The sequence below is a fragment of the Mus musculus genome, chromosome 2 (assembly GCF_000001635.26).
Source record: "Mus musculus strain C57BL/6J chromosome 2, GRCm38.p6 C57BL/6J".
In the NCBI taxonomy this organism is placed as follows: Eukaryota; Metazoa; Chordata; class Mammalia; order Rodentia; family Muridae; genus Mus; species Mus musculus.
In genome coordinates this window covers 66076814-66148902 of record NC_000068.7, presented here as the reverse complement: position 1 = coordinate 66148902, position 72089 = coordinate 66076814, and the positions used below count along the sequence as shown (strand labels likewise).

At 41.1% G+C, this 72089-nt stretch overlaps 1 protein-coding gene across 2 annotated transcripts; it reads left to right on the top strand.

Moving 5' to 3' along the window:
- Positions 1 to 23846: 23846 nt before the first annotated feature.
- Positions 23847 to 66137, top strand: Galnt3 (polypeptide N-acetylgalactosaminyltransferase 3). 2 transcript variants are annotated; one of them, XR_374409.4, is made up of 11 exons: positions 23847 to 24379; positions 41431 to 42053; positions 46286 to 46458; positions 51041 to 51190; positions 52879 to 53113; positions 53585 to 53702; positions 55237 to 55372; positions 57610 to 57741; positions 57907 to 58008; positions 63514 to 63666; positions 64611 to 65470. XR_374409.4 is itself a non-coding variant. In NM_015736.2 (11 exons), the coding sequence occupies exons 2-11, from the start codon at positions 41539 to 41541 to the stop codon at positions 64731 to 64733; spliced, it is 1902 nt and encodes a 633-aa protein (NP_056551.2). In that variant the 5' UTR covers positions 24110 to 24379; positions 41431 to 41538; the 3' UTR covers positions 64734 to 66137. The 2 variants fall into 2 exon arrangements, 1 of the variants encoding a protein (NP_056551.2); NM_015736.2 differs by having other exon boundaries at positions 24110 to 24379; positions 55172 to 55372; positions 64611 to 66137.
- The last annotated feature ends 5952 nt before the right edge of the window (positions 66138 to 72089 follow it).

The window sequence follows — 72089 nt, the reverse complement described above, 5'->3', positions numbered from 1 at the left end:
CTGTAAAAAGGAAACCTGAGCAGACGATCAGAAAGATGTGCTCAGGTGTTTGCGGTAGTGTTAGGGAACAGCTGAATCAGGATGGTTTCATTTTGTCTATGGTAGAGAGCATACAGCAGCGAAGTGGAAATCAGGAGCCAGTCTCTTTGACTGGTATATTATTAATATGGGGAGAGTGGTCCTGTAGTAGGGTAAGGTTCAAGGAGCAGTAAATTGTGGAAAGGTGCGAAAAGACCCACAGGAGAAACGTTATTGTAGTGAATTTGAACAAAAGCCATAGAAGCCTCTGATGGCCAAGACTGTTGGTTTTTTTTTTTTTTTTTTTTTTTTTTTTTTTTTTTTTTTCCTTCTCATCAAAATGATGGAGCCTATTTTTAGGTAGAAAAAAGAAGGCAGATCTCTCTCTTTCTCTCTCTCTTTCCTGCTGTTCTCCAAGTGATCTCACCTTAAAATAATCAACATACCAAAGGACAGTATGTCCTGAGCCCTCTCTGGAGAATCCTGTTTGCCTTTAAATATATCTGGGCTTTCCCTAAGGTCTACCATCCCACTGTCTCTAAGAAGACACGGGGACATTTTAGCCATAGTTTTCTTTAGGGGCTTAGAAATGCAGATAGGATCTGGATCAGTTTCAGTTAAATGTATATAAAATATATTTTATGGCAAATTTATATTGACTTAAATTCCTTGTACATTTTTCTTATAAAATAATTTCTTTAGTATGTGAATATATCATCAATAACAATTGGAGACAAGAGCTAAGCAAATTTGAATTATGAAACAAAAATTCCAATTTTTTTAAAGCAGTCTAATAGTTAAAACCAGATATAACGGTTCATGTCTGAAATCTTGCCACACAAGAAGCTGAAATAGGATTAATACAAGTTCCAAGCCAGCCTGGGCTACGTAGTGAGCTCCAGGACAGCCTGGGATATTACATGAGGATATCGACCCCTTTTATCACCTCCCCCCCAATTATGCTAAATGCTTTTGTGCACATTCTATAGAAATAATTTAGGCACAGTATTGAAAATACAATGAAGAGTCTCATCATGAATCTTTTTAATTGGATATTTTTTTATATTTACATTTTAAATGTTATTCCCTTTCCTGGTTTTCCCTTCCTCAAACTCCTATCTCATCCCCTCTCCCCATTTCTATGAGGGTGCTCCCCACCCACCCATCACTCCCACCTCACTGCGCTGGCATTCCTCTACACTGGAGCCTCCATCCTTCACAGACCATGGGCCTCCCCTCCCACTGATGCCAGATAATGCCATCCTCTGCTACATATGTGACTGGAGCCATGGGTCCCTCCATGTGTACCCTTTGGTTGGTGGTTTAGTCTCTAGGAGCTTTGGGGGGTCTGGTTAGTTGATGTTGTTCTTACTGTGGGGTCGCAAACCCCTCATCTCCTTCAGTCCTTGCCCTAACTCTTCCACTGGGGTCACGGTGCTCAGTCCAATGGTTGGCTGTGAGCATCTGCATCTGTATTGGTCAGGCTCTGGATCTGACCTCATGAATCTTAACCAGAACATGAAGGCTCTTTGAAAGAGGCAGTGCTTGCTTTTCATAAACAGAGGGTGAGAATCACCCTGAGGTTTCACTACCTGGAGGGGGAAAGCTTACTGCTCCATGCTCCACGTGTGAACTACTGAGTGATCTGTCGGAACGCTGGAAACAGATGTGAGTTTTAAGTTTCTGCATCACACAGAGCTTTATGGAGCACTTGTGACTGCACCACAAATGCTCTGCTCATCGGCAGAAAGCAGCATAGCCCGAGGAGGAACATTGCCCAAAGGAAGATGAAAACATGTAGAACATGAAGGCAGTATCTACTGAACCGAAAGATTCAAACTCCCCAACATGGGAATGTGGGAGGCCTCAGCTCGCAGAGTCCTGTTCAGTTTCTAGTTCTAAACACAGCCCAACTGCCAGTAGCTCGCAAAACTACCTCTATAAACTACTGGGTATTTTTTTTTTAACACTTTGGAGTAATCATTGCTGATTATTAATAAGAACAAGTAGCTGGGTTTAGGACCCATCTAAGCTCTGTGGAAACTAGTTTGGTTTCCTTGCAAAATAAGCCAAGGAAAATAACTGGCTCCATTCATTTATTAGTCCAGATGGACAAAGCCCGTTTTATTCTAGGCATAATGCTTATCTGTGTGCCTGACCTGAACTGAAGCAGGGGGGAAGACAGAAGGAAACCATGAAAGGCAGAAACTGAAAAAGTTGGCCCATTGCCCCCAAAGCGAACTGTGCTCCAGAGCAAAGAGAAATATTACCCTAGTGAGCGGCAAGGCAGAGTGCAGGGCTCCCCTGAGCTTAGGGCCTTTGAATAGAGGGAAATTAAAGCAATTATGCTCTTCTGTATAAGACCATTCAAAAAATAGTTTCTATTTAGTTTCTCTCGTCCTCCAACATGAAAGCAACATACTTCCTTTGAAAACTAAGTTATCATTTAAGACGTTTTATTAATTTTTGAGTCATTAGGAAATGACCTTTTAATAAAACCAGTTTTGAGAAATGGTGCTTTGTTAATAAGAACATCATGTCAAAGTTGCCTTTATTTGGTCTTTTATTGACCATTGTGGAATTGACCTGAAAATGGCCTTTCTCCATTTGCTATGTTCTTGCTTTAATTAAGCATTTTAATAAAAAGATATTAGCATGATGAAAGTTGAGGAATTATAAGGCTGTGAAGCTGCCTTAGCAATGTGCCCACCCACGAAGTAATCATTGCATGTACTTTCTTCTTATCTTTCCAGACATTTCTCATACTAACACACCCTTTAAGTGTAATGAATCATGAAATGCACAAGCATAAATATGTTTATGGCTCACAAACAGGAATTTTTCTGCCTTATCCCAGTTTTTCTTCTTCTTCTTCTTCTTCTTCTTCTTCTTCTTCTTCTTCTTCTTCTTCTTCTTCTTCTTCTTCTTCTTCTTCTTCTTCTTCTTCTTCTTCTTCCTCCTCCTCCTCCTCCTCCTCCTCCTCCTCCTCCTCCTCCTCCTCCTTCCCCATCCACAGGACTGCTGTGTATTCTGTTTGGCCTGGTCATGGCAGTGGCCCATAGAATGCAGCCTCACAGACTGAAAGCTTTCTTTAATCAGAGTTCAGAGGACCCAGTGCTGGAGTGGGGCTCTGAAGAAGGGGGACTCTTGAGCCCCCACTACCTGTCCATAGCTGAAAGTCCTGAGACCCAGGACATTCCCATGTCAGAGGCTTCCTCTGAGACAATTTATATTTCTCATTTTTTAGCACAATACTTTATAGTGAGAAAAAAACTACTGTTTCCACTCTTCATTCAGTGTGCAAGATTAATACTACACCTTTTTCTCATTAATAGGAAACAGTTACCATGCACAGGTTCTAGTAGGTATTTTATTAAATGAACAGGTGTGATTCTTCCAACAATGATAAGAAATCAACTTGTACTATCACTTCCACTTTCAGATGGGGAAACTGAGGCATAAGCAGTTTCAACAATCCCCCCAAGCTACTCAGCATTGGCTCTGGGCTTCCTTCCTACTGTTGAGCAGAGGCACTCATCAGCACTGGATCCAAATCCTACCCCAGCCACAACACTTAGACGGGAAACTGGATTTGACCAAAGCCACATAAACTTCTGAAAAAAGAATGACTTCAAAACTATATTTAGCTTTCCAAATGTATACATTTCCTACTGTCTGTGCTGGAATGTAAGACTTATTTCTTCCTAGGACATGAGTCTAGACTCTATTTCTACTTTGCTATTGATTTTGCCTTCCCAGAATTCCCTTTTCCACAGCTCTCTCTCTCCCTCCACCACCCCCCCTCCCCTCCTCCTCCCCGTCTCCCTCTCTGGAAGCAATACATAACTTTTATGGCCCTAGCCTAACATTTGAACTTCCTGGAACGAGAACTTCCTCCTTCTACCCGTGCTCCTGTCCCCGGATAAATTCCTCCTGCATGATTCATGGTAGAGTTGAGAATATTAGATCCTGTATGCATGTCACATGCTACGTCAATATTTGTGCAAAGAGTTGTCCTCCATGGACTAACAGCAGATGCAGTGGGGCACACTGATATGCTAGAATGTCAGAAGACAGAGAAGGACAGAGAATGTGCTCCCACCCCAACACTTTGCTCACACCATTAAAAGACGAGAGGATCTGAGCTGCTTTGAGATTTCTAAGTCAGCTTTAATGTTACAGCCTGCATCAATTATCTGAGCACAGGTTAATATATTAGTCATCAAGGACATGAAACTGACACATTTCACATCTTCTTGGCAGGAAAAAAATTCCAGATAGAAGAAAAAGGTGTCAAAATACCTATCTCACTGGCAAGACAACAACAACAACAACAAACTGTCCCTAAGCACTGTCAGACTGGGCTGTATTAGACTTTTACAGTTTAGAGGGAAATTCAATATTCACCCAACCTCTGCCCTTCTAGAAAATACTCTTTAAAAAAAAAAGAAAATTTAAGTAAAAACCAAATGCAATGAAGTTTTATGAAATTGCATTTTTTCCATTTATGATAACAAAACCAATTAGTACTGGAAAAATGAGATGGCTCAGCAGGTCAGAGCCTCACATCGCAAGCCTAACGTTATGAGTTTGACCCCTGGGATCAATAGAAGAAGGAGAGAATTGATTCCTGAACGTTGTCCTCTGACCTCTTCACACATGCACACAGAAAATAATAAGAAAGGCAAAAGTGTAAACTAAAAATCAAATGTCATGTTCCTTTAAACACGTTTGCAGGAACATTCTTTGTCATGTGCCCTGCCCCTAAGAGGAAAGACAACTGGAAAGCAAGAACTCGCCCAGGCATGAGAGGGAACTCGCTGTTTGATACTTCCCCTGGTACTGCACAGTGACCCCGACTTCAACTTATTTGTCTAATAGCTTCTCTTATTCAGTTCTTCACATACTTTCATGTTTGTGTCTACAGGATATGGGGGCATGGTGTGTGTGTGTGTGTGTGTGTGTGTGTGTGTGTGTGTGTGTGTGTGTGTGTGATAAAGCAGCCCACTCTTCATGCCTGTTACCCATCTCAGCATTACCCTAGGTATTTTTAACCTAGGAAAATAATCCTAATTAGTTGCAACACAAATCTTCTATAAAGTTTCCCATTAGAGAACCATTGGTAATATCGCAGCATATTGCCTATTATAAAAAGGTCAAATTGAAAAAAGAAACACAGGGAACAAAGGGAAAAAGGAGTTGCATAAATGATGATGTAGTTCGAGATACAAATAATTGAATCGCTTTTTCTTACTGCCATACTATTGATCTTGGGTTTGACTAAAGACAGCATGATTGCAGTGAGTTCCTCTCCAGACTGTTATATTTTCTTACTAGGCACAGACATAAAATCATAGACAAGAGGGGTGATGATAGGGGAAGGTTGGCAGTATCATAAAGGAAGTGTTTGCCAAGAGAAATCTTAGCATAGATTGGCATTACATCATTGCATGGCCCTCAATACTTCTTCTTTTATTATTTCGCCCACAATTTTCCCATCTTCTGCTCCTCCTCCTGCTTCCGAGGATAGTATGAGGACTGGACCCTAAAAGACACTAGTCCAATAAGAGTTTTAATAGATGGCTCATGTTTCCTCAGCACTGTCTTCTCGTTTCTTTGTATCTAGTACGATATGCTATAAGTACTACTGTTAAACGGTATTTACGGACGACCAAGTGGAAGCATAGATGGTTGAAAAAAAAAAGCACTTGACTAGGGCTGCACTGCCATGGTATAGTTAATAGCCTCACTGACAAAAAGCAGTGCAGTTTAAGAACTGGAGTGAAGGGTATCGGTATTGGAACAAAAATGATCCAGACATAACCTAATACCTGCCTGAAAACAGGCTTCTGAAACATAGCTCAGAGTTAAATATTTACATGGTTTGAGATTATGAACCAAGGTCTTCAAGGCAAGATTAGAATGCAAGAATAGCTGAGAGAAAAGTCATCCAGTCACTGTCATGACTCCTCAGGACACTGCTAACCATTAACAGACCACATCAAACCACTTGTCTAGAGACCCAAGATGACAGGGTCACAGCACAGGATAATACTATGTTGAAGGATTAGGGGTACCAGAGAAACCCCTCATGATCCTCCCTTCTTGTGTTTTCTGTCTCTTCTTTCTATCGTCTTCTTTTATTTCCTTTTCTTCTCCCCTTTTATCTTAAATCCATCCCTCTTCATAACCTCACATGGATGTAAGAAACACTTTGACCCCAGAACCAACACACCAAAACAAAGCAAACACACCAAGCTTATCTGACCTCTCAAGATACAACCTTGTTTCTTTCTTCCCATTTACCAAAATCACCAGTGAGAAATCTAGGAAGAAAGTAAGTTGGGAAAGGGGAAGTGGTAAAAATGAAACAGAAGTGTAAAATGAGGGAGGCCTTCTTTTAGCTCCCACACACTGAATCAATGAGGCTGTAGTAGTACGTGCTGTGTGCGCAATCATGACTGACCCTGAACATAGATGAGTTCTAGTTCAAACTGGAGCACCATTTCACTTGGGTTGGAGTTTTCCTCACTCCATCTCAGGCTGGCTTGAAACTCACCATGCAATTCATGTTGGCCAGGAGTTGTGGCAATCCTTCTGCCTTGGTCTTTTAGTGCAGAGACTCAGCTTTCTGTTTTGCTATTCATAAGATAAGGCTCATGACTGGCTGGGTTGTGGGGGAAATTCAATAAAGTGGGTCATGTTGTTAGCATGCAATGCTCAACAGATAAAAGATAAACAACACACTGATTGTATAAAATTTCAGCACATCACAGGGTGAGGTAGTACCTGGTGGGGTTAGGTAGAGTGTGGGAGGGGCTGTGCGAGAGGGAGTGGTGGAAGAAAAGGGCTGTTGGTGATCAGGATGCAAAGTGAATGAATAATTTAATTAATTAATTAATCAATTAATTAATTAATTAATTAATTAATGGAGAAAAAGTTCTCAGGATATCTTGGATTGTAGCTACAGCTTCTTCATCGCTTCTAAATTGCATTAAAATGAGAGCCATTTTTGTTATTTTTCCTGCATATACAGCTTTGTTGCACAAAGTAAGATACAAGACATGGAACCCAATTGCACTCATGTATTTGGGGGGGGGTATATTATGTTTTATAGGTTCTGGGAACTGATGAGACTTAAGCTATGAAATCAGAATGGAAATCCCATTACAGGGTTATTTTCTTCATAAAATAAGGAAGAGAGATCAGAGAACATGCTGTACCTGGTATAAATCTGCAGGAAGCATGCTGCAAATCTCGACAAGGGTACCCATCAAAACTAGAGTCTGCCTCTGGGACTGGGGAGATAAATTCCACTGCTCAAGTTATCCAGGCTGCAATGCTTTCTTAAAGAATGCTATGCTGAGAGGAGTGAGAGTGAGTATGTGTCTATTTGTCTGTGTGTCTGTCTTTCATCTATCTATCTATCTATCTATCTATCTATCTATCTATCTATCTATCTATCTATCTATCTATCTATCTATCTGTAGCTATATAGTTACCCTCCAGTTTTGTCCGGAGCCTCTTCTATTTGTACAATGGTGGTAAAATTTGGGGCTACTGCCCTAGTATGACTTCAGTCCTGTATATAAGGAAGATAATAAATGCAATACTAATCTTCAAAATTTTTACACTTAGGAGGCAGGAAGATCTCTCAGTTCAAGGCCAGCCTGGTTTACAGAGTGAGTATCAGGGCAGCTAAGGCTACACAGAGAAATCCTGTCTCAAACAAGCAATCAAAACTCCCTTTTTATTTGTAATTGCTTTTAAGTCAGCACAGGAAGTTCCGGGTTTCATCATTCAGTCATCATCATCCTTGTGTCATTCATTATGCTTAGCTCTCAGTCATCACTCTCTCCATCCTCATCCTCCCTGGTGCCTCCCTTCCCCTCCAGCTGCTTTCTTTCCATCCCCAATTCATCCTATCCTCTTCCTACCCCTTAGAGCTCTGTCATGCACACACACACACACACACACACACACACACACACACACACACACATATATACACACACACACACACACACACATATATAGGTTCAACATATGAATAAAAATCATGAGTCTTCCCTTTCTGAGTCTCATTTATTTATGTTAACGGAATGCTTTCTTGTTGAGTCCATTTGTCTGTGAGTGCCGTGATTTGATATTTCTTTAAGACTGAACACATTTTCATTGTGTATATGCATCATGTCTTTATTCATGTATCATGTATCTCCTGATAGGCATGCAAGCTGGAAAAATGTGTTCCTTGCTTCCCCTAGGCTCCTCTGAAGTTTGTGGTGGCCTTAGCATGAGGATATCATTAAGGAAAGGTGGGAGGTGTGGTTTTTTTTCTATTTATGAAATTCAAAGGCAGATGTTACTAACAGCCTCTCTATGCAGCTTCCCCTTGCTTGACAGGCAAGTATTGCTGCCTGTTTCTGATTATGACAACGAGGCGCTGGAGATGTGGTTCAGCAGTAGATTAGTTATAGCAAAGCCTTGTTCAGTCCTCAGCATGGGGAACTGAAGACGAAGACGTTCTTGTATGACAACCATCTGGTAGGAAAGCCAACACCCTTAATACAAAGAAGTGGAGATACAGAAAAAATATGTAGGCTACAGATCATCCTGGCTCTGCCTAGCAACAGAGCTGATGGAAGCAGCTACACATTTCAGACTAGTTACATGACAAAACAAACCTCTATTTCTGTCAGTATTTGCAGACATTGTTTTTTTTTGTTTTTGTTTTTGTTTTTTTTTTTCAACTTGCAACCAGATACACTCCTAACAAACAGCAGGGAACCGGATTGCCAGGGCAGTGAAATTTCAGGATTAAAAGGCACAGGACATAGAATATCACTGACACGAGGATATCATCACTGAGCATGAGAGAAAGGAGGAAGTTTCTCTCAGAATATTTTTCTTGTTTTTAAATAAAATACTTATTTTATTAAACAAAATCCCCACAAAGACAGCTGCAGAGTTGTATACAGGAGGGAAACTTGACCATCTATAACTTGCTTTTTATTTTTTTTTGAGACAGGGTGTTACTATGTAGACCACAGACAGCTGCCTGCCTCTGCTTCCCAGCTGTTGAGATGAAGCCAGCAGCCACACTATGCCCAGTGTGAAAGAACACACATTAGGAAGCATAAAATCCTGTATTTTCATTTAGAAAGGAGATACGTTTAAGAAAATAAAATGTTAAGGGATAGTTTTGTGTGGCTGTCTAATGAAAATCAAGTTATCTGGGGGAAACTTTTATAGGAAATATTGGTTTTGTGATGCAGGCGATTAATACACACATTCTACCAAACGTGATTGCATGTCTTTCAGTATCCTGCAAAGTAAGCGTGAGAACATTCCAGTTAATTTTTTTAATTGGCTGCCACCTGATTTCGTCTCCCTGACTAATTACTCTCTTCTTCCTATAAGTCGTCTCCATGCTAACTCAATTGTTCTGAAGGACTTCTCTTACTCTTTGTTAATTTCTACTGAGACAATACTATTCTCAGAAATAATAATTAAGAAGTCTAGAGTTTGGGTTTTATAAGTACCCATGTTTTATACTTCTAAGCCTATAGAGAACCTTTAAAGCAATCTTGCTAGTTCATATCTTTATCCGGGGCTGCGGGGGTGGTGGGTGGGTGGGTTGTACAATAAAGCTGGACACTTCTTCACCCTGGCCTGCTGAGTCCCTTGTAGACTGGGCTTCCTCCATTTCTAACTCGCATTATTTGCTCATTAGAAAATGCTCTAATCCAACTAACATTCGGATCTGTTATATTTGTAGATATCGGAGCCAAATTCAAATGTACCAAAGACATCTCTCAATATGTGTGTCTGTTTAGTCACGGCAGCAGTTTGGATTGTGTAACTAAATGGGTAAATGGGTTTGTATTTCCAAAATCTGACTGAGAAGAATCCTGACATCGACTCATGGCTTAGTGATCAAGGAGTAATTATATTGAATTGATTCATTTGTTAATTACTTATCCCTCATGAGAAATATAGATTATTAAGGGAGAGTGGGAAAAGAAAAAAACAAAACAAAAACAAACAAACAAACAAACAAAAACAAAACTCCTGAGAGTAGAAGGGACTCCAAGGGAGAAATACTGTTCTTTTTTTTTCTTTTTTCTTTTATTAGATATTTTCTTTATTTACATTTCAAATGTTATCCCCTCCGAAAATCTCCTATCCCCTCCCCACTCCCCCTGCTCCCCAACACACCCACTCCCATTCCTGGTCCTGGCATTCCCCTATACTGGGGCATAGAGCCTTCACAGGACCAAGGGCCTCTCCTCCCATTGATGACCCACTAGGCCATCCTCTGCTACAAATATAGCTAGAGCCACAAGTTCCACCATGTGTTTTCTTTGATTGGGGGTATAGTCCCAAGGAGCTCTGAGGGTACTGGTTAGTTCATATTGATGTTCCTTCTATGGGGCTTTAGTTCCCTTCAGATCCCTGGGTATTTCTCTGGCTCCTTCATTGGGGACCTTGTGCTCCATCCAATGGATGACTGTGAGCATCCACTTCTGTATTTGCCAGGCACTGGCAGAGCCTTACAGGAGACAGCTATATCAGGCTCCTGTCAGCAGGCTCTTGTTGGTATCTGCCTAGTGTCTGGGTTTGGTGGTTCTTTATGGTGTAGGTCCCCAAGTGGGGCAGTCTCTGGATGGTCGCTCCTTCAGTCTCTGCTCCAAACTTTGTCTCTGTAACTCCTTTTGTGGGCATTTTGTTCCCCATTCTAAGAAGGAATGAAGTATCTACACTTTAGTCTTCCTTCTTCTTGAATTTCATGTGTTTTGCAAATTGTATCTTGGGTATTTTAAATTTCTGGGCTAATATCCCCTCATCAGTGAGTGCATATCATGTGTGTTCTTTTGTGATTGGGTTACCTCACTCAGGATGATATCCTCCAGATACATCCATTTGCCTAAGAATTTCATAAATTCATTGTTTTTAATAGCTGATTAGTACTCCATTGTGTAAATGTACCACATTTTCTGTATCCATTCTTCTGTTGAGGGACATCTGGGTTCTTTCCAGCTTCTGATTATTATAAATAAGGCTGCTATGAACATAGTGGAGCATGTGTCCTTATTACAAGTCGGAACATCTTCTGGGTATATGCCCAGGAGTGGTATTGTTGGCTTTTCCTGTAGTACTATGTCCAATTTTCTGAGGAACCACCAGACTGATTTCCAGAGTGTTTGTACCAGCTTGCAATCCCACCAGCAATGGAGGAGTGTTCCTCTTTCTTCATATCCTCTCCAGCATCTGCTGTCACCTGAATTTTTGATCTTAGCCATTCTGACTGGTGTGAGGTAGAATCTCAGAGTTGTTTTGATTTGCATTTCCCTGATGATTAAGGATGTTGAACATTTTTTCAGGTGCTTCTTAGCCATTCAGTATTCCTCACTTGAGAATTCTTTGTTTAGCTCTGTACCCCATTTTTTAATAGGGTTATTTGATTTTCTGGAGTCCAGCTTCTTGAGTTCTTTGTATATATTGGATATTAGTCCACTACCAGATTTAGGATTGGTAAAGATCCTTTCCCAATCTGTTGGTGGTCTTTTTTTCTTATTGACAGTGTCCTTTGCCTTACAGAAGCTTTGCAATTTTATGAGGTCCCATTTGTCAATTCTTGATCTTACAGCACAAGCCATTTCTGTTCTGTTCAGGAATTTTTCCCCTGTGCCCATATCTTTGAGGCTTTTCCCCACTTTCTCCTCTATAAGTTTCAGAGTCTGTTCTTAATGTCTTTAGTGGTGCTGAGGTTTGAACCCAAAGGTTTGTGTAAGCCATGCATATTTCCACCAGTAACCTCACGCTCCAGTCCCCAACAGTAATTCTAACTGAGACTGAAATAAGTTTTCAAAGTCATAATTGTTAGAAACCACTTTAAAAAGTTTTGAATATTTCAGATGTGACTAAGTTCAGATTCATTAAAATATTCTCTGAATAAAAAAATATATGGTACATTGTTTTAAAGTAAGTTTAAAATAATTACAGAGTCTAAAGCTGTTCTAAAACAAAGTGCTTAGGGTTATTTTTGAGATTATAATGACAACATTTGCCCCTTCCCCGTTCCTCCATCCAAACACTCTCATGTGCCCCTCCCTGCTCTCTCTCAAAAACATGGCTTTTTATATTAATTGTTGTTATATGCATATGTGTATATGCATATGTATTCCTAAATATACCCTGCCCAGCCCATATTTTGTTTCTTGTATGTATGTTTTTGGGATGGTGGTTTAGTACTAGATAGCCAGGCCAAGTGTTCTCTTCCCTGGTGTAGTGGCTATTCCTGGTGGTCAACTTGACTATATTTGGAATGAACTACAATCCAGAATTGGAAGGCTCACCAGTGACCCTTATCTGGAGACTTGGAGATAGAAGTTTCTGATCTGGACTTGGTATGGAGATCTTGAGGCATAGTGGCTATGGATTCCAGAAGATTAAATCTCCAAGTTCAAGATCATCTGGGATTAAAGGTGTGGTGGAACACACCTTTAATCTGGGCTACACTTTCTGCTGGAGACAATATAAGGACATTGGAAGAAGGGAATCTCGCTCTTGCTCCCTCGCCTGCTTGCTGTGTGGGAATGAGTAACTGTTAGGTCCTTGGACTTCCATTCACAGCTACTACTGAACCATTGTTGGGAATTGGACTGCAGACTGTAAGACATCAGTAAATTCCTTTACTATATAGAGACTATCCATAAGTTCTGTGACTCTAGAGAACCCTAACTAATACACCCGGGAAAGACTATTCCCCCACTCTCATGAGTTTTTATTTTTTTGTTTGTTTGTTTGTTTGTTTGTTTTGTGTGTGTGTGTGTGGAGGGTTGAAGTGCCATGGGCTTTCCCCATCCACTTTGGCAAGTTTATGGATGTCATCCTTAAGTGTTTAGTTTTTAAAGGTTTATTTAAAAAAAAAAAACTTTAAGCACTGTGTCAACGTGTTTTTTGACTCTGAGCTTTGCTCCTCGTTGATATACAGCCACCACTGTCTCAGTAGGAGAAAAACTGTTTTCTTCTTCCATCTTCAACCACTACTAGTTACAAAAGGAAATGCCAAGAGACTGGCCTTGTTCCCTCCAGTTCCATTATTTATCACAATATCTGGCATATGTCAGACACTACATAAATATTTGTTAAACGAATGATATTTCCATTTTCAAACCTCCACAAATTCCTCACTCTCTAATATTTATCAAAGACATGACTGCTATAAGGCCCTGATTATTTCTCCCCTCTCCTGCAGCCACATCCTTGTTTTTATAAAGACTCATCCCTTTTGCCATGGGGAGAGTTGTCTTGTGTATGCTGATTTAGTATGTCCTCTGTGGCACTTGCCTCATTTTGCTTTTGATTATATGTGTTTTCATTTAGGTATTGTCCCTCTTAACTTGCTCCTTGTGAACTCCTTGGGGAAAGAGATAGTGAATGGTTCCATGCACAGTACACACATTAGGCCTTTTATTGTGGCTCCGAGGTATATATGTCAATTGCTGAGTGTTTAGATTATGAGTTCATTGCTGCGAGAAGAAAGGTACAAATGTAAGAGATATCTTATTAAAGTTGCAAGGTGTGTTTTTGGACACAGTTTTCTGTAGCAGTCTGCACGGGCTAGATTCTCACTCAATCTGTTCATTTGCTTTGCATCTTTGAGTAAGTTGCACCATTTTCTAAGCTTCATCTGTAACATGGTACAATATTGCCTACCTTCAAAGACTTTGTGCGACTTACCGAGTAACATATATAAAATGCTTAGTGCCCATGAAAAGCATTCCCTAACATTCACTCGAAGTCATTGTGATTTGAGTTTCAAATGTTAAAGTTTTAATAGCTGGTTTTTCAACACTGGATTACAGAAACCATCTCTGTTTCGACTAGCTCTCCAACAGCAAATTAATAACAACCACAAAATAATTTAGCATCTGATATACTCTGCTTTGAAAACTCGGAGATTTTTCTGTGATTCTCCATTTAATTAGCAGTAGAGGTCTGTGCAATAATTCTAACTGTACTATTTAATATTCAATAAATTCTCCACTAGGCTAATAGCAATGATTGTTCATAAGTATTTCTGGTCACTTATTTGGTATGTATAAAGCACATTAGTGAAGGCACTGCCCTGTTGAACTGAGCTGATGATAAAATACCTGTTCTTAGTGCAGTAGACCATAAAAGGCACAGACATTAATCAGAAAAGCATTAGAGCTGGTTTGAACTGCTCAAGGAATTTTCAAGATATTACCATTTGCTTGGCTCTAATTAAATAACTTGGAGTTCTTATAACATTGAGAAGCTTTGGAAAATAATGTGTTTACCCAAAGGAAGCATAATAAGAGCCCCTCCTCCATTTTGCATTTTGCTAAATGTTCTTTTTTAACAAACAATGCTTTTCTTATAACTGTGCACTGATTAAAGAAACTTAGTTAGCTATAAATGAGAATCGTGTACTTCTGGTGGTACTGTACCCAGAGGATTTTAGTTAAGTAAAGTCTAAAGTTTTAGGATATTTGAAATATACCCAATAGTGCAGTTAGTGGGTCCCCACCAACTTAAAGTGTATAATTGTTACTGTAGGAAAAAGAAATCTGTCAAAAAGTTATGGTCGAGATAAAACCATACTAAACTATTTTCCAGTGTTCTGATTTTGATGTTTTGGGGGAGTTATGGCCGAAGAAGAACAATCCATTCCTGAAACTGGTTTCTTGTTTAACACCCAGATTGGAACGTCTCTAACCAGGCTTTGAATCTTTAAAAGACCAAGGACAGGAATTGGAAAAGGAGCAAATGTCGACTCTGGTTTCCAAAATGAAGACATGGATGTGTGATGGAAGGCAAGCGAAAGATCAATGCATTTGTTTTTCCATCTGTTAAGACACAACGAAAACATTCTTCCCATTTTTTCATTAATGTTTTGTTTCTTGGCAACAAATGACAAGAATTCCCAATCAACCACAGCTTTCACAATATTCACTTATTTTAAAAGGCTACTCTGGTGCTATTGTTTAGATTTCTGGGGGGAAAAACCTTTTATGCAAAATTCATTTCTCATAGACATAAATGTCTGTGTGTGCATCTCCTATCTAAGTAACAAAATAGTAATGTACAGTTAAGACCATGAGGATTTGCTATGTGACCATCCAGGAAAACAGTTGGGTATCATCCGGTAAATCAGTTATAAACAGCAATTGTAATCCTATTTGTCCAAGAGGGCTCTTTCGCAGGCTTAGTAACCGGAAGGCAAGTATACAGCATGTTCTTAGTCTCTTTCTTACAAACACATGTAACAGAATTCTTAAATATTCATCAAAGGCAAAAGAACATTAAAAAAAATGGCAGTTTAATAAATCACCGGCTTGCGGGCATGCCGCAGAGCATTACTTGACCAGTAACTAATGGAGGAAAGCCTAGCCCACTGTGAGCGACGCCATCCCTTAGAAGGTAGTATGGGGCTGTATAAGAAAGCAGCCTGAACAAGCTATGAAAGGCAAGGCACTCAACAGCGTTCCCCTCTGTGGTTTCTGCTTCAAGCTCCTGCCTTGCTTTCCCTCAATAATGGACTATCAACAGTAAAAGGAAATAAATGCATTCCTTCCCAAGATGCTTTTGACCAGTGCTTTATCCTAGCAACAGGAGCTCAGTAGGATAGAAATCTAAGCGTAAACTTGAGGTGACTATGTACTTGTGGTGTTTCCACTTTACCACACTGTTGCTTGTTATCTGGACCTCCTCACCTGAAAAATTACATATGAGAATTCCGGGGACAACATAAGACAGCACAGTAATAATTCTTGGTACAATGCCCGTTTTCAGCAAACATTCTTTGCTGAAAAGAAGTAAAGTTTTCTTGGAATACAAGGTTATAGCACTTCTTTATCCCTTAAGGCACTTAGTGTCTGTTATTTTAAGCAATAAACCTCAGCGTTCACTAGGCACTCTACCGCCTCTTAACGTTGGTCTTCCCATCCAGCCATCTCACTTGCCCTTGGCATTTGAGAAACAAGAGGAAATGATTGTATCGAGAAAGGATGGAAAGCACACAAGTGTGTTGTCCCCATCAGAGTACTGCTGGGGAAGGCACATGTGCATGAGCTGAGTCTGCCATCCTGTCTTTGTGAAACACCAATGCTCTTCTGCAGCTGGAGACTAAATGTTCAACGTGCACTTCTCTTGAGTCATCTCTAAAGCCAACTATGCCTATTCTAAGATTTTTTTTTTTCCCTCACACCCATCCTTACTCCATCATGTGGTAGCCAAATCATAGCAACCACATTTCGTAAATACTCCCTAGTGTAAGTTCCACACTTTAAGCCATCATGGGCATCCAGGCTGTCATATTCTGACTCTGCTCTCAGTGTGGCTTTGTTCATGTCTACATAGTTTATTTTGTTTTGTGTTACCACACAAGAAGCATGTTTTCTCAGTTTCTCGTGCCTCTTCTGAACCAAAGATTTCTCAAAGCACAGGGAGTAAATCTCTTAGATTTTGCAGACCATGTGGTCTCTGTCACAGTTGCTTAAAACTGCCACTGTAACATCAAAGCAGCTGTCAACCACAGAAAAATGAATGGACAGGCTTTCTTTCAATAAAACATAGTTTACAAACATTATTTTCTCCAGCAGTTGGATGTGTTTGGGGAGCTTGACAGGGGCACATTATGTCGTGCTGTCTGAGATGCTTTCTGCTCTTTATCAGCATTAGGCAATGCGTAACATTAGGGACTCTCTTCTTGCCAACGAAGGGTCAATGAAACCAACTTCTCTTTTTGTCTCTGTCAGCATCCTCTTGCCTGTCTGGTTTCAAAGGTCAGATTCATCTTGTGATCATCTTGGTCTATGCAAGCTGTATCCTGGGTAGTTGAGCAAAGACGCTGAAATCGTGAGATGTTACAGGCATGCTCCGAGGGTTTACCCTCCTCTCCTTCTAATCCAATCTTCTGCCTCCTAGAAGCCTTCTGCTTGTGTTTGTTGAGATAACAAATGTAAATACTTTAAATGAACGCCAAAATGTGCTGGCTTAAAACAGCAACAAATTAATATTTCCCATGACTTTGTGAGCTGGTCAAATGGTCCTTCTCTGAATGATTGCTTAAGTTTATTCCCAGGTTGCACTCAGCTGGCACTTGGCAGGGGTCTGTGCTCAACTGAAACTTCTAGGGTGGAGGGGGTCTCTCCCTCACCTCCCATTCTCTCCATCTCCTTCTCTCCCTCTTTTATATGCCCCCTCCCACCATGTACACAGGCTCTTTCACACCACACTGCTTTGTGGCCAACTCAGAAGTACATTCTAAGAAACATTTAAAAAATGGTAAAATGTTTCTCTTATATTCTGTAATTCATAAAAGTACTTCCCCCATATTTTACCGGTTAAAGTCAATTATACAGATACTAAAAGGTCATAGTGAGGAAAATGAATTGCTTCTTTTGGTGGAAGGAACAGCAAAGTTAAAGTATGAAGACGGTCTTCCACACAGCCAAAGGCAAACTTTCAGGCTACTTTTTATCCCTGTGGTTCTCTGAGGACAGTTGGCACAAGGGTAAATGCCTGTTGGGACAGTATATTATATTCTTTTTTTTTTTTTTTAATTATATGTAAGTACACTGTAGCTGTCTTCGGACACTCCAGAAGAGGGCATCAGATTTCGTTACGGATGGTTGTGAGCCACCATGTGGTTGCTGGGATTTGAACTCGGGACCTTCAGAAGAGCAGTCGGCGCTCTTAACCACTGAGCCATCTTGCCAGTCCCAGGATATTATATTCTATGTTAAGAAAGGATCTTATAAGAGGTAGACAGGGGAGCTATTAATGAGAGCATGATTGAGAAATTACCTCCAGGAGCATGGGTAACTAACTCTCTATCAGATTCATGGCCAAATTCAAAATTGGCAGAGAGGAGCACTCATATAAGCTGCACCAGTAGAGTCTAGTCGACACTCCTTTTTCTATATCCTAGCACTTCTCAAGACAACATGCAGGCTTATGTGCAGCTGGGAGAGGAGCTCAGGGATGTAAATCGGTTGAATGGTGAGGTTCTGGATGGGATCATCCCAGTCCCTCTGATTTCAAGACAGTGATGGCTGGATTATCCCTTGGAGGGTGGCGTTCCACAATACATACTGATAACACTTTCTAAGATACCCATGAGACCATTCAGACAATAACACTGATTGTTTGCCATGTTGTTGTGGTGAAATACCTGTCAAAGGTAAATTAAGGAAGGAAGGAAGGAAGGAAGGAAGGAAGGAAGGAAGAAAGAAAGAAAGAAAGAAAGAAAGAAAGAAAGAAAGAAAGAAAGAAAGAAAGAAAGAAAGAAAAAGGAGGAAAGGAAGGAAGAAGGAAAGAAGGGAGGGTGGGTTTATTTTCCCTCACAGTTTTCGGGAGTACGGTTCAGTCTGGCAAGGACGATACAGCTAAGACACAAGAAGAAAAGAGCTGAAGAACTATGGCTTGGCTCCATTTCTTCTTCTTGTTCATAAGCATTCAGAATCCCAGCCCATAGAATGATACCACTTACATTTAGGATAGTTCCTTCTACTTCAATCAATCTAATCTAGAAAATCCTTCAAAGATATTCCCAAGGACTTTCTTCCTTGGTTATTATCAATCCCATCAAATTGACAAAGTTAACCATCAAAGCGGCACAGGTCATTGTTATGTTACTGTTAAGAGATATCAACTCTTATACAAAAGAAATCATTTAATTGGAGTTTGCTTCCAGGTTCAGTGGCTTAGCCCAATATCATCAAGGCAGGAAGCATGGTAGCATGCAGGCAGACATGGTGCTAGAGGAGTAGCTAAGAATTCTACCTCTTGACTCGCAGACAACAGAAAGAGACTCTTGGCTTGGGATGAGTTTTTTGAAACCTCAAATTCCACTCCTAATGACAGTGATTATTTTCAATAAGACCACACCTGCTAATACTTTCAAATTGTGCTACTCCTTGACCACGTATGCATATCTATGATCCTATGGAGGCCACTCTCTTTCAAATTGTGGAGAGCCGTAAGCAATTGCCATCACGAGCCTCCGCTGTGCCTAACTGGTCAACAAGTAATGTGCGCAGGTGCAAGAGTAAATTCGTGCCAAGTCACTGCCCATCCCGGGGCATAGTAGTGGGGTGATGAGTGAGCAGCTAATCAGGAGCTGACACGTCACATGGAGGGGTATATAAGCAGCATCATTTTCCTTGTTCGGGGTTGTTGTTCTTCTTTCTCCTATGCAATCAATGCTCTCCCAATAAACGTGTGCAGAAGGATCCTGTTGCAGCGTCGTTCTTCCTGGCCAGTTGAGCGCGTGCAAGATCAAATCACCACAGATAGCATACTGGTTCCAAGGACCAAATACGTCAGATTCCATTGAAGCCTAAGTTCTTACCTACAAAGTTAAGGCAATTGTGTAAAATCTGTGCATAGTTGAAGATATTTGGTGCCTCTCCTGGTTTAGCTCTTTTCCTGTGTACTTTATGAAATGAAGCCTCTTTGACCAGACCTTGTGGAAAGTGTCCAAAACGTCCACCCCAGTCCTTCTGGCTGATTTACTTATGTTTTACTCTCCTCTTTCTTGCCTACAATCTAAGGTCCTCAGCATCTTTCCCACTCAACCAGCCAACCCCACCCTCCTTTTGGGGTGTCTACCAGATATCCTAATAGAAATAAAATGAGTTATTATAAATGTTTCAAGAGAAGATGGTTGTGGTTGTTGCAGAACTGTCTGGAATAGCAAGGTTTGGAAGCAGTCTTCATTGTCCAGTAATAATTAACAAATTGACAGAGAGATACCACACAGACACTTGAAATAATACCAAAATGAATTCACTGACTCATAAAATTACGTTAAAGAATTGAGGCTACAAAACAAATCCCCGAAATGACCTTGCCTTTTTATTTGACATGCTGCTTTCTATATATGCTGTGCTACTTTTACAAAGTCATTAGTAATAAAATATCTAGAAATATATTTAATAGAAAATATTTGAGGAAGCTTGAGTGTAGCTAAGTTGTAGAGTGTTTGTTGCCTGGAATATGGAAAAAGTCCTAAACTCAATATCCAGCACACACAAACACACATACACACACACACACACACACACACACACACCACATACACACAGACACACTCACATACACACACAGACATACACACAGAGACACACACAGACATACATACATACACACACCACATACACACAGAGACACGCACAAACCACACACACACACACACACACACACACACACATACACACTCCTCACACACAGATCCATCTTGCTATGAACAATTTTGAGTATTTTTAAAAAATAGCTTTTCTTAGCTTTAAAAAAATCTGTGGTGAATATGAATTCATATGCAATGAATGAAGAATACTCTCTGTACAGAAAAAGAAAGGTCAGTCTAGAAAAGGTGCAAGCCAGGGATAGATCTCAGAGGTTAACATCATGCAAAAACATTATTATATTTTTCTGTGAAATGTCCTTGTATGCCACCATCAGAATTCAGAGTGAGCTAGATCGAATATTAGTCTGACTCAGCATAGCACTTCTTTCTGCTTTTATGCTAATGCTTAAAAGCCTGAAACTCTGCTCTCTATTCAATATATTTCATCAAATATTTATTGAGTACCTACTATGTGCCAATCATCAAGGAAGCACATTTTTTTTGTGTGTGCTACTCAGAGAATTTTTGTTTTCTCCACTAAATGGAAGCAACCTTAATTACATAGTTCAATTGCAATTTAAGTCAGTAAAATGGTTTCATGGAAGTGTGTATATATTTTCAAAATTCCGGATGATCATTCTGAGACTTTCTGTAAGACAAATAAAACAAAACAAAAACAAGAACTCCAAAAGAGTCCAAATGAATAATACAAATTATGTGCTTGTGATGACTTCATTGTGTTGACTAATATAATGTCAGATTATGTTGATCCGTTATTTTTTGATTGCTCATACATCTGTATCACTTTGATGATATAACACCACTTCCTCCTCTTTGCACCAATAGCATTTCCAATCTTTTATTCCTTTTAGTAGACATTATTTCAGTCTGTTTGGCCTTTGAGCCAAAACTCCCAGTTAGACTTTGAGCTCAGAAGGAGGATTCCATGAGGGAAAACTGATCTAAAGTCTAAGCCAAGGCACATGTTTCACACTGCCGTGAATGAGGCCTGATGCATCAGCAATTAAACAATTCATGAGCTGAACAAAAATACAGAATATTGGCCATAAGTTCCCAATTTTACTTATTAAACTATATAATACTTTTAGAATTCATTTTTTACTAATTTAATTTTATGTAAGTTGTTTCAATTATTTCTTCCTGTTCATTATATATTTTTTCCATGATGATTCTCCACCGTATGCCACTTAAATGAATTTGACTGTAAAAGAATTTTGTATGGACTCACATGATACTCTTAAGAAAGGGATGTGTCCCTTGGGAGGGAAGGCGCTTTACATCGTGTCTGATAAAAGAAAGGCCTCTGAGAGTTGGTTGCTTTTCAAACCATATCCTTTAGATTACCAACCCACTATTTTTTTCTTCCTTAGATTATTTCTCTATATGATCTGAAGCCAGTCACTCTTAGCATCTATGTTGTGGTCAGGATGCCTTCCTTACACACTGGGGTGTTATTGATGGCTTGTTTTGTTCCATCTCATGGCACTTGACAGACTTATTCAGTTCGCACATATTTCCCGAGAAGCTACCACATATCAGGGGATGATCTTGGTGCTTGTTTAGACATTAACCGAAATGATTAACCAGTGAGGATCTAAAGTCTACATAACTTAGCAGCTTCTAACTAGTCACAAACTAGTGTTCGAACATACATGTATGTGTTGGGGAGAGAAGAGGTGTTTGTGGCAGTTCTTTCCTGTGTGAAGTCTGCCCTGTTGCCTAACTTTTCCAAATATGTACTATTAAACAGGCTTGTCTCAGAGACACATGCATGCACCAAGCCTCCTGAATTTCCACTTTGTGAGGAGATGTTAATTTCACTCCTGTGAAATAAATGATTCATTTCGTAATTTGAGTAGAATGGTACTTCCAAGATTCTTATATCTGACTAGACTTAGGATATTAAACATTTCAGTACAATAATAGTTTCTCTTGGCCTGTAGCATTTTAAATTTAATATGAAGCAGAAACACTTTTAATTAATTTTTAAGACCTTGCTTTCAGAATGATGTGAAATAACAGTTCAGATACCGTATGAAGTGGAACAAATATGCTAATTCAGAAACACTGAGGGCTTGGCTGCCATCTCTGTCATCATAAGCCGAGCAGTGAATTTTTTCTATAACCTCGAAACACCTTTCTTATCTTTTCTGGCCACTCATCTTGCAACTTGGGGCCTATTTTCTCTCATTCTCTTTTGGTAAGCCTTCCCTAGCTGCCCTTCCCAGTTGTTTTCTGCTATGACTAGTCATCAGTGCACCTCCACCTGCGATCCTATACTGCCGTCCTGTTCTGACCCTGCTCCTGTCAGTGGAAACCGTCACTGTTAGCCTCCCGGTGAGGAGTAAGAACTGACCATCTTCGGCTCCACGCATCCTTTAGGGTGGGCAGTGCACAGGAAGGGAAGAGGGATGTTGTGGTTTATACACTTAACATTTCCTCCAAATCCCCCCAAAGATGAGCACTAATCTCTCTCCATTTAAACACAAGCAGCAAAAAGACGTTGCAGAACCAAAAAATTAAAATGAGTTTTGGAAATTAATGTTTTTAGTTTTCGGCCCACAGATACACAGTAGATAGTTATTATGGTAATATACACAATATACACGTGCCTCTTAAATCTTTATTTTCAGGGGAAAGAGGAAGAAGGAACTTTTAAATGATAATGCTAAAATGTCATACAAAAGTTCCTGGATGCCTACAAAACAATTGGAAATAAGCAAAAGAAAAAAAAAAGTTACCTAAGTTGCCGAACTATATGAAGCTATATGAAGTGAAACTATACTACAACAAATGTTGCACATAAGCCAAGTAAAACTAACACCTGTTGATAATGTACTAAGATTTTAAAACTTAGTTCCAGTTCACATATAAAACTCATAAGTTAGGAAATAAACACCGTGAGTGTCAAAATGTGGGAGGAAGGCTTCCATCATTCTTTATAGGAAAACTCATCACTGCGGAATCAAACAGGTCGCCCAGAGTCTTTAGCTGTTTTTCCACTTCCCTGAATACTTTTGAGAATAGTCAAATAAAAAGTTCATAGAAATGTGTAAAAGCAATTTGAAGTCCTGGTTTTGAGTGTCAACGTCTCCAGAACAGAAGGCATAGTGGAAGGGGTGGGGGGGCACGGTGTAAGTGTCTCAAACACACTGGCAAAGCCTAACATGTTTAAGAGTGTAGGTTCTCACCTTGCAGAACAGATGTTGGCTTTTAATCTACTCTTCAGTGAAAACAATTCCTTTCCAGGAAACCACAAACTCTGCCCAAACCCTGGCAGAGGGGTTCTCCCCGAGGGCGCTGCTATCCCTCTCCTGTGGATATTGATTGGTTGGTCTTGCAATAGATAGCAACCCAGGAAGGGGTGACGGTGGACCCCAAATCAACTGAAACTTGACCAAAATACCAGAAGCTCTACTTTGAAAAAGGGAGTCGCCTCCTTGGGACCTGAGGCTTCCCTACCCTAGCGCCGGCGGCCAGAAACGGAAACCACTCGCTGCGCTCAAGTGAGAGGAGTGATGAAATCAAGGCTACAGGGGAAGGAAGCTCACCAACCTAACTGGTGACAAAGCTGCTGAGCCTCGGGAGGAAAGCAGCACGGTCTCCCAGGGGTCCCGGGGAACGCCGCACCCCTGGGTTTGGACCACCCGGAGAGGAAGAGGAACCGCGTGGGGTTAGGGGTAGGGGGAAGTGCGGCTCAGATTTCTCAGCGTCCCTGCCAGTGGGCTCTGGGTACCAGGTGGCCGCGGCGCGGGGCAGCGCAGGCTCGGCACTGCGGAGGGCTGGCGGGCGGGCAGCGCGCGGGCGGCGGAGGAGTTTGCTTGGCGCGCGCCCGGCCGGCCCGCGGCTCACCTGGAGCGCTCAGGTAGGACCGGGGCGGGGCGCGGGGCTGGCGCGCAGGCGCGGGATCCGGCCTCGCCCCTGCCGACGTCGCCGGCGGGAGCTCACCTGGGAGACTCGCAGAGGAAGAGGAGCCTCGGCGTGGCCTCGCTTGGCAACGCGGGAGGCCCGGCGGGAAGGCAGGAAGCGGCGGCGGAGGAGGAGTTGAGCCGAGCGGCCACGAGAGCCACGGCCACCCGAGTCGCCGGCGTCGCCACCTGCACTTGGCTCTGGACCCCCGCGGACAGAGCCCCGGCCGGCCGCCGCTTCCCGCCGCCTGCCCTGCCCACCTGCCAGGTAAGCCGGCGTCCAGCCGACCGGGCTCCCGCAGTCCCAGCAAGGGGACAGCGTGCGGGACGGCCCCGGAGCTGCCCGCGGCCGGTTGGACGCGGTCTCGAGAGCGGGTTTCAGTTGCTCCCCCTCGGGAGAGGCCGGCGGGGATACCGATCACTCCTGTCGCCGGGTCCCCTCGGCAGCCCCAGAGCCTCACCGGGGCAGAAAGTCCCCCTGGTACCCCTGGGCCCCCTGATAGTCCTCGGGAGGGCGGGTCTCTGGCGGAGGCGCTGCTCAAGGCTTGCCAACTTGGGCTAGCAGGTTGCCTGCCCACTCCCGGGTACCGAGTGGGCCAAACCCGCTACGGGGAGGGCTGTGGTTGTGCCGGGCAACTTTCCCCGCTAAGCCCAGACAGTCCTAGATTGGAAAACGGCGGCAGCCAGAGCCATCACGAAGCTTGCCGACTGGTTTGGAAGGCGCTCGGTGGTCGGGACCTGGGCATCCCGCGCACTGCACTTTTCCGGGTGCCCTCCCCGAGCCAGAGCTGCGCCCACTTTCCGGTTGAAGGTGGCAGAGTCCAGGTCTTTGTGGCAGGAGGAAATGGAACTGTGGTTCACCAGCTGCCTCCTCTTAGAGGACCTGTTGACTTAAGGACCAATGTATCTCGGATCTGGTGTGCCTGTGGCATATGACTCAAAGGTTCAAAAAAAAAAAAAAAAAAAAAAAAACCAACTTTGTTTCAGCATCCTGCCACGTCTGAACCTGGAAGTGCCAAGCCCAAATTCCTGTCTACCTAATTAGGATTTTCGAAAGCCTATGAATTAAGGTTGAAACTACTCTTAGCATAGACTTAATACTTAATTCCTTCCTTCTGTTTTGGGAACTCCATCAAGTTACCTTCCTCCCCTTTCTGATTTTTTTTTCTTTTTAAGAAAATGTTTCTAAGTTATGGCTTGATATTGAAGTTACACTACCTAAGGTACATCTGAACTCAAATACTTTTGTAAAAATTCAGAAAGTTACATTTGAATTTGAGAGTTTCTGGTTGTGAGAAATTCCACTTTTATCATCTAACTTTGAGTTTGTTACTTAGACATATGAGTTCAAAACCACACCCTATAATTATTTCTTTTTAACCTTTAACATCAACTGAAACCTAACATGCATGTTAGTTGAAACATTCTGGGCAGTGTATTCATACCAAGCATTTCTTATACACTGTTTTAACCAACATTTTTTTTTCATAGAAAATTTTATTAATAAGTTCCACTCTCTAGGTGTGTTTAGTTCTGCCTTTACCAAGTTTTAAAAACATATATTTAGGTTGTACATGCTTTCTTTCTATATATTTTTTAAAAAAATATTTCTAAATATATATTTAGATTGTAAAATACTTAGCCATTACATGTTTCTTAATGAGGTGTAATTAAAATTTTTTAAAAAGAAGAAAGAACCCCACCCCCACCCCCCCACACACTATAACAACACATAATTGTTAATTCAACCAAGGGTTTTCAAGAGCCTCACCCACCTTCTTAGTCATGTCTCCATCCTGAGAAACTGACGTGCTAAGTGCTATTTGAACATTGAGCAGATAGTACCCCCTAAATTTTGACTCTCTAACTACTGGGCAAGCATTATCAGACCATGAAGGGGGCAAAAGTAATATGTTCCTGTTAGTTGTAATAACAAAGGGACATTGGTTTCTATCTGTAAAGGATGGGATTGGGGGTGGGTGGGGAGTGTTTTTCTATAGCACCATCATGAAGACTTAAGAACCGTAGAGTATCTTCGAGTGCTAACATTCTTGGACTCCCCTTCCTGCCTTGGCCATCCAGTCAGTCCATCCTGATTGAATAGCTGAAGCCCAGAAGGGTGTTCTAACTGTAGTGCACCCTGCAGGTGCTAGAGATAGCATTATTCTGGTGGCTTGACTGCGGGCTCCCAGATCGTACTATCTCACCACTCTCCTGCCCACTTATCATAAGATGCCTATCTTCTTCTTTCACGGAGTTTGTAAGGGCTTTGTAATTATAGGAGAGTCCATTGTTCTGGGGCCAGCTCTCCTCTCCTCCCATTTCCACCTTGCTCTGAGTAGACTCGGGCAGACTTGCTTTCCCCTGGCTGAGGTTTCACGTGTATATTGGCGGTGCCATATGGACTGAGATTTTTAATCCCTTTTTGGTATTTCTGAGACACAGTTGTTTTTTTTTCGAGCCAGTTTGGATGACATTAGTCAGTTCTGATCTTTTATTATATTGGCTTCAACCATATTTTATAAGGCATAGACCCAATGTCTCCTATCCACTTGAAATAATCTAGACATTTGGTTTCAAGTACACTTCCTTAAGACCAGTGCTGTAAAAACATTTTTTTAAACCCACAATCCTCTAATTTGAAATATTCTGTTTCAACCCAATACATGCTGGTGAGTATGTATGTGTATAAATGAAATGAGTTTCACAAAACAATATTGTTAGTGACTGTGTGTGTGTGTGATTTTCAGAAGCAATATCTATCTAACCTTAGAATATGGATGCTCTTTTTTTTTTTTTAATTTGCCTTCCTATACAAATTGATTTCATGTCCGCTAATGGCTGGTACCTGTAATGCTAAAATGGTACTCTCTTGTGAATACACATGGTTTTAAGGCTCATTGTTCTAAAAGCTTACTGTCACACACACAAATAAAAATTTTATAAAATCATATTGCACTCCTACTTAAGCATTTGGTGGAGGCTCTAGGATATCGACACCAGATTAATACATCAGGGCTACACAAAATCTCATTCTGTATTATTGTACTTTAAATGGGTTCTTATGCTGTAGTATATTTATGGACAGGGAAAAAACTAGAAATGCTTTTGTGAGGGCATATTGATGGTAACAATTATCAAGTCAAAGTTTGAGACAGAAAAATAATTGTCACACACACACACATACACCTCAGTGCTAATTTTGTTCAAAATTTATGGCTGAGTTCTAGTTCTGTTGGAAATTATGAAAAAAAAATTTGTAGGGAATGCATAGCCCAATTTCATATGTATGTATGTATGCATGTGTATTTGTGTGTATGTATGTATATATGTATATATGTGTGTGTGTGTATGTATATATATATGTGTGTGTGTGTTTATGTATACTTATATAAATATATTTTATAAATATATATATATATATATTCTGTTAATATTTTGACTTATTATGAAACAGGTAGAAGAGATAAATTACAGGAATCATTTCCATAAAATACTAGATTTAGAATTTAGATTAAAGTGCTGATTTATGACTTGACAGAGAAGATCACAGGCTGCTCTTCCAGAAAAACCTTCAGTTCCTAGCACCCACATGGCTGCTCACAACAGACTTAATCCAGTTACAGGAGATCTGACATTCTCTTCTGGCCTCTCTGGGCCTGCACACATGTGGTGCACACATACATGCAGACAAGACATCTGTACATTATAAATATATACAAATATATTGAAATAAATCAGTAAATTAGATCAAGGCCGAGAGTATTGGTATATACCTTTAACCCAAGCAGGTGTGAGGCAGAGGCAGATACTGGTCTACATAGTGAGTTCCAGGCTGACTGAAGCTACATAGCTGAGATATCACATTTAATGCCCCCCCCCCCCCAAATTAGATCCTTGTGTGATTTGTAGGGATATAGTCTTGGAAAATCTGATTGGGGATAATTAACATTTTCAAAGACATTTTTAACTTGAACCTTTCCTCCTTCAGAAAATATTACTGTATTTTATAATTCGAAAATGGATAATACAGAAATCATCTAGTTCTCAGTTTACAAGTTGTTGTAGCACATTTGGAATAAACAGATCATTTGTTCGTCTAAAACCTGATCAAGAAGAAAGGAGGAGTTTGTGGTACCTAGCCAGCTGTGCACCTGGTTAATACAGGATTGTCAGTATGATATAATCGGAGTCATTTAAACAGAATGTAGTGTCAGTGACAACGTTGAGGTTAAATCAGTTCCAGGAGTGGCAGGAGACCAAAATGCATCAATTTATGGTAAAGCAGCGGCAAGTAAGATGTAGAATTCTGGGTCACTAGTGACTACTGACAACTAGACAGAGCCTTCCTTCAGCACTCTCTGAATTGGGATCATAATTCTCTAACCTTTTCTGTCTACTTGCTTGAATTTCAAACTATGAAAACTAATTTGCTTATCTATATGATTGCCTGCTGGGTATCTTTAACTTATCATAATACCTGGGGATTATACTTGTATAAACCAGGACCTTTATCATACATAGCACAATCAAAAACGAGAAAGTTTCACTTCCTGTAGTCTATTTATAGATGTTAGAAATTTTACCATGTCTTACCCACAAAAATTGTGTGTGACTCATTTGTTAGCAAAACTAGAGTTCATTTGGGATCAACCTGAGCTGTCAGGAAACTGCCATCTATATACCACTGGGAAATGTATCGATGCAGGGATAGTGCTGATTCTTGTTATATAACAGCGCCCTAGGCCACAGAGGATTAGGTACTTAAACCGTGCTACTATCCTAATTTTCAAAAAACCCTCTGGCTCGAGAATTGGGAGGAATAGACTATGGTCTATAGTACTATCTGGGTATCAGGCTACAAATACATAGGTTGTTTCTTAGTCTTCTTTTTTCAATTTTTTATTAGATATTTTCTTCATTTACATTTCAAATGCTATTCCGAAAGTCCCCTATACCTTCTCCCCCCCCCACCCCGCCCTGCTCCCCTACCCACCCCTCACTTCTTGGCCCTGGTGTTCCCCTGTGCTGGGGCATCTGAAGTTTGCAAGACCAAGGGGCCTCTCTTCCCAGTGATGGCCGACTAGGCCATTTTCTGCTACGAATGCAGCTAGAGACACGAGCTCTAGGGGTACTGGTTAGTTCATATTGTTGTTCCACCTATAGGGTTACAGACCCCTTCATTTCCTTGGGTATTTTCTCTAGCTCCTCCATTGGGGGCCCTGAGTTCCATCCAATAGATGACTGTGAGCATCCACTTCTGTATTTGCCAGGCACCAGCATAGCCTCACAAGAGACAGCTATATCAGGGTCCTTTCAGCAAAATCTTGCTAGCATATGCAATAGTGTTGCGGTTTGTTGGCTGATTATGGGATGGATCCCCTGGGTGGGGCAGTCTCTGGATAGCCCATCCTTTCGTCTCAGCTCCAAACTTTTTATTTCTTAACCTTGATTCATTGTCTTCTACAATAGTTACCACCTGAATATTTCTGTCCCTCCAAAACACATATATAGAAATCTAATTTCATGGGTGTTAGTGGACTGGCTTGATTCTGTGAGTTTAAGGACAAGGCTGGCTGGTTTACATAGCAAACTATAGACTAGCTAAGGCTGCTAGTCTAAAGTATCTTAAAATGAGCCTTTGGAAGGTGATTGAATCATGAGGGCTCTGTTGGGGTAGGACAGTTGGAGACTTGGTAACTTTTTGTAATTCAGCTATGTGGGGTGCACATAAAAGTGTGTCTGCCGTGGGAATGGGCCCTCTCTGTGCATTGGATCTTGTCAGCACCTCAGCCTTGATCTTCCCAGCCTCCAGAGTGTGGACACTTCATTTTTTGTCAACAGATCAGCCCGAGCAGAGTACTCTGTTATGGCTGCATCAGACAGACTAACACAGCAATCATCAGCTCACTCGTCCCCACGGTCTGCTTACCGTCACTACAGAGCTCCCTCCCACTCTCCCCTGTTTGCAGGTCTTATCAAGGATACCATCCTCACTTCCTGTCTGACTCCTTCATGTGTCCTCTTGCCATCCTCCAATCCATCCTCAACTGAATCCCCGAGGCGATGATTGGAAACAAACAAACTCTGTAAACTGGAACTGCTTTCTGCTAGCCAAGTTTGGCTTGCGAAAGAGTGAAGTGATGGCAGCTCCGAGAGTGGCTTAGTGTCACCTTAGTCCCCTTGCCTCTCACTGTGAGGGCCCTGGGTTTGATCCCTAGCACCAATTAAAAAGAGAGTGTCACGGGGGAGGGAGAAGCATTAGGAAATGGCAGTGTTAAGGGGGAGGGGGCTTTCATTGAACTTGCCTGTCTAACTTGGACATCCCGGTCCTTTGGGTTCTGTTATTTTGGGACTTTTGTGTCCCCATAAGATCCATTTTTCATAAGTGAACCATTAATTTTGCGGTAGATAGACCACACAGCTTTTTTTTGTAAATACCCCTCAATTTCGAACACACTCCTGGTGAGAAACACTGAGAGGGCAGGTTTTACTCAAGAGTAGTTTAGTCAGACAAAACCAAAAGTGGAGGGCAGGGGCAGACGATAAAGAAAAAAAGAGTCCCTGACATTAGCCATTCCCCTTTAACACGTCCTACTAGTCCATGACCAACCCCTCTGTATTTTGTCTCTTAAGTAGATGCCTCCCATGCTCATTTTTCTCCAGGCTAATTAAGATCACCATCTCTCCCCTGGACTCTAGTGATGGCCGCTCTTTCTGAATTGTTTCTGATTTCTTCCTGGTTCATACTGCACCCAGAATGAGACTTTTCAAACTGCTTGGCCACAGTGACCCCTTCTCAAAGCCCTTCCACGCCCTTAGGGTAAGACTGACTCTTTAATGTGGCCTGAAGTCTGGGCCTGACTCAGCTGCTGTCACCCCACCCCCTCCTGCCCAAGCTCTGGCAGCCACTTTTACTGCCAGGTTCTTGTTGCCTCTAGGTCACTGCCAAGTGTCCTCTTGGCCTGTAATAAGCACCCCCCTGTCTTTGGGCCTGTCAGCTAATGCTCAGCCTCCAGGTTCCAATCTGAACTCCTTTGTTTTCACCTCTAACCAATAATCCGTAAGCACTTCCTCCACTCCCCCTACTCCTGACCTTGCACTCAACTTTAGCCTAAAGAAATAACGACCTATCCTAGAAGAGGATAGCCAATTTTAATATTTACCCCACATGTTAAACCATGGTTACCAATTTGTATATAACCTTAAATTTTCACAGCAACCTGTAATGTGTGTACTGCCTTTCTCCTTTTTTTTTTTTTGTACTGAAAAAGGGAGGTTAGTTCATCTATTTCCATCTAGAAGGTTCTTGAAATCTCAGAAGACACAGAACCATGAAAGTCTGATGTGTGTGTGTGTGCGTGTGTATCCACCTATGTATAAATAAAATTAAATGGGGCTACTAAATGAGTCAAAACTGTAACAAGTCTCTAGTGACTTGTCCACCCTCTCCTTAGATGCCACTAACAGTATTCACCTTTGGAATAATATGCTTAGAGTGCTCTTTCTCACGTCGGGATGTGCCATTGCCTGCCGACTTCTCATTACGGCGGATAAATATTTATCTCTTTCAGCTACACATATTCCTACTATTCCTTCCTCAACACAGAAGTCTCATTCTTTGTTTGAATTTTAATATTTATTTGTTATGATTATGAAGATATTGTTCACTACCCATTTAAACAAGCCTATGGAGGTTTTGTTTGGTGTTTGAGACACATTCTAATATATAAGGGTGGCCTAGCACTCGCTGTGTATTCTGGGTGTTCTCCTTGCAACTGTATGTCATCACACTCAGCCGAGGATTAGTCTTTAATGCAGTTGTTCTTTTATTTGATATAGCATCTTCTTGCTATATTGACCAGGTTGGTCTCAAATGCTTCTTACATAACTAGGCTTTATCCTTCATCCTCCAAGTAGTTGAGACGCCCAGCATATGTCCCGTGGCTATCTTAGAGATTGCTTTCAACCTTGAGGTTAGGAGGTAAACAATCTAAGATTGACTTGCCCAATTTTTCCAGTTATTAGTTGGGGCCCAACTTTGTACTCCAAGATGTCCTCAGTTTTGCATGGTCTAACTATCAGGTTATTGGTCCCTTCTAGCTGTCCTCTTGTTCTGTTTTGACCCATCGCTGTATGGGCCTCTTCTGGGTCTCCTGTTTGTAATTTCCCTCTAAAGCATCTCTGAGTTGCTATTTTGTTAGATACTATGATCCTTCCTATTTAGTCTCTCTATTGTTTTGTATAATGTGTCTTCCTGGGCAATGGTCTGTGGGGTTAAGAAACTACATCCTGCACTGGGAAAATCAAAAACAGCACACAATACGGTTTTTTTATTGTTGCAATCTGACAAAGTTTTCCTTGTGGAACAGAGAGTCCATCAGCAAGTTCCTTTCGCCACACAGAGGCTCATCCTCAACTCGGATCGAATCTCACAGCCTCCCTCTCAACTGATTTACTGAGTTCAGTTGACTCTTAAGTCTCTTTTCCAAACCTACATATTTCTTTTATTCATCTCTTGCTCAGATTATTTTTAATAATCCCATAATAGCTTCTCCCCTGCTATCTGACCTCCCCTTTCTCCAAAAATAATTTATATCCAGTACAACTTTACTTTAAAAAAAATTCATTTATTCTATTTATATAAGTATACTGTAGCTGTCTTCAGACACACCAGAAGAGGGCATCAGACCCCATTACAGATGGTTGTGAGCCACCATATGGTTGCTGGGAATCGAACTCAGGATCTCTGGAAGAACAGTCAGTGCTTTTGACCGCTGAGCCATTTCTCCAGCCCCCAGTGCAACTTTCAAGGGTAATCATTTTAATTTTCAATTCTAGTTGTCATACTGCTTAAAATCCCCCAAGACTTCACCCATTGCTTAAGGAGTTAAGTTTAAATACCACAGGATTACAGACTCATCTCTACCCTGTTTGGAACTTGTCATTCAGCACAAGGATGCTCAGCCTTAGTTTGTGACAACTGACTGCTCATGGCCTTAAAGAAAATGACCCTATCTGAGATCAGCTGTTCAAGCAACAGTTAAGTTTTAAGCTGGTTTATGGCCAGTGTAAGCTTGTAACAAAGGAAGCTGTTGGTTGCCTACCCACTGAGAGAGAGAGAGTGGTGCAGGGATATCAAAGATGGCTGGAGCAGCAAAGCTATTTTATATTTCATACTGGGCACATTTGCCACCTGATCTTAAAAATGCTGTAAATGATTTGAAGTACTGGATTTGATTATGTTACATCTAGGTTGATTAACCAGGGAAGGAGCAATGGAGAAACTTACTATGCAGAAGTTCAAATCCTTCAGGATTTCTAGAGTGGGAGTTATTAGCAATATACAACCCCCAGGGCCAAATTTGGTGCACAGCCTGTTTTTGTACAAAAAGAAAACAAAAAGTGAACAACTCCCCATCCCCCACCCCAAACAAATCAACCAAACGGTTTAGTAAGAACAGACACGATTATTCATTTTATATGTTGTCTCTTGTTCGTTCGTTCATTCGTTCTTTCTTTCTTTCCTTCTTTCTGGCATTGAGTAGTTGAACTAGAGACCATAGGGTCTGCAAATCAAAAGAAAGGAGGGTAGGAAGGAAGGGACAGTCTGAGTCTCCATGGAGAGTCTTCTGTCATGTCTACCTGCTGGTGGCCACTGAGAGGACAGCACAGGACCTAGGGAGGAGTGGAAGGTAAGCGAGCAGGAAGAGGAACGAAGCTGAGCAACCCACACCCCCATCCTTGAACACTCTCCAACTTTATAGGAAAAATGAATGGACAGAAATGACCTTCTCCTTAGGAGTTTTGTACCCCTGCCCCTATAAGTGGAACGGCTGATCCGACTTACTAAGCGCATCTTGGACACTCACCCTGCAGCTGCATTCCATAGAGTCTGTCAGCATTCCTTCCCCAGGTGTTGTGAGACACACCCATGAAGAAGAAGCAGTCTGATATATCCTTCCTCATGGCAGGCAGGGAGGGTGGAGCTGCATCAGAAAGCACTGTCTTCCGTGTCATTCCTGGTGACCGAGATGGTTTCGGCAGATTTCTAGTGGTCAGGAATGTAACAGATGGGTGACTTTTAGTTGTCAGAACTGAGAGTTATAGTTGGAGCCATTTTTCCAACCCTAAGTCAATTCGCAGACCCAGAACTCTCCTCAGCTGGATGGAGAGCCATTTACTAGAGAGTGTCCTTGGGAGCAAAGGAGTCTCTCAGACTTGTGCACCGGTTCCTAGAAACCGAAAATAACAACTTAGCAACTTACCGTGGTCAGGTAGCAGACGGAGTGGCTTCACTCACATGTGGCTTCACTTTTTCAAAAGTTCTCCCTCCTCTGAATGGGGGTGAGGGCAGGCAAGCCTCTACCACACGGCTGCTCAGGTGACGCTTTCCAAACCATAGCACACTGTCTCCTTCACCCCGTGTTTATGACTTCTTAGGGGGATTTTCTTAGTCTAGATGACAGAGAAAGGAAACTCAGGCCTGATTTACAGATGAGTTTGCCCCGAGAATGGACAGATGCAGAATTTAGCACTGCCCATTGTTAGTTGTGAAAGATTTAAAAAAGAAAAGAAAAAGAAAAAAGGAAATTTTACCTAAAGATAGAAATTGTATTTGTCCTGTATGTTTAGGATGAGAGATGTCCGGGGTGTAGATCTTTATGGACTGCCTGGGAGTTACTAAAGGTCTATGAGGTTGGGGCCTTGAAAGACTTGAGGCTTAAAGACTGATATTTGAGGTGCTGATATTTGAGAATATGTATTTAACCCTTTTAGCGGACCCTGAAAAGGTTTCTCTCATCTAAAGACACCAAAAGATTTTTTTACTTCAAGAGCCCCCACTGGGAAAAGCTTTGAATGATCAAGTGGAGAAAATGACACATCCATGGATGTCAGCCAGCGGCTATTCCCAGCTACCCCGGTGCTGCTCCCATGGCTGTGAATAGTGAGCCAGTAGACAGGGGTAGCGCCCATGTGCACATGGGTCTCCCTTTCTAAAGGGGCCGTATCTACTGCTGTGTTCCCAGTCCTTGAGCCCTGTAGCTGATGGGGAAGGCTGAGTAGTCCAAAGGAAAGCTTTTACTCCTTAATCAATTTACTGTATGTATGTATGTATGTATGTATGTATGCTTCAGTTACCAGCCTGTTCTGCAGTATTGGCGCAGAACCTAAGTATTTACTCCCGTACCTTCTGAAACAGTGCTCAGCCCTGTCATAAGGTGCTTCAAGGTCACCGAGGATAACGGGAGATTCCCTTCCCGGCTTCAGGGCTCTTAATGAGTGTACTTGTGCCACTGTGTGACTCCATACACGGCCTTCTCCAGGACTAGGCCCCCACAGGGAAAGGCTTTTCCCGAGCTGGCCTCTCCCGACTCCGTCCTTTTTCCAGGGCTTGACTTGGGCAGTAGAGCTGTGTCCTCTCAGCCTAAATCACTGTTCTCCAAACTCTTTCCCAGAATTACACAGAAGTCTAAAACAATTGGTCATTTGTGGAGGCAGCCATCTACCCCAGGCAGCCAGCCCAAAGTTATCTTGGCCTCAGCTGCACATTTAAAAAAAAAAAAAAAACAAAAAAAAAAACAAAAAAAGTGCACCTGACTTCCGAAGTCAGGAGTATTCCTCAACACCTAACCCATCCCAGGATCCTGTTCCTCTCTGTGAATAGCCTCTTTCAGGACTCCCAAAGGCAGGTTTCTGACAAATCTCACAACTGTTGTCTATGTTAAGTCTATCTCTATAGGCATCTGGCTCCTTACCAAAAGCTATGGAGTAATCCTGTTGCTGGAGCCTTTGTAGACCTCTCTACCCTTCTAGGGCCTCCGTGAATATCGACTTTACTGGCTGACTTTCTTAATAAGTAGTTGATTAGGATCCTCTCTTAAAATCATCAGCCCATAAAACAAGAAGAAAAGGTTAAATGGCAGACTCCCTGGAAGATGTTCAGGCACTTTGTGAACTGGACTCTTCCTGACCTTCCCGTGTAATCACCTACCTGCTGGTTCCGACCTGCACCTCCCTTCCACTACTGTGCTTGGGTCAGCACGGCCCTTCTTACTTCTAAGCCTACAAAAACCGCCCACCATTCAGTCTCCCATCTGTGTCTTGTCAATCTACCTAAAAGCTTATTATCTTTCAAGATTCTGTTCAGCTGTTTCCGTCATTGGTGGGCACTTCCCCCTAAGATTTCTAGAAACCATCCTGTCTTTTCAGTCTCTCCACAGCACATATGCTGTTTTGCCTGCTGGCTTGCCTTGTGGTACCTTGAGGAGGCTCAGCCGCTGGTTCCTTGGGGGGAAAGGTCATCTGGAGTGTGGCGGCCCCTCCCAGAAGAATATTTGACACGTAGAAAATTACACAGCTATGTGAAGATTAGAAAGAAATGTGAAAACCTGACAGGTCACTTCATTATAACATGAGTCTCCTGAAGCTAGAAATGCCCAGAAGTATTGAAATCTCACTTTTATGGGCAATAGACATTATTGAGGCATCGTTTGGGGCCAAGGTTAACTTGCTTTTCTTATTTTAAATTTTTTATTTGATATTTTCTTTATTTACATTTCAAATGTTATTCCCTTTCCTAGTTTCCCCTCCAAAAATCCCCTCACCTCCCCCTGCTCACCAAGACTCCCACTCCATTCCTGGTCTTGGCATTCCCCTATACTGGGGCATAGAGCCTTCATAGGACCTAGGGCCTCTCCTCCCATTGATGACCCACTAGGCCATCCTCTACTACATATGCAGCTAGAGCCACAAGTTTCACCAAGTGTTTTCTTTGATTGGTGGTATAATTCCAAGGAGCTCTGGGGTTACTGGTTAGTTCATATTTGTGTTCCTCCTATGGGATTCATACCCTTCAACTGCTTGGGTACTTTCTCTAGCTCTTTCATTGGGGACCTTATGCTTCGTCCAATGGATGACTGTGAGCATCCACTTCTGTATTTGTCAGGCACTACTATGTCCAATTTTCTGAGGAACCACCAGACTGATTTCCAGAGTGTTTGTACCAGCTTGCAATCCCACCAGCAATGGAGGAGTGTTCCTCTTTCCACATCCTCTCCAGCATCTGCTGTCACCTGAGTTTTTGATCTTAGCCATTCTGACTGATCTGAGGTAGAATCTCAGGGTTGTTTTGATTTGCATTTTCCTGATGATTAAGGATGTTGAACATTGTTTTTAGGTGCTTCTCAGCCATTCGGTATTCCTCAGTTGAGAATTCTTTGTTTAGCTCTGTGCCCATTTTTTTTTTTTTTAATAGGGTTGTTTGGTTTTCTGGAGTCCAACTTCTTGAGTTCTTTATATATATTGGATATTAGCCCCCTATCAGATATAGGTTTGGTAAAGATCTTTTCCCAATCTGTTGGTTGCCTTTTGGTCTTATTGACAGTGTCCTTTGCCTTACAGAAGCTTTGCAATTTTATGAGGTCTCATTTGTTGATTCCTGATCTTACAGTACAAGCCATTGCTGTTCTGTTCAGGAATTTTTCCCCTGTGCCCGTATCTTCGAGACTTTTCCCCACTTTCTCCTCTATAAGTTTCAGTGTCTCTGGTTTTATATGGAGTTCCTTGATCCACATAGACTTGAGCTTTGTACAAGGAGATAGGAATGGATCAATTCGCATTCTTCTATATGATAATAATCGCCAGTTGAGCCAGCACCATTTGTTGAAGATGCTACCTTCTTTCCACTGGATGGTTTTAGCTCCCTTGTCGAAGATCAAGTGACCATAGGTGTGTGGGTTCATTTCTCGGTCTTCAATTCTATTCCATTGATCAACCTGTCTGTCACTGCACCAGCACCATGCAGTTTTTATCACAATTGCTCTATAGTACAGCTTGAGGTCAGGGATGATGAGTCCACCAGAGGTTCTTTTATTGTTGAGAATAGTTTTTGCTAGGATTTTTGTTATTCCAGATGAATTTGCAAATTGCCCTTTCTAACTCCATGAAGAATTGTGTTGGAATTTTGATGGGGGTTGCATTGAATCTGTAGACTGCTTTCGTCAAGATAGCCATTTTTACTATATTAATCCTGCCAATCCATGAGCATAGAAGATCTTTCCATCCTCTGAGATCTTCTTTGATTTCTTTCTTCAGAGACTTGAAGTTCTTATACCGATCTTTCACTTCCTTAGAGTCACACTAAGGCATTTTATATTATTTGTGACTATTTTGAAGTGTGTTTTCCCCCTAATTTCTTTCTCAGTCTGTTTATCCTTTGTGTAGAGAAAGGCCACTGATTTGTTTGAGTTAATTTTATATCCAGCTACTTCACTGAAATTGTTTATCAGGTTTAAGAGTTCTCTGGTAGAATTTTTGGGGTCTCATATATACTATCATATCATCTGCAAATAGTGATATTTGACTTCTTTCTTTCCAATTTGTATTCCTGTGATATCCTTTTGTTGTCTAATTGTTCTGGCTAGGACTTCAAGTACTATATTGAATAAGTAGGGAGAAAGTGGGCAGCCTTGTCTAGTCCCTGATTTTAGTGGGATTGCTTCGAGTTTCCCTCCATTTTGTTTGATGTTGGCTACTGGTTTGCTGTATATTGCTTTTATTATGTCTAGGTATGGGCCTTGAATTCCTGATCTTTCCAAGACTTTTATCATGAAGGGGTGTTGAACTTTGTCGAATGCTTTCTCAGCATCTAATGGGATGATCATGTGGTTTTTGTCTTTGAGTTTGTTTATATAGTGGATTACGTTGATGGATTTCCATATAGTGAACTATCCTTGCATCCCTGGGATGAAACCTACTCAATCATGATGGATGTTCCCTTTGGTGTGTTCTTGGACTTGGTTTTCGAGAATTTTATTGATTATTTTTGCATTGATATTCATAAGGGAAATTGGTCTGACGTTCTCTTTTCTTTTGTTGGGTCTTTGTGTGGTTTATGTATCAGAGTAATTGTGGCTTCATAGAACGAATTGGGTAGAGTACCTTCTGTTTCTATTTTGTTGAATAGTTTGAGAATTATTGGAATTAGGTCTTCTTTGAAGGTCTGATAGAACTCTGCACTAAACCCATCTGGTCCTGGCCTATTTTTGGTTGGGAGACTATTAATGACTCTTTCTATTTTTTTTTTTTTTTTTTTAGGGGAAATCGGACTGTGTAGATCATTATTCTGATCCTGATTCAACTTTGGTACCTGGTATCTGTCTAGAAATTTGTCCATTTCATCCAGGTTTTCCAGTTTTGTTGAGTATAGCCTTTTGTAGAAGGATCTGATTGTGTTTTGGATTTCTTCAGGATCTGTTGTTATGTCTCCCTTTTCATTTCTGATTTTTGTCAGTTAGGATGCTTTCCCTGTGCCCTCTAGTGAGTCTGGCTAAGGGTTTATCTATCTTGTTGATTTTCTCAAAGAACCAGCTCCTGGTTTGGTTGATTCTTTATATAGTTCTTTTTGTTTCCACTTGGTTGATTTCAGCCCTTAGTTTGATTATTTCCTGCCTTCTACTCCTCTTTGGTGAATTTGCTTCCTTTTGTTCTAGAGCTTTAAGTGTGCTGTCAAGCTGCTAGTGTGTGCTCTCTCTAGTTTCTTTTTGGAGGGACTCAGATCTATGAGTTTTCTTCTTAGGACTGCTTTCATTGTGTCCCATAAGTTTGGGTTTATTGTGGCTTCATTTTCATTAAACTCTAAGATGTCTTCAATTTCTTTCTTTATTTCTCCCTTGACCAAGTTATCATTGAGTAGAGTGTTGTTCAGCTTCCATGTGTATGTAGGCTTTCTATTATTTATGTTGTTATTGAAGATCAGCCTTAGTGTGTGGTGATCTGATAGGGTGCATGGGATTATTTCAATATTTTTTTTATCTGTTGAGGCCTGTTTGGTGACCATTATATGGTCAGTTTTGGAAAAGGTACCATGAGGTGCTGAGAAGAAGGTATATCCTTTTGTTTTAGGACGAACTCTTCTATAGCTATCTGTTAAATCCATAACTTCTGTTAGTTTCACTGTGTCTCTGTTTAGTTTCTGTTTCTAGGATCTGTCCATTGATGAGAGTGGGGTGTTGAAGTCTCCCACTATTATTGTGTGAGGTGTAATGTGTGCTTTGAGTTTTAGCAAGGTTTCTTTAATGATTGTAGATGCCCTTGCATTTGCCCTTTCATAGATGTTCACAATTGAGAGTTCATCTTGGTAAATTTTACCTTTGATGAGTAAGAAGTATCCCTCATCTTTTATGAGAATTTAGGTTGAAAGTCGATTTTATTCAATATTAGGATGGCTACTCCAGCTTGTATCTTGGGACCACTTTCTTGAAAAATTGTTTTCCAGCCTTTCACTCCAAGGTCTTTGTCCCTGAGGTGGGTTTCCTGTATGCAGCCAAAAGTTGGGTCCTGTTGTGTAACCAGTCTGCCGACAAGCAGTTCTCCTTCCCTCACCCCTACAGTGTGTTGGCTACAATGTTGTGTGGCATGGAGTCATATGCTGAGCCCTTTTACATAACATGTTTTAAAGCACCATGAGGAACATCAGCTTCCAGCCTGATTCAGCCGGTCATAAATTCACATTGGCCGAGGACCTGTTGAACGCGGTGTTCTCTTCTCATGTTCAATTGCAAACAGCCCATCATCAAGCCAACTTCCGTCCTTTAAACCCTGCAGGCCCAGGGACACCTCAAGTAAAGCTAATGCATTTCGCGTTGTGCAGTTAGGCTTTGCACTTCTGAGCTATTATGGAAATAGCTGCTGAAGTCATTGATTTAAGTGCTTTTGCTGCCCTTGCCATAAGAACTGTCCCATGAGCACCTCTGTGAGAGAATGGTAGCTAACTTGCTGGAAAAGCTGCTTGATCTGCGGTGCTTCACAGGTTAATGTGCAGCTCAAGAAAAGGTCACTGTTGAGGCTGTTTGGCAAGGCAGGCTAGCATAACTTTACTTCCCAGTGAATGTGTCCTGTTTATAACCTGCTTAATGAAGTCCTTTGACTCATTGGTTATCAAGAAAATATATTCCTTTTTAAAACCTGAAAATATATTTGTAATTGGTATTTGGTGTATATCATATAGTAGATATTGACAGAGTTAATGTGTGCATGTGTGTGTGTGTATGTATGTGTGGTTTTGTTTGTGTTTGTTTGCTTTTGTTTTCCCTGGTAAGAAGGTTTTATTCTTTCAACAGCCCAGCAGATTATAGTCAATGACCCTAAATTCTTCTTGAGGTAGAATTTTCTTAAGGTTTAAATGTCTGTGTATCCTTTAAGCCATAAGAGTATGTTGCAGCTATGTTCTGTCGTTGGTTGAAGTAATAAGTTGTAGCCTGACTGTAGAAAGGAATTGCTCCTAATACTAATACCATCTCTCATCTCTGTTTATAGGTATTACCACTTAAAGAAACCCTTTTACCGGCAAACCTATGCTAAAGAGTATAAGTAACAAAGGAAACCAAACAGTTATCTGTCAAGTAACAAGCATTTAATGACAGAATGGCTCACCTTAAGCGACTAGTAAAATTGCACATTAAAAGACATTACCACAGAAAGTTCTGGAAGCTGGGTGCAGTCATCTTTTTCTTTTTAGTAGTTCTGATTTTAATGCAAAGAGAAGTAAGTGTTCAGTATTCCAAGGAGGAATCAAAGATGGAGAGGAACTTGAAAAACAAAAACAAAATGTTGGATTTTATGCTCGAAGCTGTAAATAATATTAAAGATGCAATGCCAAAGATGCAAATAGGAGCGCCCATTAAGGAGAATATCGACGTCCGCGAGAGACCCTGTCTGCAAGGGTACTACACAGCCGCGGAGTTGAAGCCGGTTTTTGATCGCCCACCTCAGGATTCTAACGCACCTGGTGCTTCTGGCAAGCCGTTTAAGATCACCCACCTCAGCCCGGAGGAGCAGAAGGAGAAAGAGCGAGGGGAAACGAAGCACTGCTTCAACGCCTTTGCAAGTGACAGAATTTCTCTGCACCGGGACCTTGGGCCTGACACCCGACCACCTGAGTATGTTCCAGAATATTCACTTACTGATTGTCAGCAGGGTGTGCTAACTCAGGCTCATTCCTTAGGCGTTCGGAAGCAGAATATTAGTCAATGCTGTTTGATGTTTTCTTTGTTTTGGTTTATAATGGTTGAGGTGGAGTCTCTGTAGCTTACTGGTTTGGCAGTGGAGACATGAAATGTACCTTCTGAATTAGGAAACTGAATTCTAGATCTGCTGTGTGCTGGGGAAATCTCTCTTTTTTTTTCCCCTCAAATGGCATAATTTCCTTGTCTATTTAGGAACACTTGGACAGTTTTTGTAGAAATGTAGGAGGCGAAAGGGTTTTTTTATATGTCTTTGATTTGCTGTGGGATAGAAATGTTTTTTAAACCGTGCCAAGATCTTGAAGCTCTTAGGTAGTTTGCCGGTTTGTGAAGTGCATCACACACTTGGTGAGCACTGTCACTACATGACTGTATCTCAGAATGCCCTGCGGATGTTGGTGCCGCTAACTCTCACTTCCTCAGAGCTCACCACTGGTGCATTCTTGTGTCTGTTGATTTAGCTCCCAAGTACAGAGAGGCAAGTGTTCCTTACTATTAATTAACGGGTGTTATTTACATCCTTCTCTTGACTGTACAGAATCTTTGTGTATTCGTTGAGGGTTGTTTTGTGACCAATTATATGGTCGATGTTGGAGAAGGTACCATGAGGTGCTGAGAAGAAGGTGTATTCATTTGCTTTAGGGTGAAATGTTCTGTACGTATCTGTTAAATCCATTTGGTTTGTCACTGTATAGAATCTTTCTCTGCTAATTAGCTATTTGGGGGCTTCAGAGAGGGCTCACAGGTTAAGAGTACTAACTATTCTTCCAGAGGTCCTGAGTTCAATTCCCAATAACCATATGGTGACTCATCTATAATGAGATCTGGTGCCCCCCTCTGGCAATCAGGTAAAATATTGTATACATCATACATAAATTTAAAAAAACAACAACAAACTATCTTGTCACCTGTAAGGTGATGTTCAAATGCTGTATTTGAACTACAAAGGGGGAGATGAGTTCCAGCACTCTTGAGCCATCCACGAATTTTTGAGAAAACAAGATAGGCCCACAGTAGGCAACTAGTGCCTGCTATAGATGTTGTTATCTGATGGTCCTAATAGATTGCATTTGCCACTGAATCCAAACAAACAAAGGAGGCTTTTGTAGATGGGCTTATTATTCTTCTCTGATTTTGTCAGATTTGTGATTGTGAGCCCCTGCTCTTGTGCACGTGTGTCCCTGCGTGTTGACATTGCAGGGGTAGATTTATGTACGTCTTCTAGTCAGTGTGGTTCAGGGATCAGTTGTCTGGCACTTCAAGGTAAATGTGGGAAGGAAAGGCTTCTCTGTAGCATACCCCAGTGTTACGGAGTTCCTCGCTGGTATCACTAGATTCTGATGCAGCACTACATTTTACTAATTCTGGGAGAATTCATGACTGAAAAGCAATCTACATAAAAATTCATTAAGCGTAATTTTTATTCATTGAGATGTCAGTTACAATCAGCGGAAGATGGGCATTTTAATTCTAGCATTAGCAAACTTCAATGGTTTTCAGTAATTTAATTACTAAGGAAAAGACAGTCAGCTGAGCAGTTAACAGCAGTTAGGTTTTAGGAGTGGAGATCTGTTCCCCTCCTGCTTCCTGGATAGCACTTCGTTGGGGGTTGAGGGGGCGCTAAATTCCACTCATTTCTAACAGTTGACTGTAACCAGTGTCAGCACAAGGCACAACCCCTTCTTCTTCGGAAAAACTCACTAGCATTTTTCAAGACTCATCAGTCCTTTGGGTCTAGTTTCTCTCAGAGCTAGGTGATAAACTGATTGGTAATTACAGTGGCTTCTAAATGCTGAAATATACAGATTTGCTTCAGTAAATATAGAGTCTCTATGGCAGCTTCTTTGATTGCACTATTTTAAAAGATGTGAATTGGCCTTTTAGCATAAATTTACTATGTACATTATTTCAGAATGATTGCAGTTTATAAAGTCATACTGAGAGATGTTATCGCTTCCACTAACGATGTAGCTAACACTTTCCTAAGGCCCTCCTGTCATTTTTTACTAATTCACATTAATAATTGCCTGCTAGGCAAATAAATCCTTATCTACTTTAAACAGAGGGAAAGCCTTACATGACTAAATTGATAGCATTTTACTAGTGGTGTATGTGTGTGTGGGGGTGTGCATGTGCGTGTGCGCACACACACGCACGGTTTTGTATATTGCATCTTTAATATTATATAGCTTTTAATTGATGTATTGACCACCTAGCAAATAAAGGTATGTAAAAATCCTTAATCCCAAAATTCTCTTCCCTCCCTATAACATAAGAAAATACCATGCCATAGAATTTTTCCAGAAATCTTATTTAGTGTTTATTATGTTGGTTTATAAACTATTATGTGTTAAAATAAGAACATATTTAGTAACTTCTTTCTATGTCATTACTGTAAAGAGTGTGTGTGTGTTTGAGTTTTATTCTCACTTGGTAGTATATTCACAATTGAGTTTACAGAAGGTTACTTGCCTTACCGTGTGGCATTGTACCTCCAATGGTGTGTTTCTACTGTTCTCCCCTTCCCCCTCAGCTTAGCCAACATAGCCTCTTGACAGGCCCCTCTGATCTAATTCCTTTCCTCTTCCATAAACATCCCACCCTACTGACCTGTTTTCAGTAAAGAGTCCCAACCACGTTGCTAACATGGTATGGATATAAAAGCTTTGCGTGAGAGAACTTGATTTATTTGGAGGCCCAACTGCCACGCTGCAGATAGATGGCCTTACTGGCCACTCAGAGCAGATGAAGTTCGTCGGGTCTTATCTCTGCAAGTGAATGATTTACCTCCTTGAGTCTGAGCAGCAATGTTTGATTGGCCACGCACTGTTTCTGTACGGTGGGGGAATGATGATCCTGTCTGCTGCCCAAAATGATACAGCCATGTGACATTTATGTGACTGTACAGAGACTGCGGCCTTATCAGCTGATCCTCCTGCACAGAACACACGTGATTAATTTTATGTCCCAGGGTTATCAACCCCTCACTCTTCCCTCACCTCATCTCCAAAGGCTGGTGGCTGTGAGGATCTTGGTATCTCAAGGGCTGGAGGCTGTAGTGAGCCACGGTCACCCTCCTGTCTTCATTATTTTATAAATAATGTTTGCTTTGAAGAAGAAAATGTCACAAGAACAAACTCGATGATAATATGTAACTAATGCTTTTAGGTAATTGATGCTAATGCTAATTAGTCATGTCAAGACTGCATAGGAGTCCTTTCCCTGTGTTCATCAGTGCCACAGACGGTTATATGCAAGAGACTTTTTTTTTTTAAGACAGGTCCTCAGTATTCTGCCTTGGCTGGCCTCTTATTTGCTGTGTAGACCAGACTTGTCTCAAACTCCCAGAGATTTGCCTGCCTCTGCCTTCCAATTGCCGCTACTGAGTCATGTATCATCATGACTGGCCCAGTATAAACCTTTTAACATGAATATATAGGTCTTTACATGTCACAATGCATCCTGTTGAAGGACAGTTTGAAAATGATAGTTCTTAAGTAAACAGTAAATCCCCTGACCAGAGTGAGTTCCTCCACGTGGGTGGGTAAGTAGCATGGGTGGGCATCTGAAGATCATAGAACCGAGGTTTCATGCTGGGCTTACTTCCTATTTTGAGTCCGTATATAAAGAGATTAAATTAACCTAGGAAATAGTTAGGAAACACACAACCTATACATACAAACATGTCTTAACGCCAAATAAATGTCAACAAAACTGAGTATGTGATTAATGAAGTTAATACGGTCTGAATCAAAATAATAAGGAAAATGGGTGACTTAGGCAAGAAAACAAAATATTTTGGTTTTTATGAACAAAAAAAAAACACTAGAAAGCTAGAAAGTTTGATTTTTTGCATGTTGCTTTATTTATAGGCTGTATCTCTTTCTAAAATCAGAGTGTGTAGAAAACTCAGCAGTCATATACTGGACATGGTTAGGATGAGTGAGCCACCTGTGGAGATTTGCTTTAACCTAGTTATGTTTATACACCACGAAGATAATTTCATATAGAACGGAAACCAACTGCTGTCGTTTGGGGCGAGGGTGAGGAAATGGTGATGGCTTTAGCAGTGGTGCAGAAATGGTGTGACCATGGTGAGGTAACTCAAGATGCATAACTGTTCTTCCACTTCTTTGGTTTTTTTCTAGATGTATTGAACAAAAATTTAAGCGCTGCCCGCCCCTGCCTACCACCAGTGTCATAATAGTCTTTCACAATGAAGCATGGTCCACGCTGCTTAGGACCGTCCACAGTGTGCTCTATTCTTCACCTGCCATACTGCTGAAGGAGATCATTTTGGTGGATGATGCTAGTGTAGACGGTAAGAAAGCATATGCTTATCAATAAACCCGTGTGGTCATGTCCAAAGTCTGCCTGGCTTGCATTGTATGCCCTGGGTACCACCCCAGAACCCAATGGGGTTGGATGGTGTGTGATGAATGGTGGAGTCTGACTTTCAAGACGCCACAGTTGAACATTTGGGGTATTGAGACTTTCTCAACACCGTTAGTCATAACTGTAGGTCTTGGTGTGTGGTGGTCACTCTAGAGCAGAGTGGCTAAGCCACCAGATGTGAGCGTGAGGTAGAGCTGTCTGGGCTGGAACCCCAGCCCTGGTCCTAGCCAGCTGTGTAAGTTTGTTAAGTTACTTACTCTTCAGCCTCAGTTTCGTTATTGGTAAAATGGAGACAGTGCCGTGCAGTTTCAGATTTGAATGATGTCATTGCCCTTCTAAACCATTGAAAAGGAAAACCACAGTGAGTTTAATCAATATGCTGCTGACTATATGAAGCATCCCACTGTATGATTTGGAACTGGAGCATTGCTGGGTTGTTAAATATGAAGGAATTCATGTAAGTACCATAATTAACAGGTGATGTTGATAAGTGCCCAATACCACCCTGTCGCTCCATTCTGGTTCATTCGGGCATTTCCCCCAGTGTAGCGCTGAAGATCTAATAGAGACCTCAGGCATGGCAGGTAACAACTGTGTGTCCTTAGACCTCGGCTATTAAAAAAGATCAGTATTATTTTTAAGATTAGCAATGCTCTTTAAATGTCTGTTTCTACTTAAGATCATAAGTTAGATGCTAATTAGATAGTTTGAATAAGAATCAAAAGTCTAGCAAATATTCTGGTTTCTAATTTTTCAATAATATAATTCTGCTAAGTACAAAACAATTTATTTCAGTGATTACAAAAAATACTCCTGAGTAAACACAGGTTTGCAGTTGAATTCCAAAGACTTAATCCCAGCTTCTAGTTGTTTCTTCATTTTGTAAAATGGGTACAAAATGTCCTCATTAAATCCAAAACATTGTTATGCGCATCATCTTGTATACACAAGAAAAGGGAAAAAGAACCTGTCAGGCTCCATTACTTGTATCTCTACCCAGACATGGTAATAAGTGTGCATAAAACGAAGCTGCTGACCCCCTCACCTCCACACGTAGCTCTGCGTGTTTCCATGGCTTCCACTTAGACACTGAGAAGAAAGTCAGGCTGTATTCTCAATAAAGAGAAGCATTTGGGCAGGAAAGAAAACGTTTCCCAATTCACAGATTTTTTTAACATGAGTCTGAGAACTAGTCTCCAAAATGAGGAAGTTTTACAATTCATGTCTTCTGGACTCAACTTAGACTCCATACACTCGATGTGGTGTTGGGGGCCTGCAACGCCAGCTGATACCTGGGGCCACAGCAAACCAATAGAAAAAACAAACAAGGAAGCAAAACTCATAAACCAGAATGGGCTAAGGAGAGGACGGGGAAATGGAGCTACACACTGCGTAGATCTTTGATTGTAGCTCCCTTTCCGAGTACTTTACCACTTAATTGTAACTAGCTGGTATTTTGCTCCTTAATCCGATTTTGTGGTTCTTCCTGTCTGGTTGGACGGCAGCCAGGGGGTTTTAAGTCATGCTTGATTAAGATCCGTGTCAACTATAAGTTTACCTGAAAAAAAAAAAAAAAGCCATGAATGTAGTCTTAAGCGTGCTTTCTTTTCCTTTTTTTCCTCTTTGATTTCTCAAATGTCTTTTCGTACACGGTGTTTATTTTGCTCGATTTTCCCAAGTAGCGGGGACAATAGAGGCATGACAAATTTATTCCTCGTGGGCCTGCAGTTGAAAACCGCATCCCTATTTTAAAAGCTCAAACAGCCGTTGCATTAAGGGGCATAGGAATGAAGACATACCCATTCATCTTCTTCTTGTTTCAACCATCCCTTTTATTTGCTTTCCTAATCACTTTCAAAATAAGCATAAAGCTTACCTAATTACATCAGAGTCATACCCGTTTAAAATGTAACGGTTTTCACCTAACACTGGTCAGCGCCCCCTTTTGGCTTCTGAATTTTTTATTTGCTGAGCTAGACATTTTCCCAATGGCTTACCTTGCCTCACCCCATAACATCATTCATGCCACACAGGTGGCAGTGAGTGCTGTCCAGGAGCTCGAGTCACTGGTTTTATATTTTGCCCTTCACCTCTCCCTAAGGGTAGAGGAGGAGATCTGCTTAGCGCAAGGACACGCTCCCCTTTTGAATGCTAGTGTAATTTGTCTCATGTCCCACCTCTCTAGGAAATATGGCCCTCTTTGCTGTAAGGACTCTGAGAGAGGCCAGGAGTGGTCATGTGTGCCTGTGATCTTAGTACTCAGAGGCTGAGGCAGATCTGTCCAGAAGTCGAAAGAATATATACTTGTGTACAAAGTCAAATACACAGGGTGGGGGGGGGGGAGAAAGAGAAAGAGAGAGAGAGAGAGAGAGAGAGAGAGAGAAAGAGAAAGAGAAGGAGAAAGAGAAAGAGGGAAGGAGTAGGCAGACAGAGACAGAGAAACTAACCAGTTTGTTTAGGAAAGGCAGCATGGGATATGGACATTTCAAGTACCAATGAGATACTTAAATCCTATGATAGCAGGAACAAAGATAACATTTTCAGAGTAGTGCCACATAGTAGGCCCTGTGTTCTGCTGTCCAGGAGTGTCCCACCTCATTGTCCCAACCGTCACCTGTGCTGCTAATTCTGTCACGTCCTCCTATAGATAAGGGATCTAAAGTATAGGAAAGGTAAAATTACTTGTCTAAGGTCAGTTAAAGAGAATGTTGCTCAAACCCAAGATGTCTGCTTTGATGTAATTTTTGTACTTACCTTCCCCAAACGGAGTGCGGGTTGGATAAAATCTCGGGAGCAGAGAAGAATTTGAACATATTTTAGATGTTTGGGTTTTTTTGTTTGTTTGTTCGTTTCTTTGTTTGTTTTTGATTTTCCTCTATTTTGAGTGTGAGTGTTTTACCTACATGTATGGTTGCAGTATCAAGGAGGCTAGGAGAGGGTGTCAGATATCCCTGAGAGTGAAATTATAAACAGGCACCAGAATGTGGATGCTGGGAATTGAACTTTGGTCCTCTGAAAGAACAGCCAATTCTCTTAAGCTCTGAGCCATCTCTCCAAACCCTTTAAGAGGTGGGGACAGGATGTATTGGAAATATATGTAGTAACTCCAGTGAATAAAGCCACACGAACACCTTTGAAATTTGCAAGTCACTGGAATTTTATGGTTGTGCATGTGGGTATAGTGCAACCTTGCATGTATTGAGGAGACTATCCCCGATGTCTACAAGGAGTTAGGATACGAAGTCGGTGGCAGCAACAGTGGAATGGTAATGCTTAGACTTCCTGTCCCTGGCTGTTCTTCCTGGAGTACCAGTCCCCTGATGAATACTATCCTTTACAACAGCAACATTTCCCTCTGCATCTCTGAAGACACCTATTTATCCAAGACAAAGCCAAACTCTTCTGCACTTGCCTTTGAAATGTGGCAGGAGCAAACACACATCACAGGGTGTTACTTTCTCCATACTTGCCCATGTATGTGGGTTCTGAACCTAACAAGGTCACTTAAACTCAGTTACATACTAACAAGAATTCAAGAATTTAATTGCAAGTGAGATACATTGATATAAACTGTAATCCCAGCAGTTCTGTAGGCTGAGGCAGGAGGATCACACATTCTGTTCTAGGCCAGTCTGGGCTTTGTAACAAGACCATGGCTGAAACAAACAACAGAACAAAGTGCCAACCACACCAAAAATAATTTGATGGCACAGAGTGGACTGAAGATGCTTAAAACTATGAACAGCCCTTGATTGGTATGATTCAGTTTTCTTTCATCAGTATTCTCAACTTTTACTTCTTACCTATCTCATCCAAACTCAGAAGTTTAGTATCGTAAATTACGCATGTTATCATGGTTCTGTCTATGCATTTACCTGATTTACACGCTCCTCTTTAGTTCTGTATTGTATCCGGAAAGAAACCAAGAGAAGCCTAAAGTTTTCTGCTGTTGGCAGAAATGTCCCCATCTACCACAACTCTGAACAATCCCCTACTTGCCTTTTCCTTGATGTTCGGGTATGAAGCTGTTTTAGTCACTGCCTAACAGCTAGTGAAACTGAAGTGTATTGATGGCCTATCATTTCTTGCCATGGTTCTCAAATTTTAGTACCAGTTTAAACACTTGTAGAATTTTTTCTTAAATTAAAATCTATCTGACTGCCATGGTCAGTCTCTGAGAACTTTCTAAACTCCAAGGGTCTGCTCCACGTAGGCGTCTTCAATGCCCCTGACATATTGCATGTATTTGTATGCAGTAAACAGAGTAAGTCCCAGCTGCAGCATTAGCTAATACAGGAGTTATAGTTTGTATACATAGCCTCATTTTCTCCGAGAGTTAAAGGTAATGGAATGCTTCTTTTACTGACAGAATGAACAAATGAATTTAGCAGAATCTTGACATGCATTTGAAAGAGTCGGTGGCTGGCAATCTCGTTAGCTTTCATGTGTTAAATATGGAAACAAATTTCAATAAAAGTTAACTCTAATTTTTTTTTCCTCCTTTGCAGACTACCTGCATGAAAAGCTGGAGGAATACATAAAACAGTTTTCTATTGTGAAAATAGTCAGGCAGCAAGAAAGGAAAGGCCTGATCACCGCGCGGTTGCTAGGGGCAGCTGTAGCAACTGCCGAGACGCTCACGTTCTTAGATGCTCACTGTAAGTGCCCCTTTGCAGATGGCTTGCAACTTTCCTCCTACTCCCCTCTGTTTGAAAGTTAATTTTCTTTAGATGTCTAATTGCATTCTCCCGAATAGCATCTTTAACTGATGACAGGCCAAGCAGCGAGTGGCTCCGCATCAGAGCTTCAGGTATTGAGCTCCTGCCTCCCCAGTGTTGACAGTACCCAGCTTTCCTTATGGGTGACTCTTGCTTATGAACCTGCTGCCCCAGATGTTCATTCTACCCTAAGAAAACAGAAGCCTGGGAGGACTGTTTACTTACTGTTTTTCATTCCTACACTGTGAGGTTAAACTTCTATCTAGGTAGGATCAGCACCATCACTAAACTTTGTTTCAATGCTGCCATTTGTAACATTTATAGTTCTCCCCACCCCCCTCCCCCGCTGAAGAGTGGTTGAATCTGTTCTGCCCAGTAAGGGGTATTCTGCTGCTATCTCATCCAGTTTTGCTACTTTAGTTACTCTGGGGTGTCTCTCTTGTGTTTCCATTGTTTTCAGAGGCACTGTTGATAGTTTTAGAAAGCCCTTTGGAGTCAGACTGCAATGGATACGCTAGGCATTAACAAAGTTCACTAAGTCCCCGGAACTGTAAGCTTTGAGGGTTTTTCTCTTCCGATGAATGCTTGACCTTGTCCTGCCCAGCTCTTGGGTTACACGTCACCCAAAATCTGGTTGAAACATGCACTAATTATCACAGAAAGGCTTTTGTATTTTGTGGCTGTTGTTGAGAGCCGTCACATCTGATATTCCCTTTATCTACCTTTTGGAAAATGAATGGAGATGGAGAGGTGTTTTTCACTGACCCAAAACTGCAGTCAGTTCTGGTTAGCAGTTCCCCTGCTGGACAATGGTCCTTCTGGTCCATGACTGCCAAGGTTAATTTAATTAGGGTCTCCCCTGTGTGATGTGCAGCCTGCCTCAAGACCCTGATTCTGACCTTCATGGGACTCCCTGCCCCAGGCCCACTTCCATCAGGACTGTAGCAGTTTTGGATAATTTTTCTCTAGTCATTAAATTCAGAATATTCTAACTTTCTGACTCTCTTTCTCCTAAGACTCAGGAAGAGAAATTAAGATTTCAGCAACCATGCCTTAGTTGTGAGGAGGAAAACTTATTTAAATAACTTAGAATAATTTTAGGGTTACATACAAAGGCTACCTCCATTCATAGCCCGCTCTTAAAGGAAAAGGGGTTCCATTTCCAGGACGGCAAGCATGCTAGTGTCCACCTCCCATTCCAGGAGGAAAAGGTCACTGTCTTTTCCTTAGTTTATTATTTCTTTTTAATCCTAGTCTCATTGTAAGAGCCCCTACGATGTCCCTTCTTTTAGAGGTCTGTTGTACAGTATGGTGGCTATAGTTAAAACACACACACACACACACACACACACACACACACACACACACACACACACACGCACGCACGCTTGTGCGTGCGAGGTGATGGGTGGAGGTTTTACTCAGCATGATCATACTAAATGTGTGCATGCATGGGCATCCAAACAATGTACTGTAAATGCATCATTTTTGCCAGTTACCCATGTATTTAGATTCAAAGCACAGTTGATCTTCTCCTTCTAGTTTCTCCATTAACTTTCCTGTAATACGAAAGGGTGGGAATCTGTGAGCATTTCCGTTAACTTGACAGTAGCCTCTGCTTTGTGCAGGTGAGTGCTTCTATGGCTGGCTGGAACCTCTGCTGGCCAGGATAGCTGAGAACTACACTGCCGTGGTGAGTCCAGACATCGCATCCATAGATCTAAACACATTTGAATTCAACAAGCCTTCTCCGTACGGAAGCAACCATAACCGTGGAAATTTTGACTGGAGCCTTTCCTTTGGCTGGGAGTCACTTCCTGATCATGAGAAGCAAAGAAGGAAAGATGAAACCTACCCAATTAAGTAAGATGCTTGCTCCCGTGCCTCAGTCCTCCTACCAGGGCACCCACCAAACGCTGCATACACGTATGCATCCTCACAGCAGCCTCACAGCAGCCGCTTGTGAGATCATTCTTAATGACGGGAGAAAATGTCTACATATGTAGATTGTAATCTACCAAGCTCTTCTGCATATTACTGAGCAGCTGGTAGGACTGGGCAAATTCTCATGTCTTCATACATCACAGATTTTTTTTTTTAAAGAAAATAAGACAGGTTAAGGAGAGAGACAATAATATGGAATATGACATTTTTTAAAGTACTTACTTCCCCTCCAAATCTTAACTTTGAAGAACTTTTAGCTGTCCGTCATCCTATTATCATGAGATTTTTAAATGTACTAACTCCTTACCTGTCATGTCAATTTGGTCCTTTAAATGTCCCCTTCCGTCTTGTTTAATCTCTATAACAAACTGGTGATCTCTTTCTCTTCAGGACCCCCACCTTTGCAGGAGGCCTTTTTTCTATATCTAAAAAATATTTTGAGCACATTGGAAGTTACGATGAAGAAATGGAAATCTGGGGAGGTGAAAATATAGAAATGTCATTCCGAGTAAGTTTATGGAGGTTAAACGTAGCATGCATGTCAAACAGTGTGAAGTGTTGTGTTCTGAGAGGCTCATACAGACTATTGCAGATGTATGCTGTCTTTATGTATTTAGTGCCTTCTATAATGTAATTGCTGGAAAATTGGAAAATGAGGCTACGTCTGTTTAAGTTGTAACTTGATATATTTATTCATGGTTGCCAATGTAACAAGAGGAATTAGTTAAACTCCTGTGTCCAGGCAATAACACCAATTAATGCACTTGTAGCTACTGAATTCCAGCCAAGATAAATATAATTAAGCCTAGGGCTTCAGGAAATGAGCTGATTATCAGGGGAGTCCGTATGGAAAACATTTATTTATAACTGTAAAGGACTCTAGACAAAATTCTTTGTATCCTGTGAGCTGCTCCCCTCCTTTACATAGTGTGTGTTCTAAGTTAATATAAACAAAAAAAAAAAAGAAAAGAAAAAAGGTTTTTAGTAGGCACAGCGCATGCTTCATATGTTCAGCTTCATTTCTGTGGCAGCCATGTCACTCACTTTTAGTCCTTTAGATTGGAATATTTGAATGTAAGTGGGGGAAAGAACTGGGAATTAGAAGGGTTAGGCTTTGGCCCTGGTCCCTTTGCATACTGGCAGTAGTGGCCTTAGCCTCTTCTGAACTGCTAAGGGGCAGGGGCCTTTTTAAACTTAGCTCAGCATTCATTTCCAGCCTCAATGCAGTTTGCTGCAGGGAACTTATGAATCTTCTGATGTATTTAAATGAGGAAAGGATGAGGACTGAGCACCTCTCTCACTTGTAGCATCTATTGTTAGGCATGGCTGTGTTTTAGGTCTTTTACTTGCTGATCAGTCCTTGGCAGGAGAACCAATTGCTAAGGCGGATTGTTTAGAACGACTGGAACTGGTAGAACCATTCTAGATCAGCACAGACTTTTTGTAGTTTGATGAGCAACTCCTTTGAAACTATAATGGATTAGATTTTGGCAATAATTGCCTTCTTGAATGGTTTCCTTTGATACCAAGTTGACTATCTACGGAGTAAATAGTCTGGGTCCTTTTGTACCAGGATGGCTGCTTCATTTCTTAGAAGGAAAGTGTGTAGTTTCAGCAAGTGACCAGGGGTTTAAGGTGGAAGTCAGCTACACTGGAGCCTTGTGTTTCTTACCATATTAGAACACTTGAATAATTATTGGCCAAAAAGGAAACTTGAAATTAGTTTTTCAAGGACTCAGAACTCATGATGTTGTAAACCTACTTTCTGAATATGTACATTTGTCCTCTGTCTCTCGGTGCATTTAATGAAGCTATTGTTTACACTTATAGACCATAAATTGAACTGGCGTAGAGACTATATGACATACCAGTACATCTCTATATTTTGTATCTATTGATATCTTAAAGGTAAACTTAGAGCAACAGTTTGTTTTTCCCACAAGACTGTAAATTTAAACAAATATCATTAATTATCAGGTGTGGCAATGTGGTGGGCAGTTGGAGATTATGCCTTGCTCTGTTGTTGGACATGTTTTTCGCAGCAAAAGCCCTCATACCTTCCCAAAAGGCACGCAGGTGATTGCTCGTAACCAAGTTCGCCTTGCAGAGGTCTGGATGGACGAATACAAGGAAATATTTTATAGGAGAAACACAGATGCAGCAAAAATCGTTAAGCAAGTAAGTGAGGGCTACGTTACAAAATGACAGTTAAAAACTGTTCCAAACCCATAAGCCTTTTGGCTTGAATCACCTCAAGTTATTAAAAAAAAAAAAAACGTTTAAAAAAGTATTTTTGAAGGTCAGCTTTTACATTTTAAGCCTTTGACTTTGACCATCAAGATGGTGTAGTGGGTAAAGGTGCTTGTCACCAAGCCAGAGTTCTATCCCTGGGGCCCATACCTTGGCAGGTCTGTGTATACACACTTACACACACACACACACACACACACACACACACACCACTAATAATAATAATCTCTGAGGCCCACACCTTGGCAGGCCTGTGTATACACACTTACACACACACACACACACACACACACCACTAATAATAATAATGATAGTAGTAGTAGTAACAGTAATGGTATGCTAGTTTGCTCTCTTAAAAGGAAAATTTAAACATCCTTATGAAATTCAAACATTTACTTTTAATATGAAAGATATTTTTGTGACTGCCTCCAAGTATTATTTGAGTAAGTAGGACTTCCTTTAACCATTCTCAGTTGACATGAATAACTATTAACTAGAGATTTGAAGTGGCATTTTGAATCCCATATGCAGATGGGGACTTACTGTGGCATAACAAAGAACTGGAAGTAATGGAAGCTCCTATTCATCCTATCCCAGCTCCCTGCTGGAGATACGAGGGGGCAACCCTCACCCCTTTAAGAATGCAAAAGGGGTTGTTGTTCATAATGAGATTGCCAGGTGTCTGCCCTGGGGTTTGTGGTGCCTGTTTTTATTTCCTCCTTCTCTATCTTGAGAGAGGCCCATTTCCCACAGGAGCTATGAAGTAGGACAATGATAAGTACCAACCGACTTAGGATGCTGTTTACATGTGTGTTACACCACGTGCACGTGCGCTTGTGAAATGTGTAAATGCACATGCAGGGGCAATGTTTGCTCTTGTTTCTCAGGTGCCGTCCACACTTTGTTTGTTTGGAGACAGGCTCTCTCTATTTGCTCAGGTCGTGAGACCAGAGAGAGATTCAGGGATCATCCTGCCTCAGTATCTCCAGCATGGGCATTAAAGCTCCTATTGCCTTAATGTATGGCTTTTTTATAATGCGGGTTCTGGGGACTAAGCTACCATATTCAGCTCCTAACCATATGACACTTTTACTAGTGATTGTTCATAGATTCTAGTTGGCAGGATCATGAGACTTAATGCATTAGAACTGAGCCCCAGCAGCTTTGCCTGGGAGTGAGGAATTAGCTAATAGTTTAAGGTAAGGACTCATCTACAGGAAGTAGCTGTGACTTAGAGAAGGCATTTCTGGGCAGTCAGGCATCTGCGCATTGAATGCTGGAGTGAAGAAAGATCTTTTACCCATTCGTTTGGTCCAGGTTAGAGCTCTTAACAAAAGGTGACTCAAACAAGTCAAGACACGGGTCAGTGAAATCTGTACTGCGTGTCTTGAGCAGAAAGTGGGCGCTAAATAAAGTTTCTGTTCTGCTTCTCACCCATAGAAGGGCTGTGACGTGAGCCAGCCAGTACCTGTCCTCATGACAGGACACATGAGCTAGTGCCCCTAAGAGTCATTCAGTTTTGCTAAAACACCCGCGTTGAGGGTCTTAGAACTGGCATAGAAGGTATCTTCCTTGGTTGGACTGGTTAGCTCCAGTATTTCTGCTCTCATCCGGTTAGGTATCAAATGCACTTTCCCTCTATCTGCTCCCTATAAACGGGATATTTTTCAGTTTAGTGTATTTTTAATCGTCTTCCTTGCCCTTTTGAATAAAGGAAAATAAATACAATTAACTGGGAATTGCCTTTTTCAACCCAGCGTCCAGGTGGGAATTTGGGTAAGATTAAAACATCTAAATTAGAAAACATCCAACTGTGCCGTTTGCAGTTTGACTACAAAGAGAGATGGATTCCATGTGGTCTTAGCCGGCACGAATTCAGAATGCTCCCACAGCCAGCCGAGTGCTCCCAGCTCCCAAGAATAAAGTGTATTCTAGCCTCTGGCCCGCCCCCAGGGCAGTGGGACTTGAGTCTCCTAAACTACCAGGGACCAGGCAGGCAGCACACCTGTGGCTTACATGAATGGCATTTGAAGTCCATCCAGAACTTTCCTTACTAACTAAATGCAAATACAGATACTAACTAAAAGCAAATACAGATAGTGATAGCTTCCTTTGAAACCTCTTTGACTGAGCATTCTCTTCCTCCCCACCCTGCCTTTTTCTAGAAATCATTTGGTGATCTTTCCAAAAGATTTGAAATAAAGAAACGCCTTCAGTGTAAAAATTTTACCTGGTACCTGAACACTATTTACCCGGAAGCGTATGTGCCAGACCTTAATCCTGTTATATCTGGATATGTGAGTATTTGTATGTTCTTCTTTGTCTGTGAGAAACTCCCCCCCCCCATACCTTTTAATTTATTACCTTTGAAGTTTTACATTATCAGTGCCACTTCCCTAAAATTAATTAGAAAGTAGAAAGTATTCAGTTTTAATTTTTTATGATTTAACTCTTTCATTTAGATTAAGAGTGTGGGTCAACCTTTATGTCTGGATGTTGGTGAGAATAACCAGGGAGGCAAACCATTGATTCTGTACACGTGCCACGGCCTCGGGGGAAATCAGGTAAGCACGGCCTGGGACGGTCTGTTTCCTCAGAGCGCTGGCAGACACAGCTAGTGCTGTGTGTTTCCAGAAGTAACAGCTGCGGTAAACTGGGGTGAGGGAAACTGGTGTGGAGATGTCTTTAAGCTACACATGGTAATATTAAAGGGGTAGAGTACTTTACTATGGCTTTTAACTTTGACTCTAAAAATAATCTGAAGTTACCCATTTGATCAATAGAAAAGATAATTTTAAAAAGAATGATATCATTGGAGTGTGTGTGCATATGTGTGTGTGTTTAATGTAATTTTTTTTATTTGTGTGACTCTTGGTATGGAGGTTTTGTGAGGTGTCAGGTGCAGACCGTATTAAATCTAATAGCAAGTTGCATCTAGTGTTAATGCGGACACAGCTGCATTGTAAGTTCTTTAGGGGGCAGAGATCGCTTCAGTACCCTGCATCCAAATGCTTCCTCCCACCCATTATGACATCATCCAGATGCTTTTCTCCCCTCCCCCTATCACTGACATCATCCAGATGCTTTTTGCCCCTCCCTCTCCCCATTACTGACATCTTTGTTTTTACTATTTTCCCAATTAGGGGCAAATGTAAAATGTTTCTACCTGGATTACAAGATGTAGAAAATACTAATCTTGGTTTGAGCTGTTTTTACCTCAGCATTTGCAAGTTAATGCACAGAAGGGTTAGACTTTCTTCACCTTTAATGGGCAAGTTCCCTGACTGACCACTGAGTACCAGTCCACTTGGCTCCCAGCTCCCTTAGGAAACACCTGCATTGCAGAACCAGCCTTTATAGTCAGTAACATAAGGTCTGGCTGGAGTGAGGAATCTAGGGTGCTACATAGCTGTATAAAACCACATCCGAATTGGATGAGGTGTCGTGGGTTTTCCCAAGAAAGATAGCATTTTAGTCTGTACATTGAGAGGTGAGTCAAGACCCAGAGAGGTGCTTGGTGGGGATGGGACTGGGATGAGAAGAGTGTGAAGAAGGCTATGCAGAGAACACCATGCAGAACCTTTGCCTGGTGAGGAGTTGCCTAGATTTTGGAGCAGGATTTTCACTGAACTACCTTGTGCGCACTTTGATAGAACTTTGTAAGTATCCATATTATGATGAAAGGATCAATTTATCTCCTGGGCAGTCTCCTTCTACCCATCTTCCTATTCATTAAACCCAGCTTAATCTAGTTTCAGTCTTTGTTTGCATAAAATAATCAGACAGCATGGAGTATGTAACAAGCTAGAGCTGGTGAAAGGTCATCACACTGACAAGGAATTCTGAAATGTATGGGAGTGCTTATAGTCATACATATACATATATATTTATGTACATATATACCTCTTTTAGTGTGTGTGGTAAAGAGAGAATACACACACACACACACACACACACACACACATATATATATATATATATATATATATATATATATATATATATGTCTGTATAATGTTATTTGTATGTATATATGTATGTGCATATATAATCTTAATTTCCCTTCCTACCTAAGAACAATAGTTATATAAATAATTATATTGTTTTATAACAACAATATGCTTATTTCCTCATTTATAAATATATTACCAATGGTTGTTAATACTTAGACATTTCTCTCAAGCTCTCTTCAGAATTCTATTTATCTTAAAGTATATTATTACTACTCTTTTTGTTACAATTTACTGCAGATACTACCTTAAAATATAGTGTGTGTATCATTTTATGTGCTTTTTTTTATCTTTTCCAAGGAGATACTGTCATAAAGAATTATAAATTATTTTAAAATTATCAATGAAATAGGCTACCTTTAAGAAGTTTAGGAGGGAAATAACTCATTAAAAAGTATTTGTGACCCAACCTGTGCTGCGACAGGAATTGACAGTCACTGACTTTGGGGAGCTTCTATCACAGAAGCATTCTTTTTTCATAAGAAGTGAAAGCATGTATTTTGGGCTCTAGGGAAGATGGGGCTGAGATAATGTGAGTGATGGACTCAAGATTACATTCAGATAAGGAAGACTTTGGACACTGTCCTCTTAGATGGAGGTGGGCATCAGAATGCAGGCTGGGGAGAACAGCCACGTAGAGCAGGTTCACAGAGCACACAGAAGGCCGGGGTGGCCAGCGCAGAGCACTCTAGGCAGGGAGTGGAGGAAATGAGGTCAGAGATTGTGATAAGGAACCTGGTTGGACAGAGCTCTGCAGACCTGTTAAGGAAGATGGATTTAATTCTGAATTAAACAGAAGCCATCTAGAGGTTTTTAAGCAGGAGAATAATGTCTGGTTTATATTTTCAGATGACTCTGTCTTCTGTCATCCTAACACAGTTACTGATGATATCTTTTACTTGTTAGTTTTTTATTTTTCCCCTTCCTTCCCTCCCTCCCATATACTCCTCCCCACTCTCCTTCAAATTGATGGCCTCAGTTTCACTAATTATAGCATATATATATATATATATATATATATATATATATATATATATATATATATACATACACACACACACACATACACACACATATGTGTGTGTGTGTGATGTGTGTGTGTGTGTGTGTGTGTGTGTCTATAGCCGTTGCCTATAGGTCTGTAGTTCTATAGTTCTCAGTCTGCAGGGTTGAGGCCTCATAGGCTTCACCCTTGTCCACTTTGGCCTGCCCATTGGTGTCATCCTTGTCCAACTAACATTTGAGCAGTCAGATTCTTTTAAATTAACTTTTTATTGCTTTTATTTTCATTTAGTTTTTTGTGAATTTCCCATCATGCACCCCAATCCCACTCATCTCCCTGACCCTTTGTATCTGCCCTCTGCCCTTGCAACCTCCCCCCGCCAAATAAATTTTTAAAAAAAAAGCAAAGCAAATCATTAAAAAGTAAATCTTGCTGTGAAAGTTGCAGTGTGTCACAGTGTGTCCCCACAGTATAGCCCTTTGTCCAAACATCTTTACTTGCAAATGTTCGCTGCAATGAGTCATTGGCCTGTTTTGAGATCTCTGGCTTCTGCCACATCATCAACACTGGATCCTCAGTGGGACTCCTCTCAGATAGCCTGTGCTTGCCCTGTGTCGTGGAGGTCCTGCAGCTTTGGATCTGCAGGCCTGGCCCTTTCACTGGCTCCAGCAGTTCATAGAGATGGGGTAGATATTGGGTGAGCCAACTCAGAGCCCTGGATGGAGGCTTGAGTAGTAGCTGAGTTGTCAGCCCATTGTTCCTGCTCTAGCACTGTCCTGATTAGTTCACCCCTTGCTGCAACCAGCAAGGAACAGGGCCAGCTCTCCTGCTCTCATTCCCTTGGGGCTGGGTCACCTCTACCCAGGCCACCAGAGTCAGCTCTGCGGTGCTGCCCAGTCAAGGTGTGGGGCCTGCTGTCTTGAGTGCTGCAGCTGACAAGGGTCTGGACCAGATCTCCCTCTCTTCTAACCCCTCGGCTGGCTCTCCTGCCCGAGGCAGGTGGTGGGTGAGAGAGGAGTCATATTGTTTCTAATCAAGTATTTCCCTCAACTATGCTGCAGTTTCTAGTTCTGTGAGAACTCAAATTCAGAAGTCTTGAGCGTTTTCTCATTTTCTTCCATTTTGATCACGTAATGGTGTTTTATGGCATATAACCCTCTTATAACACTATTTCTGAAGACAATGCATGGTAACTATTTTTTGGATTGGAGACTACTCTGGTCCAGTGCGACTACTTCATTGCAGCCTTACGACAGCTAAGACTTTATGCACATTCTTTTCTAGAGGGTGTGTCCAGGTTCTGAGTGACATGTCTCTCACTTATTTTCAGCTCTTGTTGTTGTTCCCAAAATATTTTCAACTCTTCTCCTCTCCCTCCATGTTTCATCTGAGTGACTTTTTAATAATAATGATGTAAAATACTGGCTAGCCCTTCTTATTGTCTTTGAGTTTTTGAGGTTTATTGTAGCTAAACTAAAAGTGAATCTATTTAAATTATAACTTAGTTATAGTTAGGATGTTGTTTCTTTCTCCTTCTGAGGCCATTTATTATTGTTGTTGTTGTTGTTGTTGTTATTGTTTTTACAATGCTTCTGCCTGAAAAGCAGGTTACAAGATCAATTAGTGTTTTACTTGCAGGAGAAGAGAAGTTAAGTGCGAGAGCCAGCCGAGGCGCTTAGGCTCAAGGCTCAGAATTCTGCTCATGCTTGTGGGGTGTTTACTGTAGCACAGGGCCTGCCTGGCACATAATAAGGGCTCAATAAATATTAGTGCTAGCAGGAATCATTGCATTATTGAAAATCCGTTCTGTTAACTCATTTTATCCTCAGACTGCCAACATTATTAAATATTTGATTTATAATGGATGTTACTGTGGGACAAAGAAGATAGTTCAGTCTGTAAATTGCCTGCCATGACAGTGAATATGAGTATTGTTAGTTGATATAGTGCTTAGCTTTAGCTCCCAGAGAATCCAACTGGCTACACTTACAATCCTGGTAATATAGTCTGTTACCTCTGCTTTCCTGTAGAAGCCTTGAGAGTTATAGTTTTCCACCAAAGGGGAAAATCGAGGAGAGAGAAACAGGTAAAATACTTCTTGATGTAGCTCTTAAAGAGCTAGCAAAGCAGAGAAGGGGTTGCAGGACATTCAGCGCAGCAGCCTGGCAATAGAGCAGACTCTGTAGACATAGATTTGTGTAAAGTAGGATGGTCCTACTACAGCTGAGTGGCCGCTCTGAGCATGAGTCCTGCCATTGCTTGTCAGGGAGACAGCCACAGTAAGCAGGTCTGTTAGCACACCAAACTAAAGCTTTAAAGGGCTAACAAACAGCTGCCAGAATTGCTGCATCACAGGTCAGAAGTTGGCACTGCAGGGCAAATTAAGAGATAACTGAGTCAGAGAAATGAGGCCAGAGTAAGAATGAGTGAAATAACATCAGAGAAGAAACTCAGCAGAACTTAGAGGCTTGTTCATTGGGCACGAAGAGCGAGAGAGAATAGTGAGGAGCCGTGGCGTACCAAGTGTTGGACATGTGTTGGTCTTTGCTGAAAGTATTTACACCTGCCAACCCATTCATTTGGTGGCTTTAGTAATTTGGTGGGCAGGGGTTATTGGTACTCCTGTCATGGGGCATGGGAGGGGGGAAGCAAAAACAGACTCAGAATATGCATTATAGTTTGTGCGTTTGTGGAAATGCTTTGGTTGAGATGAATAAGGGGACGAGAGAAGAAGCAGCCAGTGAGCTGCTTACTAGAACATTCCAGGCTGGTTTCTATAGTACACTTCTGCTAGCCTCCACCCTACCTTGTAATTTCCAGTTTCTACTTGGGAAAGACAAGAACATTGTAGAAAGTAGCCACTGCTGGTAATGGAAGACCTCCACAGAGCCTGTCGTAACTAATGCCTCAGCTTACATTTCTGATATTTTTACTGCATTTGTTGAAGAACTCATGAGTTTTCTTTGTAGGGGTAGCTGGTTGGATTTGATCTTGTTTTATTTTGCAACTGGGCACACAGAATTCCTTTGTCAATCACGAGTCTCTCCTTTCCACAGTACTTCGAGTATTCTGCTCAGCGTGAAATCCGGCACAACATCCAGAAGGAGCTGTGTCTTCATGCTACTCAGGGTGTCGTCCAGCTGAAGGCATGTGTCTATAAAGGTCACAGGACCATCGCCCCTGGAGAACAGATATGGGAGATTCGGAAGGTGATTGGCTCATTCATTGGTTCATTCGTCCATTCTCAAGCTAACTTTGAAGAGCTCTAATTGCTTTACTATGCTATATATCAGCACTTCTTCACCTTTAACAACTCCACTATTACACATGTCTTCCCATGTAATAAGAGAATATATCTAGGGATTAAGTATTAATTAGTTGGGAACAACTAGTGATAAAGTTACGCTTGGCTTCTGTAGGTGAAAAACTTCTATAAAGAATTAATAGTTTATCCTTGACTTTTTTTTTAATCTTTAATCTTTTTTTACAGTCTAGTTTTCACCCCCCTCCTGGTCTGCCCCTCTACCACTCCCCATTCTTTAGGGGTCTTCTTTCTTTTGATTTGTTTGTTGGCTTGCTTTTATAATGGATTTTGAAAATCACATTTGTTTGTTTGTTTTCCTTAAAGGAGCCAAAGAGAGTGTTTTTCATATAAAATTGCTAACTATGTCTTCCTCTGTTTTAGTACATTTTTAATTAATCTAGCATTAAAGGAATATAGAACAGATTGCCTGTTCTTAAAAATGTTCAAGATTTGGCTTGATCATATTCTTATCTAAAACTAGTTTTTCGTGATAGTAGTAACATGCCATGAAACCAGCTTTTCTGACTTTGAAGTCGGTCATCTGAATACCAGTGGAACATTCCATGCTTAAAAATGTATTTCAGGTCTTGCTCTCTATTTCCCTCTTCATTTTGAAATGTTTCATATTGAGTGAATAGTAGTACCGTGCGTGAATTATAGTGTTATAAACAAAAGCCATCAATTTATTATCACCCTCAGTTGATCTTAGATTTAAAGTTAGGAATCAGATATATTTGTTATACAAATCTCTCTTTATCTTTAGTGAAACCATCAGGCCGTGTTTGCATTTATCTTTTAACTGTGAATCTTGAAGCTTCATGTTTGATGTATGTTTTCTTTCTTTCCTAGGACCAACTTCTATATAATCCATTATTTAAAATGTGCCTTTCATCAAATGGAGAGCATCCAAACTTAGTGCCATGTGACGCAACAGATCTACTCCAAAAATGGATTTTTAGCCAAAATGATTAAGTGTTCCTTAAAATTAAGGAGTTGAAAAGGACATACTCTTCCTCATAAAACTGTGACTAGGCATACACTGTAGTTGTTGAAAATTATGCAAAAGCAGCTAATTGTAACTTATTCCAAGTGCATTTCCTTATTTATATCTTAAGATGTCTATGTAGAACCGCTGCAGAAACCCTGGGGTTTCTGTCTGAAAGCACAGCAACTAGAATACCAAAGACGATTCTGAAATGTCCAGATGTAGAAGAGAGATGTTTACAGTGTGAAGAAAATAATTTCCTTAGTAAAGTGAGGTGTGGTTGTACACTTGGGGATCTACACACCTGCATCCACACACTCACAGCTGAAAATGTTTCCCCTAATTTTAGGGGCAATAGAAAAAGATTTGATACTGTATTTTTATAACTATATAGAAATGGATCAATGAAGGCCAATCATTTGGCCTTTCGGTACAAACCAGGAACTTTTTATCAATCTAGAATTCATTGTTTTAAAATCCAGGTAAACTTTTGTTGTCTCTTGTTGACTTGTCTGTCAAATATTTCCTTAAACATGAAGTTGATAAGGAGAGGACTATTTTTAACATTTAAATTTTTGGAAAATTTACAAATATTTTTTAGAAGCCCACTCCACTTGATGCACATGAGTCTTCCCCAAATAGCTTTTCTGAAGTGACTATACTGTGTGTTTTCTCAGAGTACTTTTTAAAAAATAAATAAACTTTATAAATTATTAGCTGTTAATAATGGTTCTTTTTTTCTTTCTAGTAGTCTTGTTTTCTTAGCAAAATTCACTAATCTTGAATATTTATGACACTGAATTTTAAATGCAGAAAATTGACTCAACCCTAAATTTCGTTGAATCATTACATAAACTATCTTTTCAATAGGTTTATCTCATCAAATTAAAAAAGAGCCTTGATTTTATCTACATAGAAAATGTAAATTAAAAAAGAAGAACCCTAAACACAATTACAAATCTTTGTTTCAGTTTTGTCCAGTTGGAGCAAGATTTGTAATTGATGGCGGCGGGCGGAGAGCATCCATTTTTTCACTCTAGATTTTAGTCATCTGCTGTTTGTGGAGCCCCAGGTTCCTTTAAGGAAAATGTAAACCGTGACACCAGTGTGACAACAGAAGCGAAGATAAGATACTGGTGGAAATGTGAACCTTTGATAACATCCTTTAATGACCTCTTAAAATTATCTTTTGAAGTCACCATTTTCTCTTTGGCCATTTTACAGAGAAAGGTCTTGTATTATTCCAGAAGCAAAATAGAATTTGTGTGAACCTTTGAAACTAGTGGGTCTCAGTTAACAAAAGAAAACATTTCCTAGAATTATAGTTTTAATTAAAAAAAATAAAGCATCCATTAAATTTTAAATATCGAATTAAAAATTCCATATTCTCTAGCCAGTTGCTTTGCAGACTCTTATTTTAGTTTAAGGAATATGTACCGTGTTTATAACTTTGTGTCAGGGGTTACAGAGGCTGTAAGACTTTGCCATTCATCTGTCTCTTTAGGGTAGGAAGAAAAGTACACCCTTTTGAAACAGTATGCCGCTATGTTATATTTTTATGACTAAGATGACTTCCTCTGTTTTAACTTTGATAGTTTATTAATAGTAAGCGTTTCTCTATTGTAGCCAACAATGATATGTAACAGTAAGCATACTGTATTGGCCACTTAAATACGCAATATTTGTTCCACTAGACTTGAATGATCATGAGCAAAAGCTTCCCTCAACACTTGTTTCATCTCTAAAAACAGTATAAAACTAAGCAATTTCCCAGTGATATTTTATAAGGCGAACTTGAGTAAAACATGTTTATAAGAAACGATATACAGAGCCTCACAAAGAGTCACACATCGATGCCCTGTGTTCTGAGTGAAGGCTCTCAGGTTGGACTGATTATGTAGTAGCCATGTTAAACACATCCTCTGGAAAGGTTCTTATCTGATGCAGAGCAATCAGGCTGTTACTCAACTGTTACAACAGTGATTTGAGAGCTGGCTTTTGGGGCTGTGTGCGGGGGATCCCCTCTTACTGTCTTGGAACAGACTTAGCAGTAATTCACGGAGCTTGGCTCTCGTCCACCTGCAGGATTTGCCTGCACTTGAGTGTGAAATTGGGGAACTCTTGCTCAATTTGAAGCTGCCAAGGCAAATGGTCTGGTTCCTACTGAAGACCTGGCATGCTGCCTTCATTCCAGAGGACCATTCCAGAGGCCATCAGAACTGATTCCAGTATTCTGCAGTGTTCAAGGTCAATTCCGTGAATGGGCTCACCAAAAGATTAGAAGTGCCTACTTAGTTAGCCATAGGAAAAAAATAAGCAGTGCATTAACACTATCTGTTGACTATGATGACTTTTGTATCTCAATATGGTTACCTGCCTATAATCCTAACATTTGGGGTAGAGAGGCCGGATGGTCAGAAGTTCACAGTCACCCTCAGCTACATAGAGAATTGGAGGACAGCCTTCTTGTTGAAGGAGACCCTCCTCACTAAAACAAAATGAAACGTGAGTGGGGGGCAAAACATTATTTCTGGGAAAACAATGTTGAATTCTTAGGAGAAATTCAATTTTGTTGTCTTTAAGTTGTGAACTTACAATTTATTTTAATGACAACAGAAATAAATACCATAAGACACTCTGGTTATACTGTGACTGGTGTGAAGAAAGCTACCCAGAACTTTAGGAAACTTGTTTAGAATATGATGCAGCATATTATATAAATTATAATTGAAATATTTAATATAAATGCAGCATATGTGTGAGGAAATTAGTACACAGAGTGCAGAAAGGTGTATGTATGCATATATGCATGCATGTTTTCAATTAAAATATTGCAGATAGTTTCTAAGATGAATTTCTGTAGTGACTACCTTTCTCTAGTCATCTACCCTCTGCACAGTTGCACTGAAGAAATGACTGCCCTTCTCTTGCACACAGAGCACTAGGGTTTGAGTTGGAAGCCCTCAAGGGTGGTGCATTGAAAGGCATCCTCACTGAGCTGTGGCATTATTAGAAGGTGGGAGAATTCTTCAGAGGTGGGGTGTGAAAGGAAATGATCTTACTAGGGTTGTGCGCACTCTTAGAAGGATTATCAATCCCCCCAGCCCTAGTGTCCTGGATGCCCTGGGGCAAGCATCTGTGTTTCAACATGTGGTTGCTACACACCTAAAGCAATGGAGCCAACACCCTTGGTCTTCTCAAGAGTTTGCCACAGGGAAACACACATTATCAGATTGCTCTCTAGTTTCAACAATACTTGCGAAATCTCTGTTTTATTGGCCATATTAAGCATTAGGTACTAATAATGTACAACAATAGTCCCTGTCTCATGAAGATCATAATCTAGTGATGTGGCTATCCCATAATGCTGACATCATAGCACAATGATGTTTCAGAGCAAAGTTCCATGAGAAGCTGGTGGCTCCCTCAGCCAGAGACAGAAAACAGGCTCCAAAATTTTAATGATAATTAAATGGCATTAGTTTAATTGCCAAGGAAGATAGTCTCAATGAGGAATTGTCTACCCTGGGTTGACCTGTAGGTTTTTGCTCTAGTAATTTTTTTCTGTCACCATGATAAATCATTCTGAACAAAAGCAGCAAGGATAGGGAAGGATTTATTTGGTTTATCCTTCCAGGTTATAATTCACCATTGAAAGAAGACTGGGCAGGAACCCCAGAAGAACTCTGTTTGCTGGCTTACTCAAGCCTTGCTAAGCTACTTTTTGTTAGATATTCCAGTCCCAGCTGCCAAAGGATGTGCCTCTTCCTTCCCCTGTCAATTATCTTTCATGATAATCTCACAGTTATGGTCTCAGGCCACTGATTTGGGATCTGGGTCATACCACAATCGAAACTCCCTGAGATGATTGTAGGCTGAGTCCAAGTGACACCTGAAGCTAAATAGGACAGCGTGTATCTGTTGGGTTGACTTGAGTTAACTGATGTAGGAAAACATAGTCCACCATGGGTGGCACCATTCTCTAGACAGAGTCCTGAAATGTAGAAGATTAAAGAAATCAAGCAAGAGAGCAAGTGAGCATGCTTGCTTTCATTTCTCCGCTGTTGACTGTGTGTATAATGTGATTACCTGTTTGACGTTTCCATCTTGACTCCCCCACAATGATGGACTGTAACTTGGGATTATAAGCTGAAGTAAAAACCCTTCTCTCCCCTAAATTGCTTTTGTGAAGGTATGTTATCACCACAACAGAAATTAATTAGAAAAGTGGCTACAGAACTACTTACACGTAACCTGCCTTGGCTGTCATTTAAATGTAGTTTGTTTACACAAAGCCTGGGTGTGAGCCTATGAGTGTGCATTTCCATCATTCACGGGTGATGTCAAGGCTACTACTGAAACACACTGAATACATGTCTTCCTGTGGACTCTGTGTCCACGGATCTTTAAGACTACCCCCGTGGCTTCCTCATACTTCACATCCTTATTACTTCAGACATTACCAGATGTTAATCTCTGTCTACCTCTGTTACTACCACAATGGTTTCCTAGCAGTCACTACCTCCTTTTTCTGTTACTGATTTCATAAACTCATTCCCTCCAGGGACCCTTTACTCTGCCAACTCTTAGTCTTGTTTCATATTCAGGAAACTAATTTATATGAAAACTATATTCCTTATCTTGCCTTGAACATCTGCTGAGGATGCATCCCCATCTTCTAGGAAGGAAGGAGTGTTTTGCTCTTGTTTTATGCCATTCCTTTGTGTTTTATGGCCAGGCTTTGGAATAACTGCATTCTTTATTTGAATCTGTGGCATCTGGATACTTCTTCCTTTTCCTTCTTTGGGCTACTATTCTTTTATGAATCTGTGGTCATTCATTTAACTCATGCTATCCATTAGCGGAGTATTCTGGTTCCGATTTGTTTGTTTTGTTGTTTGTTTGTTTGTTTTTTGCTTTGCTTCACCCCTATTTCTTCTTCTTCTTTATAGGCAATTTTGTAACCTGTTTCCATGGCTCCAGTATCATGAATTCTCAATGCTCGACTACTACATTTCATTCCCTCAACCACATACTCCCCTAATGCTAGTGACCATACGTCTCTATATCTTGAATGTTGTGGGGTATCCACTAGAGAACATGGCTAGGACATGGGTTTAAGGCAATATAAAATCTTTGTTAGCTGACTGATGACTATACTGGGTATCCAGGATCCTAGTGTAGCCCCAAGCCTTTCTCAAGGTGAAAGATAGAATAAGTAGCCTCCCTTTCTTTGTGCTTTATTTTTTTAAAAAACGCACAAAACCATGTTCTGGTTGACATACTTTAAAATAATAGTTAGCCAGACATAGAACTACAGAAGCCAAAAAGCAACATTAGCACATTTAGAGACTTTCCCAGAAGTATGGACTTTGATGGATTTATTTTAGTGGGTGGTATGTATGTGATGAGTTGTATAGCCTGAAATGGTACTTCCATCATGAAGTCGGTTGTGCCCTGAGGTCTGGGGCCCTGTTTGGTGGAAGAACATAGATTCTGATTATAGTCTCTCCCCTCATTCACTTATATAACTTGCTCTTCCATAGCACCTTCTTCTGTCAAGAACTCCAAACCATTGATCCTGCAACCTACAGCCCACCTGTCCTCCAGTCTACATCTTAATCTGATTGTTTATTTAAATTAATTCACATTACTATTTTTTTTATGAGACAGGGTCTCAGTTATCACAGTCAAGCTTGGAACTTGCCGTGTGGTTGAGGCTAGCCTTGAAATACTGATTCTCTGTCCCCCAAGTGCTGGGATAACACGTGTGCCCAACCATGGCTGGCTGGGTTTTTCATTCTTAGACGGAATAGTTTCAGTATTTCATTATAATAGTTCTCTCACCTCAACTTCCATGCCAGTTTTCCCATCACACTTAATGCAGAAATCCTAAACCCTATCAAATATATATTCAGCCCCTATCCCTGCACCCAAGCAGTCACTTCCCTTGGGTGACACTTACCTTTGTCTTGGCATTGTATGTTTCCTTTTCTCATTTCATGGGTTTTACCTCTTTGCCCTTTGGTTTACTTCTTCGTTTGAGAAGATTACATCTTTTAACTTTTACTCTCCTCTCATAAATCCTGAACACAATTTCTCCTCCCTCTTCTCCCCATCCCTCCCTCTCTCCCTCTCCCCCAGATCCACTCCTCCTCCATTTCCCTTCAGAAAAGAGCAGGCCTCCCAGGGATATCAACCATGGCATTGTTAGTTACAATAAGACTAGGCACATACCCTCATATCAAGGCTGGATGAGGTAACCCAGTAGGAGGAAAAGGGTTCCAAAAGCAGGCAAAAAATGTCAGAGACAGCCCCCACCCCCACTGTTAGGAGTCCCACAAGAAGCTTTATAACTGTAGCAAATAGGCAGAGGACCTAAGTTAGACCCATACAGGCTTCCTGATTGTTGGGTGAGTCTCTATGAGGCCTGGTTAGTTGATTCTGTGGGTCATGTTCTTGCAGTATCTTTGACCCCCGCTGTCTTCTGCAATCCTTCCTTCCCCTCTTCCACAGGATTCCCCAAGCTTCGCCTAATGTTTGGCTGTAGGTCTAGGTAACTGCTCTTATCAGTTGCTGGATGAGGCCTCTCTGAGGATGATTATGTTTGGCTCTGGTCTATAAGTATAGCAGAATATCATTAGGGATCATTTCATTAGCTTTTTCCCCCAGTTGTGTTTGTTTCTAGTCTAGGTGTCTGGGCTATTTATTTAGCCTCTGGTTCCTGACCCTCCAGGCAGTCTCAGCCCTGGGCTCCCTCATGGTGTGGATCTCAAGTTGGACAAGTCATTGGTTGGCCACTCCTGCAAGTTCTATACCGCCTTTACCCCACTACATCTTGTAGGCAGGATAAATTGTAGAACAAAGCTTTTGTAGCTGGCTTGGCGTCCCAGTCCCTCCACTGAAAGCCTTACCTGGTTACAGAAGATGGATGGTTCAGGCTCCACATCACCCATTGCTAAGAGTCGGAAACATATCTTACAGTGACTTTTGGGGAAGAGACCAGAATGCATATATTGTTTGAAACCTGGTGTTTGAAATATGCTTGTTAGATTTCTTGGTTGAAAAATCTTTTCTATCATGTGGAAGGTTTGTATTTCATCTTCTAAATTCTGATATTAAGAAATATGAATGTGTTTTGATTCTTGATCACTTGTTAGTGATCTTATTTTTCTCGTCTTTGAATACATACTGATTTGTCTTTTACATTTGCCCCAGTGTCCTGAAGGAAGTCTCATATGACTATGCAGTTTGCTGTACCCTTTAAATACATACCTACTGGAAAAATTTCAAAATATTTCTTTCTGTAAACATCATTTGAGAGCCCTCATTTGCTGATTCAC

What these genes read in the sequence shown, in the direction of transcription:
- Galnt3 (NM_015736.2), top strand. Translation starts at nt 41,539, where the DNA reads ATGGCTCACCTTAAGCGACTAGTAAAATTGCACATTAAAAGACATTAC. An exon ending in GGATGATGCTAGTGTAGACG is followed by an intron (nt 46,459 to 51,040) that starts GTAAGAAAGCAT and finishes CCTCCTTTGCAG; the next exon opens with ACTACCTGCATGAAAAGCTG. An exon ending in GATGAAACCTACCCAATTAA is followed by an intron (nt 53,114 to 53,584) that starts GTAAGATGCTTG and finishes CTTTCTCTTCAG; the next exon opens with GACCCCCACCTTTGCAGGAG.